This window comes from Gracilinanus agilis, chromosome 4, assembly GCF_016433145.1.
Source record: "Gracilinanus agilis isolate LMUSP501 chromosome 4, AgileGrace, whole genome shotgun sequence".
Taxonomy (NCBI): domain Eukaryota; kingdom Metazoa; phylum Chordata; class Mammalia; order Didelphimorphia; family Didelphidae; genus Gracilinanus; species Gracilinanus agilis.
Window position 1 is genome coordinate 498,682,215 of NC_058133.1, and position 72,089 is coordinate 498,754,303.

The following is a 72,089-nucleotide window of genomic DNA, read 5'->3' on the forward strand; positions in this document are numbered from 1 at the left end:
ATACCCAAATTCACACAGTTTGTAAGTACCTGAAGCAGGATTAGAATTCCTAACTCTTAAGTTTAACACTTTATTCACTGAATCCTCAACAGAGACGTAGTAGTAACTTGCTAAAACAAGGAACTATCTTAGTAGGAGGGATATCATCACTTCAGGATTATCTCCACTAAACTTTGATCCGGAGGGACTCTCTGGCATCCTATCATACAGAATCTGAGAGCTATGCTTCCTTTGTCTCACCTGGGTCACTCCAGGTTGACAAATAATTTGCTTTAGAATAGGCTCTGAAGAATGGATCCAATCAGTTTTCTCTGCTGAGCAGGATCCTTGAAGTAGTTGAGAACATCATCAAGAGAAACCATAATTACTTTGGTCCAACAGTTATGGAAGCCAAAACTTGGTGCATTGTACAATCCAAAAGAAATACCCAGTAGTCAGAGGAGATCTAGAGAGCAGAGTTGCACAGTTGTTAGCCTCATTCTCTCTTCCAGAGTCATCTAAGTCCAGTGGCAAGACAAAAGATCAAGACCACTCGTGATGTGGCAGATGTTCACATTACAGCTTCTTGGAACCACAAATGAGAGCTGGGTGGCAGGTGGTCACTAAAGGAGGAGGGAAGCCACAAAAAGGGTTTGGCAAAACATGACGGTAAAGGAAAATAATAAATTTTGGAGGGGGTGTGGCTAAATTGGGACACTAATGCATTGCTGAAGGAATAGTGAATGAATCCAGCCATTTTGGAAGGCAATTTGGAATTACGTGCAAAGGGCTTTTAAAGAATGCATACCCTTTGATCCAGCAATACCATTGATAGGTTTGTACCCTAAAGAGATAAGGGAAATACTTGTACAAAAATATTCATAGCTACGCTCTTTGTGGTGGCAAAAAAATTGGAAAATGAGTGGTTGTCCCTCAATTGGGGAATGGCTGAATAAAGTATGGTATATGATGGTGATGGAATACTATTGTGTTGTAAGGAATGATGATCTGGAGGAATTCTATATGAACTGAACCAGGAGAACCTCCATGAACTGATGCAGAGTGAAATGAGCAGAACCAGGAGAACATTGTACACAGAAAGTAAAACATTGTAAAACAATCCAATGCAATAGACTTTGCTACTAGTAGCAATGCAACAAGTCACGACACTCCTGAAGGACTTATGGGAAAGGATGCTAACCACATTGAGAGAAAGGACTATGGGAGTATAAATGCAAAAGAAGAACATATGACATCATATATACATGTGCTAAGTTTAGGCTTTAAAAGATTGCTCTATAGCAAAAATGAATAATATGGAAATAGGTATCAAATGATAACATTTGTATGGCCCAGTGGAATTGCTTGTCAGCTCTGGGGTGGGGGTGGGGGGACGAAAGAGGGAAGGAAAGAAAATGAATCATGGAAACATGGAAAAATATTTAAAAATTAAAATAAAAAAAAGGCTTGGCAAGCCCTCACACCAGAGGTTATAACCTACCCCAAATACCTCATATACTCTATCTGGCATAAAAAAATCTAACATAAATATAAAATTAATAAATACAAATATATATGGTATGATTATATCCAAGGTAGTTTGGAAAGGAAGGCACTCGTGGTTGGGGGGAGGGTATTGGACTAGGAATCAAGGGGACTCAGATTCTATCTTGGATATTTCATAGTTGTCCTACCTTGAGCAAATCCTTTAACTTCCCTGAGCCTCAGTTTCCTTCCCTATAAAATCAAGAATAGTAATACTTGTATGATAATGCCCCATAGATTTATTATTGGGAAGGTCTGCAGTAAACTTTTAAGCATGATAAAAATGGGAGCTTTGATATTATTATTGTTACTAATACTATTTTTATTTCTCTCATATTGATGCATAATGTCTTAGTGTCTGAGTTCTTGATGTGAATGGAAATGGTTAGACTATCATAGGATCATAAATCTGGAGTTGGGAAGCCTCTTCAAGGTCCAATCTTCTCATCTTACAGATGAAATAAATTGAGGCACACAGTAAACATTTATGTAGTGTTATTATATTAATTTTAATTTTTAATTAATTTAAAAATAACTATAATAAATAATTATATATATATATATTAAGAAGATGACTCTTAAAGAGAGAGTGAGACTGATGACTTTGTACAATTCTGCCTCACTTCACTCCAATTCAGCCACAAGACAAGACATCACCGATTATCGATTATTTTACTCCAACATTATGATGCCATTGGTCCTCTTTGAAAACGAAGGATGAACAACAAAAATTAAGTGATGTTCAAGGTCAAGTACTGAGTGATGAGGATAAAAGGACCCATATGAAAACTCTTTCTGTTCCCAAGGAGTTTCTATTCTACTAGAAGTTACAGCATGTGCATATAAAAGGGAATACACAATAATTTGATGAGGAAGAAATCANATATTAAGAAGATTACTCTTAAAGAGAGAGTGAGACTGATGACTTTGTACAATTCTGCCTCACTTCACTCCAATTCAGCCACAAGACAAGACATCACCGATTATCGATTATTTTACTCCAACATTATGATGCCATTGGTCCTCTTTGAAAACGAAGGATGAACAACAAAAATTAAGTGATGTTCAAGGTCAAGTACTGAGTGATGAGGATAAAAGGACCCATATGAAAACTCTTTCTGTTCCCAAGGAGTTTCTATTCTACTAGAAGTTACAGCATGTGCATATAAAAGGGAATACACAATAATTTGATGAGGAAGAAATCACTAATCACTAAGAATAAAATGAAAGATAAAGTCTGAGCTGAGCCTAGGGGGAAGCAACGAGCCAGAGATAATGAAGAAGGGCATCCCAGCATGGGAGATAAATTGGAGGAACTGAAAGAAGTCAGTTTTTTAAAGTTATAGGCTTGTCTTGACAGCTCAATCTCCAGGGTTAGAAGTAGTTACAACAAGTGAAAAATATGTAAGGAATAGGTCAGGGATAGGGTTAGAGATAGCATTGTTGTCTCCCTTTCCCATAGAGTTTGTGTATATCTCTGAGTGACTGGGAAAATCATCAACAGTATGACTTAGCGTGCATACATTGATAGGTAAATCTGGTTGGATGAGCAGCCCTGTTCCTCTGGTCAAATGCATAATGAATGGTCATGGAAGATCATGTCTTCCAAAAATGGGTGCATCAGGAAATTCAATAATGTGTTTTAACTTGGATCCTAAAAGGATTTGACATCCTACTAAATTACTTTGTCCCTGCTCAAAATGGAAGATTAGCCACTCAGCCTTCTTGGTTCCAAGGTAGGGGCAGAAGGATGAGGAATAAGATGTATTCCAAAGCTTGTTGAGTTCCAGAAGGAACTCATGAGACCATAGATCCTCGGGAGTAATCTGGTCCAATCTCTTCCATCCCTTACTCATTTCTTTTCAAGAAGTTAAGTGAATTGCCTCAGATCATACTATAAGAAGTGTCAGAGATTTGAACCCATGACTTCTGACTACAGGGCCAGTGCTTTTCCACTATATGACCTCCTCCAAACCCTTTACTATACATTGTCCAATGAGGGATTATTTTCTATTATATACTAAGTTCCTCAATGGGAAATCTGGAGTCCCATGAAGAGTATGTTGCTCAAGTACTACATCAATCCATGGGATTAGAGGTTGGGGACAATGTTCAATGAACTAGAAAATCTGAGAGGTCTTCTTTCCTGAGAGAGCATCTGTGCTGTGAGAGGGCTGGAAGGTTCATTCCCAGCGTGGACTGAGCCATGAGTCTATTTCCCACCATGAGGTCAATGGGCAAGTGCCTTGGATTTTCAAAATTCCAAGATGCTTAAAACCTTTTACTTGGAGAGTTATAGCATGTCAGGCATTTGTACCTTTGTCAAATGAAGACAATCTGGAGATGTGAGGGTTGGGAGAGCTTTAAATTGTCATCCTCTTACATCTGCTGCATATGAGCTAACTCAAAGCATCAAAGACTGAGAGGCAGTCTGACAATGTCTCTCCTCTGCTCAAAAAGCTTCCGTTGCTGTCTCTGACTCTAAGATAAAATATCAACTTTGGTATTTAAAGTCCTTTGCAGTTTATCCTTCCAAGTTTATTCTATACAACTCCCTTTCATGAAATCTATAGCTTAGCCAAATTGATGCCCATGCTGTATCTCATACACAAAATTCCATCTCATGTCTATGTGGCCCCATACTTGTTATACACTCCTTGGTCACCTTCATGTTTTGAAATCCTTCATTTTCTCCAAAGCTCATTTTGAGGGTCAGATCTTAATTCAGCCTTCCTCCATTTCCCCAGCTATTCGCTCTGTCCCTCCCCAATTATTTGTATTCATTGTGTGTGTGTACAATGTATTCTGCCCAGCCACAAGAAAATATCCTAGGCAAGTGCCTCAATTTCTTCATCTGCAAAAAAAGATATTATAATAGTTCCCATCTCTCGGACTTCCTGTGAAGATCAAATGAGAAAATATATGTTTTAACCCTTTCCTTCTGTCTTAATATCAGTCCTAAGACAGAAATGTGACAAAGGCTAGGTAATTAAGTGACTTGCTCAGGGTCACTCAGCAAGATAGTGTCTGAGGCTTGATTTGAATCTTGCCTTGGCTACTTAGGTGATCATAGGTAAACATTTAACTTCCCCAAGCCTCAGTTTCCTTCTCTGTAAAATAAGAGGTTTTGAATAGAGCATCTCTGAGGCACCTTCCATCTTTATGTTGATGGATCTTCCTGACTCTAAACCTGGCACTCTCTCCACTCTGACACCTTAGCTGCCCTGAGAAAATAATTCTAAAGTGCTTCATAAACCTAAAAGTTCTATATGAATGCAAGCTGTTCTTCATTATTATTATACACTCCTTGAGGGCAAATTCTTTCTATTTTTATCTTTTATGGACTAGCTACTGAGCACAACAGTTGTGTTGCCACCTAATAAATATTTACCAGTTGATGAATTAATCTCTACATTCAGCTACAATTGGGAAATAATTCAGATTATAGAGTTGTAGATCCTAAGTTCCATCAACATAGAGCTTGAAGGGGCCTCAAAGACTCTCCATTCAAAACCTCTTATTTTACAGAGCAGGAAACTGAGACTCATGGAAATTAAATGTTTCCCTAAGATCATCTAAGTAGGAAGTAGCCAGGTCCTCTGAGTGTAGATCTTCCTCTACTAGCATGATATCTCATTTAAAGCTCTGCTTTTCTCCATTTATTTGAATGATCAATATTTACCTATATTTCATAGGAAAAGGCTGAATAGCACAGTCATGAGTCAGGTCATATTAGAAAGATAGGAATGTCACTTGAAAATGTTTCCAGTATTAAGGAATAGACCTTAGACACATGCTGAGATGGCTTCTGGATCTGTCGTGCCTTGGAAAACAGAGCTTTGGAACAGGACTCATCCTCCAACTGTCCCAGCATGGGCGGGTTTTTGTGGTTTGTTTTCTGGGCTCCTTCTTTCCATCCAGAATTGATAGCCCATGCTTATGGGCTTCCTGGGAGAGTTAAATTGAAGTCAGCATTTTCCCCAAGTTGCAGTTGCTATGGAAATAGCTACCACTGAGGAATGGGAGTGGGGAAGGGGACTGCAAGCAAAGCTTTGTCTCCTCAGCTCCATCTTTCCATTAAATGGGAGCCTTTGTTCATGTGAGCCCTTCCTTCTCCCATGTAGATGGCAACCCATCCATGATGCCTGGGAGTATCTGACATCAATCCTCTCTAAAGTACCCACCCAGGATGCTAGAGATCTTCCTCTAGTTCTTTCAGATTTCCTGGGTGCAAACGCATTAGGGGGGGCTCTCCAGGTGCCTTCCTGTGATGTCAGCGCACTCAATGCAATATGGTACTATATCACACTGCGCCACCCAGTAGGACCCAACACACCAAACAGTATAGTACAGTTCACCCCAGCACATTAACAAGTATTTATCGCATCCATATGATGTAGAGAACACTGTGCCAAGTATGTGGGGAGAGAGGAAGCCTGGGCAAGACATCATTTCTGTCCTCAATGAATGAGGGAGCACATTGGAAAGAGCACTAGGACCTGAGTTTAAATTCAGCTTCAGACACTTACTAGCTACATGATTTGGGGTAAGTCATTTAATTTTGGTTTGCCTTAGTTTCCTCAACTATTAAATGGGAATAATAATGGGATTGTTTCAAGGATCAAATGAGATAGTATTTATAAAACATCTAGTGTAGCACCTGGCATATAATGCATAAATGCATTTCACAAATTTTATTTATTTAAACAAACACGATCATCATTGTCTTCATCATCATTTCAATCTAGCAATTCAATTTTCTCAACTCTAAAATGGGTATAATAACTCCTACCTCCCAGGATTATTATAAGAATCAAATGGGATAGTATTTGTAAAACATTTAGCAGAGCACCTGGCATATAGTGCATAAATTCAATTCACAAATTTTATTTATTTAGACAAACACCATAATCATCACCATCATCATCGTCGTCGACGTCGTTGTCATCATCGTCGTCATCATCATCATCATCATCATCATCATCATCATCATCATTATCAACATTTCAATCTACCAACTCAGTTTCCTCAACTATAAAATGGGTATAATAATAACTCCTACCTCCCAGGATTGTTACAAGGATCAAATGGAATAGTGTTTGTAAAACATTTAGCATAGCACCTGGCATATAGTGCATAAATGTAGTTCAAAAATTTTATCTATTTTAACAAATACCATCATCATCATCGTCATCCTAATCATTTCAATCAACCAACTTAGTTTCCTCAAGTATAAAATGGGTATAATATAACTCCTACCTAGCAGGATTGTTACAAGGATCAAATGCAATAGTATTTGTAAAGCACAATGTCTGGAAGATAGTAGGATCTTTATAAATGTTAGCTATTTTAACAAGCATCATCATATAATAACCTAGTGGCTCAGATCTGGAGTTGGAAAAGATCTCATGCTCATCTCTTTTCAATGGAATATAGATACAAAGAAGTCTAGCTTTCATTACTATCTCATTGTTAAGTCCAGGTAGAAATGACTAAGCCACCATCCTATTATTCTTCTGTATTTATGTCTCGAGCATCATTTTGCAGGTGGATAAAAATCTTCTTTTATTAATGCGTCAACAAGCAGGTATTGAACTATAGGGATACAAAGACCAAATAAAAATAGTCTCTGCTCTTTCTGTTCTAAAGAGTAAAGGGCATGACAACAATATGTATGTGCAGATGCATATATAAGACATAGACACATTAAAAAAAAACAGAAATCTTGTGTGAAAGGAGGTACTAAAAGCTGGGCAGAGGGAGGATGTTGTCAGTGGATAGAGCAACAGCTTCAGAATTAATCAGACCTGGGGTTCAAGCTCCAACTTTCACATAAAGTATAATCCTGGACAAATCACAACATATTGGGTGCTTTATGCAATTATTTATAACCATAAGAGGCCAAGTATGTGCTGATCTGCATTGGCAGAGGGTCATTCCTCATCTGGGAATCTTTATAACAATGAATTCACAGGTCCAATATCTGTCCCTACTGGGATGTAAGTTCATCTTCAATAGGCTTACTGGAAGCATCTTCTGGACAACTCTTGTGGCAGATAGAATGATGGGAATGATGTATACCTCTTTCATTTCCCACATGGATTTAAATTTCATCTCCCATTCCTTTTCATCCTTCTCTCTTTTTTTATTCCATTCTTTAACTCTTCCATTCCTTTCTTCTTCCTCACCTCTTTTTTTAGTTTTCCTTCTTCTTTTCATCCTTCTCTCTTTTTTTATTCCATTCTTTATCTCTTCCATTCCTTTCTTCTTCCTTACCTCTTCTTTTAGTTTTCCTTCTTCTTTTCATCCTTCTCTCTCCTTCTTTTCTCCCTTCTTCTCTTTCTCTTCCTCATTTATATTAGAACATTTTATGATTCTTTGAGCTTTTTAAGACATTTGCATCTATATTATTCATTCAATCCTCATCACAATTCTATTGAGGTTAGGTACTACATGTATTATTAGCCCTATTTTATAGATGAAGAAAGATGAGAGAACTGAAATGACTTGTGACTTGGTCATAGTTCCCTAGCTAGTAAGCATCTGTGACAGCATTCAGGCCGAGTTCTTCCAGACTCCAGATTCATTTATTCATCCACTCTAGTGTACATTAGAGTACAAAACAAAATATTCCTCATGAAGAGAAGGGGAAGGTTGTTACTGATCTGGCTATAATATTATTAAATTGTGTCCTTTTGGGGTCCTACAAGTCTTTCATAATTTCTTCTTGTAAGAATTCTTCCATTTTACTTAAATTGTTAAAGTTTTGGGGATATCATTGGGCAAAATAATGCCTGATAATTGCTTTGATTTTGTCTTCGTTAACAGTAAATTCAGTCTTTTAATTTATGATGTAAGTGACAGTTTTCTTTTTTCTCTTTTTTATAAAATCATATTAACCAATCATTTTCTTTCAGACCAATTTTGAACTTACAGCGTTGTTGACAATATCCTTCAGCTTATTTATATCTACCATGAACCTTTCCATGTTGGTCTTTAGATCAGCTACAATATCGATTCTTCTGAGATTATGTTGAGTGGTTCATAGCAAAAGTAATATATTCTACTAAAAAAACAGTGTTAAAGTGATTGACTTTTGGTGTATTGAACAGCCCAATGTAACCTAGCTTCCTCTCTTTCTATTAGATTTTAAGTTAAGATAGTTATCAATCTGAGTTCTATCTCCAAATTATCAACTGGTTGGCTAACAGCAATGGAATTTCATACATTTTGTTTTTCCTATGTGGATGATTATAGCAATTTCTTTCTAATAATGATTAACATTTACATTGTGATTTGTATTTTGCAAAGGGATCTGTATATGCTATCTCATTTGATCCTCTCAACAGCATTGCAAAGTACTCATTATTATTATCCTAATTTTACAGATAGGAAAGCAAACTGGTTGAGGCTATGTGACTTGTCTAGGACTACACATCCAGTTAGTGTTTGAGGCAGGATTTGAGCTTAGATCTTCCTATCTCTAATCATCCCACTTTGCCTACCATGTTACCTAATTTCTTTATACTCATTGTGGAGTCCATTGAAATTTTGAAATGTTTAGCATTATTTTTCAAGTTTATTACCTTTCATGCTCTTGCCAGACAATATCATTGATAACTTTTAAAATCTCACGGCTTCTTCTTTCTTTGGTCTTTAGTAAGGAAATTAGGGACAACCAAGTTCTTTTAAAAATATATTTTTAGTTTCCAATTCTCTTCCTTCCTCTACTACCTCCCCCATTCACTGAGAAGGCAAGAAATACAATGCCCATTAGACATATAAAGCCCTGCAAAACCTTTCCATATTAGAAACATTTTTTAAAAAGAAGGAAAAAAAAGGGAAAAAAAGATATATTTCAAACCCCACCCAGAGTTGATCAGTTCCCTCTTTCCAGAAGGGGATAGCATTTTTATTATAAATTCTTTGGACTTTTCATGGATCAATGTATTGATCAGAGTAGCTAAATCTTTTACTGATTATCATTACCACATTGCTGTTACTGTATTCTTGTAGTTCTGATTAGTTCACTTTTCATCCCTTCCTATAAATCTTCACAGATTTTTTTTTCTGAAATCATTCCTTTCCTCATTTCTTATCATACAACAATATTCTTTCATAATTAGATACTACAGCTTGTTTAGCCATTCCTCAAATAATGAACATTTCCTTTAATTTTGAATTTTTTTTCAGCCACCACACAAAGAGCTGATATAAATACTTTTGTTCATATAGGTAATTTTCCTTTTCCTTTGACTTCTTTGGGGGCACAGACCTAGTAGCAGTATTGCTGAGTCAAAGGGTACACACAGAGTGTATATCCATTTGGGCATAGTTCCAAATGGTTGTTTTGAGTAGTTAGACCAGTTCACAATTCCACCAACAGAGGACCAGTATCCCAATTTTCCCACACCTCCTCCAGAATTTGTCATTTTCCTTTTCTGTCATGTTAGCTAATCTGATAGATGTGGTGGTTGTACCTCCGAGTTATTTAATTTGTATTTCTCTAATTGGCAACTGAGTTTTCATGAAGAACTCAAAGTCAATTTATTCTACTTAGATACATATACTCTCTTGAACTATGAATGGTTGGAAGTAAATAATTCAGTATGAAAGCTATAGAGGTATTTCGTGAGGGTTTTTTTGGGGTCAAATATGAACTGTGATTCTTTTTCAAAGGATTTAGTGGCTATAAATTCAACAGATTGAAAAACTGAAAAAACAAACAAACCAGTCTGTTGTGTCTACTGTTTTGTCTAGACTAGTGATGGTGAATCTTTTGGAAACTGAGTGCCCAAACTGCATCTCTCATGCTGCATGTGAGCTGCCCCTTTAACCTCAGACAGGGAAATGAGGAAGCACTCATATTGGGCTACTAAGCAGAGGTGTGGGTCATGTGAGAAATATCCTCAAGTGCATTGAAGAGGAGTAGGGGAGCAGTCCCTTCTGGCATACGTGCCATAGGTTCACCAACACAGGTTTAGAAAATAATGTCTCTTTATAAAGTTTGTTGTTTTTCTTTAGCTAAATTGGCCAGGTAGTTTGGTATGGTGTAGGCATGACTCTAGAATCTAGATGGTTTCATTCAAATCTAGCCACTATTAATTTAGCCACTATTAATTAAGGACCTACTATGTTTAAAGTAGCTAGTGGTCATAATGGAGAGTACCCTAGACCTGGAGTCAGGAAGACACATCTTCCTGAGTTCAAATCTAGCCTCAGACAGTTACTAGTTATGTGACCCTAAGTAAGTCACTTAACCCTTTTTGCCTCAGTTTCTTCATCTGTCAAATGAGCTGGAGAAGGAAATGGAAAACTACTCAAGTATCTCTGCCAGGAGAATCCCAAATAGGGTCACAAAAAATTGGACAAAACTGAAAAATAACTGAACAACAACTGTTTAAGGATACAACATAACCCTGAATCAATCCTAGTCCTCATAAAACCCAAACTCTGCTTTTTGCTGGGAAGATGGGAAGAGGGAAAGACTATAACATGTAGGAAGATAAATCACTAATATTATTTGCAAGGTCATGAAAAGAAATTTCAAGAGTCAAAAAACCGGAGCAGATCTAGATAGAAGGGTTCCCTTCCATATATTTTGTATGTATCTTTTATGTCTTTCCCCCATTAGAATGTAAGCTCCTTGAAGGCAAGTTATCGTATTTTGTCTTTCTTTGTCCCCCTTCCCAGCACATAGCACACTGCCTGATGCATACGAAGTACCGATGGATTCATTGAAATATATTTTTTGTGAAACCTAAAGATTGTAATGATATGGAGCACAGAAGGGCAGTGAGCAGGAGGTGATGTAAATCAGAGACTTTATGTCAGCCTAGCCTTAGCAAAATACAGATGTTCTCAGTCTTTGTTATAGGAATGGGCAACAAGTACCTAGAAATATTAAACTAAACGTGCCTTATGGAATTCAGTCTTTGGGCAGCCATTCCTTGAAGAATCCTGTGGAGCTCAAAAGAAGGATTTGGACTCATGTTTGAGTTGGTATGATAGATGACTGTTTTTTCAACAACCCTATTCTTCATCTCATCAAAATGTGTGCTGATAGGGACAGTCTCCAACTTCTAATTGTCATTAATTTTAATATTCTGAGTCATGGAAGACAGATTCATAATTCATTGTATCCAGAGTTAAGAGAATGCAGACTAAGTAATCTGCCCATTAAATCTACCCCAAGAGAAATTTTAAATCTTGCTTCTGCAAGGTAGAAAAATACTCAGTTAGTGGCCCAGCCAGACTCAAGCAATATCTCCCATTCAATCTGGTGATTGCAATCTCCCTGGGAGCTGCTGAATCAAACTGAATTCCCCCTAGTACTTTGGGTCTTTTATGTTTGTTTCGCTAGGCTAGTTCTGATTCTTTCTCATAGCGGAGTTGGTAAATGAGAGGCCACCTGAGAAGCAATTAAACTAGACCAGACCATCTTTCCTGTTCATTTCATCCTGCCTTAATTCCTATGTGCATCCAATGAACTGGGAAGAACTCGTGGTGCTTTATGTTGATTGCTCCAGTAGGGGTCAGTGCCTAATGAGATGGATACTTAAGTGTGACCCCCAACAAGATGACTGCAAATGAACAGATAAGAGGACTTGTGGGGCTCATTCTCAGAACTGCCAGAGGAATCTGCGAGGCTGGAAGGAATGGCACTGGACCAGCAGAAATGCCAGCTCTCACAAGCTCAGCAGGACTGTAGGGCGTTGGTCATAGCCTACATGCAACAGTCAGAATGTCCAGTAGCTGACAAAGTGGGTAGGAAATGACAATTCCTTCTCTTCTATAACTAGCTCCAAAGATCATATCAGTAACAGACATTACACCAAAAACGTCTGTGCCAATGCCTGTATGAAAAATTTATCCAACTCTATTATCCACAATGGATTTACTAATGGGGTTGAATTGTGCTTTCAAGGACTTTGGGACACCCATATCCTTGGCTTTAATTGACTTTTTTATTAATACCATTAAAGAAAAGGATAGAGACTGGATCTGTGATTTCCTTGGCACAGGGAACTCCCAGATGAGGAGACTTCCTTTACCAATGCAGGTCAGCACCTTCTCTAAAACGAATACTCTTACCTAGAGTTACATAAAGTGCGGAACATCTCAGTGATTTGCCCAACAATTGGTATGTTTCAGAGGTAATCCCTGAACCTGTGTTCTTAATTTTGAAGCCAGCTCTGTAATTACCATTCCACGCAATCTCAACTTCTTGTTTTTGTTGTTGTCTTTTTTTCAGTTGTGTCTGACTCTTCATGACTCCTTTTTGGGGTTCTTTTTTTAAAACCCTTAACTTCTGTGTATTGGCTCCTTGGTGGAAGAGTGGTAAGGGTGGGCAATGGGGGTCAAGTGACTTGCCCAGGGTCACACAGCTAGGAAGTGTCTGAGGTCAAATTTGAACCCAGGACCTCCCATCTCTAGGCCTGACTCTCAATCCACTGAGCTACCCAGCTGCCCCCTTTTTGCGGTTCTTGATACTGGAGTGGTTCGCCATTTCCTTTTCCAGCTCATTTTTACAGATGAGAAAACTGAGGCTAACAGAGTTAAGTGACTTGCCCAGAATCACACAGCTGGGAAGTGTCTGAAGACAGATTTGAACTCAGAAAGATGAGTCTTCCTGACTTCAGGACTGACACTCAATCCACTTCACCACCTACCTGCCCCAAAGGTCAATTTACATATCAGTAAGAATTGGAAGATGACTGTGAGGTTCCTCTCTTTTAAGTCAAAATACTTAATTACTCTTTCCGAACTTATTACATTTAACTCAATTCAACAACCATTTATTATTCATTTATGGACATACCTCATTGCTAGAGGATAAGGATAAAAGATGATGTGCTCTTGTCCCTTCTCTCAACCTTCCATTCAATTGGATGAGGAATTTGGGAATGCAATGTATAGTGGATACATTTAGAATAATATAAAAAGATGGTGATTGGTAGCAAAGGAGAAATCTAAGTAAAACAGTCTAGGAAAATGTGATCTGATGATCTGATGGTTTGCAGGAAGGCTTCTTGGAAGGAGAGCTGCTGATATTTAGTGTCGAAGATGGAGAGTTAGTGATGGGAAGGAAGTAGGTTGAAGGCATGGAAAATGAACTGAGCAAATTCATGAAGATTATAATATTGCAGGATGACAGAAGTCAATTAGTTCAATTTTCTCATTTTATAATTGAGGAAACTGAGGCCCACTGTGAATCAGTTTTTTTCAGTTATGGCTGACTCTTCGTGACCCCATTTGGGGTTTTTTTGGCAAAGATACTGGAGTGGTTTGCCATTGCCTTCTCCCGTTCATTTCACAGATGAGAAAACTGAGGCAAACAAGGTTAAATGACTTGCCCAGAGTCATACAGCTGGTAAGTATCTGAGGTTGAGATTTGAACTCAGGAATATGAGTGTTTTTGTCTCTAAGCCCAACTCTCTTTCCACTGTGCCACGTAGGTGCCCACTGAGCAGCCGAGGCTCCTTGAGGTTAAATAACTTGCCAAAGACCACATAGAGAGGTGATAACTAAGGGTCACCGTTCCTCCCTAATTGAAGATCAGAAGCGTTGAGTTCCCCCAAGTCACACAGCTTGCCTTGATCCCAGAATCCCCGACTTCAAATTCAGCATTCTTTCCTGCTCGGAGAAAAGGAGAACCCAGAGTCTAAGGAGGGCTAAGAGGAACAAGAGCAAGCAGTCTTCTGTTCATCTCGCTGTCTGGGTATGTGCCCAGCTTTTTAGTAAGGAGAGTGGGTGGGGAAGTACATTGAGGCCAAGTTCTTTCACTGATGGACGGCATGTCTTTGGGGAAATTGCTTAATTTGCCAATCCCTCAGTTTCCCCATTTGCAACAATAACATTTAATTGTCTGAAAGGTACTTGGAGAACTTTGAAAGGAAGGCACTGCATAAAAGCAAATTATTCTCATTATCCTTTCGGGGAATTTTCCTCTGGCATCCTGGCAGCCTGAGCCAGAGATGTTCACGATTGATGTGACCTCAGAGAGCAGTAAAAGGCAAGGATGTTGGGAAGTAATTTGGGCTGCCTGCAGAAGAGAGATGGGAAGATGGCAGTTTGCTGGGCCTTGCTTAATTGAGAGCTCCTCCTGTTTGGTAAGAAAAAAAGAAAAACTGGCAAGAGGCATTGACTGACATCAATAGAGAGCTCAGGACATGCCAGCACTGGATGAGACAGGAAACGGACGTTAACAAGGCTCCTTTGCAAGAGAGAGAGCAGCATCAGGGACCGCCTGGCTGCTCCCTTTTCCACCTGGGCTCTGCTACCTGGTGGGGAGACAGGCCTCCAGCTGTTTTCTGCATTTACGACAAATCGGGAATTATAAACAGTGTCTGAGTTGAGATTTTCTTTGAGGTTCTTTGAATTCCTTTTCTTCCAGCACCCAAGAGTTTTTTTGTTTTTTTTTTAAACCCTTGTACTTCGGTGTATTGTCTCATAGGTGGAAGATTGGTAAGGGTGGGCAATGGGGGTCAAGTGACTTGCCCAGGGTCACACAGCTGGGAAGTGGCTGAGGCCGTGTTTGAACCTAGGACCTCCTGTCTCTAGGCCCGGCTCTCACTCCACTGAGCTACCCAGCTGCCCCCACCCAAGAGTTTTTTAAAAGATCCAAAAAAAAGATCCAGGGAGATGATATACAAGAGGCTTGCCCCAATCAGTGTCTGGGGACTACTGGTGTATTCCCTGGGAAGGGACCATTCATTAAGCACCTACTATGTGCTTTACAAATATTACCAGTTCAGAATTTGGCCCTGGAGATGGAGAGAAGAGTGACTTGTTAACAAGGAGTCATAACGGCAATAAAGAACAGGATCATAGGGCCATTAAGACACTCCCAGTGTCCAGACCCAGCAAGATGTTGTCTCTGTATTCTACTCTAGCCGGACCACAATGGGAATGCAATGTTCAATTTGTTCAGTTGCATTTTGGAAAAGGCATTGATTATCTGTCAGCTTAATGTATCGATCAGCCAGCAAACATTTCTGAGGCCTCTACTATGTGCCCAAAACCGTGTTAGGTGCTGAGAATACAAAAACAAACCATTCTCTGCCTTCAGGGAGTTTATGTTCTATGGGAAGAGAAAATATAAACACATAAATGAGAAATTCAGAATATATACAAGGTAGTTTGGGGCCGTGGGGAGCTAACAATGAGAGGAACGAGGAAAAGTTTTGAGTCAAAGAACATGGCTTGGGAACTGTTTTGTGTGTGTCTTAGACCCGTTTGGCAGTCTGAAAAAACCTATGGAGCCCCTCTCGAGATCATAGTAAATGTGTAAAATGAAATACATAGGATTGCAAAGGGAAAAAAAAAAGTTAGGGAAAGTAAATATAGGATTTCCGCCCCCATTCTAGTTCTGGGTCCGCCATGGCATCATGGATGGATTTCTGGTCTTGAAGTCAGGAAAATGACTTCCAATTTGGCCTCAGATGCTTCCAACCTATGTGACCCTGGACCAGTGACTTCACCTCTGTCTGCCTCGCCTTCCTTGACTAGAAGGGGAATAAAAATAGAGCCTGTCTCCCAAGGCTGCTGTGAGAATCAAATGTAATGGTATTTGTAAAGCCCTTAGCATAGCGCCTCACACATAGTAGGTATTTAAGAAGTGCCAATTTTCTTTCTTTTTTCCTTCTATCTAGGTCCATGGACCCCAGTTTAAGAACCACGAGGTAGAAGGTATCACTTGAGTTGTTTGTCAGAAGATACCAAGGATTTCAAAAAGGATAGAAGGTGAGCAAGTGGATGGAGGACCAGCCTCGAAGCCTCTCCTCTGACACACACTAGTCATGGGATCCTGGGTCAGTTCCTTCATGTCTCCATGTCCAGAGCAACTTTTTGAGATTATAAATTTCAGGGTGGATGCAGCGTTGTGTCAGTAGAGAGATGGGATGGCCGGATTTCCATCTAGCACAACCTCTAACTGAAAAGGAATCCTCACTGGATCACATCTGAGAAATGGGTATTGAGCTTCTACCAAAGATCTCTAGAGAAGGTCCTGGAGGCAACCACTTCTACTTGTGTTCAGCTCTAATTGTTGGGAAGTATTTCTTGCTATCGAGCCAATTATTGGCCTTTTTGATCCCTTCTTCATTTCTCCTGATTCTGCCTTTGGGGCTGGGCTCAAACAGGACTTGCCCATTCCTCCCTCCACATGGCAACCTTTCAGATGCTTTCAGAGAGTTAGCATGCCTCCACCCCATCAGTTCCTTCTGATTATCTAGTACCATGAAGAACTATTACATCCTGAGGATGTCCACTCTTCTTTGAAGCCATTCATCACTTAAGCTTAATTGAAATAAGCCTCTCTGTAGTTTTCATCTTGTCTTGTTTCACTTGTCCAAAATATGGCCTTTGGGATTAAGCAGAAAATTACTAATCCCCCTGTTTTTTGTTTTTACTTTAATTTCTGCCAGTATCAACTCTAAGACAGAAGAGTGGTAAGGGCTAGACAATTGGAATTAAGTGGCTTACCCAGGGTCACATAGCTAGGAAATGTCTGAAGCTAGATTTGAACCCAGATCCTCCCAATTCCAGGCCCAGTGCTCTACCTACTGTTCTACCTAGCTGCCCTGACTAATCTCTCCTCAAAGAAAAAGTTTGAAGGCAAGGGACAGAGGGAACACCAAAACAAAAACAAAACACAAAAATGAGTGCAAAGGTGGGAACTGTTGGACCCAAGGTTCCTTTCATGATAAACTTCTATGAGTCTAGAACTCTCTTTCCTCTTCTTCTATTCTATGTGGGCGAATGATGCCTGGTTTTAGAATGAGGATTGAATGTGAAAGACCTAGAAGTGTTTCTACCTCTAAAAAATGAGGTACTTCTCCCCCTTTGACATTCATGCAGTAGAAACCCTCCCAGCAGTTGCAGGAAATGCATCCCTCAATAGGCTATATCAAAACATTTTCCACCTAGCTCATTTTTCTTCTGTCATAGCATCTTAGAGAATCAAAATAGGATTACAGAGACCAGTGAGTCTAACCACCCATATTACAGATGGGGAAATTGAGAGCCAGGAAGAATAAGTGACTTGCTCCAAACCACCCATGTAGCAAGAGGGGGAAGAAAAAATTCAAATCCAGGCTATCTAATTTCAAATGAAATATTTTTAATATTAAATATTTGTTAATACCAAATAATTAAATAATTATTAATATCAGAATATTTTTAATATTTTATTTAATATTTTAATATTTAATATTTTAGGTGGAGAGAGTGCTGGACCTGGAGTCAGGAAGAACTGAATTCAAATCTAGCCTCATAAACTTTTTAAATTCTGGGCAGGTCCCTTAATTTTTGCCAATCTTAATTTCTTTATCTGTTAATAGTACCTAATTTAAAGGGTGATAATAAAGACAAAATGAGATACTCTCTATAAGGTAATCCAATGACATTAATGCACCCCATAAGGGAGAGCTAACTAGATAACTAGGCAGTGAGGTGGTCCAGCAGATAGAGTTTCAGGCCTGAAGTCAGGAAAATTCATTTTCCTGAGTTCAAATTTGGCCTCAGATACTTTCTATCTGGGAGACCCTAGGCAAGTCACTTAACTCTTATTTGCCTTGGAGCTGGAGTGGGAAATGACAACCACTGCAGTATCTCTGTCGAAAAAAACCCAGAGTTGGATATGAATGAAATGACTAAACAAAAACAAAATAATTGGAAATTTTAAGGAAGAAGTAATTTGTGCAGGGGTGACTAGAGAGGTGTACTCTGAATAGAGAACCAGACCTGGAGATGGAAAGTCTTGGGTTCAAATCTGGCCTTGGATACTTCCTAGCTATGTAACCCTGGGCAAGCCACTTAATCCTAACTGCCTAGTTCATACTGCTCTTCTGCCTTAGAAACAATACATAGTATTGATTCTAAGTTGGAAATTAAGAGTTTAAAAAACAAAAAGGAATCATTGGTGCCTTCGCTCCTTCAGTAATAGTTTCAAGGGAATGACATTGCTCATAATATCTTAGTCTTACAACCAAAAGGGACCCCAGAAGGCATCTAGTCCAACCTCCTCATTTTACATATGGGGAAACTGAGGCACAGGGAAGTCAAACGACTTACCTGTGGTTCCATAAGAGCAAACATCAGAGTTGAGATTTTAGCCCACTGTCTCTAAGTCCATGCTCAAGAGATACTTCCACTTCCACACCAAACTATCTTTTTATTATTTTGATCATCTCACAGCTCACGCAACAGAGGGTAAATGACTCCTTCCTCCTCACTGAACCCACCATGATGGAAAAGCCAATCTTCCCCTGGGCTTCCCAACCAGACCCTGCCATTAATAACAAGGCTTAACTGATGAAAAGGTCACTCGTTCCCGGAGCCATTCAGGGAGCCTCACCGACATGGTGTTTTTAGCACGAGAAGAGCAAGATTTTTAATGGAAAGAAAATTTCTTTAATCACAGGAGCAAAGCTGCACGGAGCACAGGTTCAAGGTGAATCCAATAGCTCTTATTTTCCATCTGCATTTTCATCTTACTTAGATTAATTCATATTTTAATTGCTCATATCCCTGATTGAGGTACTAGAATGGAGTACTTTCATTCCTTTGATCTCCTCACTAGAAACACTGCCAAGGTCAGGCATCGGGCAGGTTGAAGAGTGTGGGGGGATTTTTGAGGGGAGAACGAGGCAGTGTCAGCTTTTCCGGATGAGCAGCAGTGTTGAAGCAGTTGGAAAATGGAAGAGGGCTGAGCCTCATTTGAGAGAGATAGCTAGGAACTGGCCTCGTGCTACCACAGCCTCTCTGTGCCCCTCTGAAGAACTTACTGCCAAGTCCTCTCTGTGTCTTGGGCTTTATAAAATGTCCGTAATAACACTTGTCTGAAAAGGGGTTGGTGATCCTCTGCTGAGGACAAAAGGGCAGCCTATTTCAGATGGGTGATAGCTGCTTGGAGACTCTAAGCTCTCATAAAATAAAGGCCTTGCAAGACTGAGATGGGAGAAATTATAGGAGTATCAGGAAAGAAAACTCTTCAGGGTGAGAAAAAGAATGGAAGATACTTGGTTATTGACCATGAACAAAGCATTATTAGTGCTATTGCAGGAAAGGAAATCCATATGTTCTGATACTCTACTTACAAATGGCAGCCATCCCTGGGGATAGGTCACAAGTGCCAAGGTTAAAAAAAAAAGCCCCCCCCAAAAAATTTAAAGCTCACTTTTTTGTAGTAATAGCTTGTACTAAATATTTTATAATCATGTTATTCTTTTTTTAAAAATGTTACTTTTTCATTTTGAGGAGGATTTTATCTACTTCAGCCTTAAAGAAAAAGACTAATTATCCGTCAGAGAATGTAGGCCACATGACTTCCACCCCACCATCTGACAATGACTCTCTAAATGCAAGGTTCTGGGTAAAAGTTAGGGTCTCAATTTAAGACAATAACTATGTAAACCTGACTCATTTAAACCTGATCAAGACCTAATATAACCCCAGTTTCAGAACAAATTTGATCGTATCTTCCCATCTATATCTCCACCCTTCTTTCTCTTTCTTCCTCTCTCCCTCTCTCCCTCTGTCCCTCCTTCCCTTTCTCCCTTCTTCATTTTCTTCCTTTCTTCCTTCCATCCTTCCTCTCTCCATCTCTCTCTCCCTCTCTCTGTCTCTCTCTTTTTCTTTCTTTCTTTCTTTTCTTTCTTCCTTCCTTCCTTCCTTCATTTCTTTCTTTCTTTCTTTCTTTCTTTCTTTCTTTCTTTCTTTCTTTCTTTCTTTCTTTCTTTCTTTCTTCACTTGTCTGAGGTCATGTAGGTAAAAAGGGACAGAACTGGGATTCCAACTCAAATTGGTACTTCCAAGTTTGATGTTCTTTTCTCCTGTATGATATGGGTTGAAGAAGGCAGATGGTTCACAATATGGAAATCTGTTAGTAAACAAAAAGGACCCTGTTAGGAGAACTGGGGCTGATGGGGAAGAACTACAGGGAGGAGTGCCAAGTGCAAGGAAGGGCTCATATCCTAAAGTATCTAGAAAAAAAAGGCAAAGTCCCCAAAGGATTACCTAAAGAATAAGGCAAGTAAACATCTCACTTTTCTCTGCTCAGGGTAGGCCATCTTCAGTTTTGTGGGTCACATTCTCAGAAAGTTAAATAATTAATTTGGAGAGGATCCAGAGTAGGACAACCAGTGGAGTGAAGGACTTCATGTTCATGTTACATGAGGACCAGCTGAAATAAGTTTTATTTATATTTAGGTTAAGGAAGGGAAGACTTGAGCACTGGTTTGATTGGGGAAGGAAGGTGGTCAGGAATCATGGCTCTACCTATCTTCAAATATTTCAAGGTCTCTTAGAGGAAAAGTAACCAAATTTGCTCCACCTTGCTCCATATGGAAGAGCTAAAAGTAATAGATGGGAATTTCAAGGAAGGAGATTTAAACTTCATGTCAGGACAAACTTTTCAACAAATTACATGATTTCAAGTCTTTAAGGAAAGATTGGATGACCACGCACCAGAGATGTTATAGAAGGTAGTCTGGTAAAGCTATATTTTGATTTAGAGGGACACTGAAGACCTTTGCATTTCTAAGGTTTGGCTGTTCTAAAAAAATGAGGTCATTGACATTATATAAGGCCCCAGTTTGGTCTAGTTGTAAAAGAATCAGGTTTCAGAGAATAAGGCAAAAGCCTTACTACAAAAACAAGGTCAGGGCAAAAGCTCACAAAATAGAACCACTGGAAAAAGGAATCTTTGGTGCCTTCCTAAGGGCTCAGAATGATACCCCTACAGAAGGCTACTCTGGGTTGGGGTCAGGGAGCCAGGACCAAAGCTGGGAACATATTTCAGGTCATCTAAGTCCAATTCCAATGGTCTTTCCAGAGTCATATTGCTTCCTTAGGATGTAGTTACTAATGCATCACTCTTTGTGTAATGCCAACACAGAAAGGGGAGAAAAGAAATATTTCATGATGCCCAGAAGTGCAATGGCAAATGGGAAACTACAGTGTAGTTGTAGATCTTTCAGGAAATTCCCCCAAAACTCTTAGCTTCATTTACCTCATATGTAAAATGGGCATGATAATAGCATCTATATAACAGGGCTACTGTGAAGACCAAACCAAATGATATATTTTGTGATGTGCTTTGTAAACCTTAGAGTTTAAAATAAATATGATTTCAATAGATACATATACAATATATTCTATATGTTTATCCATACATTTCAAATAAGTAACAAGATAAATTCAATATAATGAAAATATAGTTCTATTATTACAGTGATTGGCATATGGATTGGAGGAGGGCAGAAGAACCATTTTTATTTTCCTAATTTTGTTTTCCTTCTTTGTTCACAGGACACTTATCACCTAGACTATTATAATAGTCTCCTGATTTTTCTCCCTGTTTCATTTCTCTGCCTTCTAAAATACATTCTCTATACATTGGCCAAAATAATCTTTTTTTCCCCTAATTATATATTTATTTTTAACATTTAAACAAATTGAATTCCAATTCTTTCTCTTCCTCTCACCCATTGAGGAGGCAAGCAATATCAATTCTACATGTGAAATCATGCAAAACATATGTACATATTAGCCATATTGTATAAAAAATGAAAATAAAGTGTGAAAACTATATTTCAATTTGCCCTCAGAAAATATCAGTTTTTTCTGGAGATGGATAGCATTTTTAATCATTAATCCTTTGGAGTTTTCTCTGATCATTTTATTGATCAGAGTAGCCAAGTCTTTCACATTTGATCATTATTAAAATATAGCTGCTGACAGCTGGGTAGCTCAGTGGATTGAGAACCAGGCCTAGAGACAGGAGGACCTGGGTTCAAATCTGGCCTCAGACACTTCCCAGCTGTGTGACCCTGGGCAAGTCACTTGACCCCTATTGCTCACTCTTACCACTCTTCCACCTAGGAGCCATTACACAGAAGTTAAGGGTTTAAAAAAAATAAAATATAGCTGCTGCTGTGCACAATGATCTCCTGACTCTTTTCACTTCACTTTGCATCCATTCATGTAAGTATATCCAGGTTTTTCTGAAACATTCCCTTCATTATTTCTCACAACACAAGAGCACTCTCTTATGTGCCACAATTACGTGCCACAAATTGTTCAGCCTTTCTCTAATTGATGCTCATTCCCTCAATTTCCAATTCTTTGCCATCACAAAAAGAGCAGCTATAAATATTTTTGTACATACAGGTCCTTTTCCTTTTTCTTTCATCTCTTTGGGGTATATTCCTAGTGGTGTTACTGGGTCAAAGAGTATATACAGTTTTATAACTCTTTACACAATTTTCCAAAGTGTTCTTTAGCATGGTTGGACTAATTCAAGATTCCACTAACATTTCATTCATGTACTTAGCTGTACAATAAATAGTTGGTTCGTATGAGATGGTTAAAAGGCCAAAGATAAAAGGTATTTCTTTTTTTTTTCCTTTTTTTTTCTTTGTCTATGAAGTTGCTCTTTTGGGGTTTTTTTGGTTTTTTGTTTTGATTTTTTTGTTTTGTTTAAACATTTTTTGGGCCTGTTTGATGTATGTGTGAAACCTGTTGTCCAACAATAAACCGGAATTTTATTTTGCTGAGTTGTTCTAAAAAAAAAAATTCCATCATCCCTTCCATATTTGATATTTCTGTTTGGTGTGAGGTGATACCTCAGAGTTGTTTTAATTTGCATTTCTCCAACAATAGTGATTTTGGAGCATTTTCTCATATGACTATAAATAGCTTTAATGACATCTTCTGAAAATTACCTGCTTGTATTCCTTGACAATTTATCATTTGGGGAATGGCTTTTCTTTCTATAAACTTGACTCAGTTCTCTATAAATTTGAGAAAAGATGACTTTATCAGAAAAACTTGCTACGGTTTAAAAAGTATTGCTTCATTATTTATAGTCCCTCTTATGAAAATGTAGCTGCCTTGATTGTCTTCCTTAATTAAGAGTGTTTTTGCATTTGCTTTGTCTGGAATCATGATTGCTACCTCCTCTTTTTTTTTTTTGTTTCATTTGAAGCATAATGGATTCTGCTCTACCTCCCCACTTTGATTCTGTATGTGTCTTTTTGTTTCAAATATGTCTCTTGTAAACAACATGTTGTTGGGTTCTAGTTACTAAGCCATTCTTCTCTCTGTCTCCATTTTATAGACGAGCTCATTCCCAGTTAGGGAAGACTAGCACCTCTGATGGGAAGGCTTGCTGAGTCCTTTTCAGGGTTACTCATCCATCTTTGGGGTTCACCTGTCACCCAGTTCTTACCTGTGGATCCAAGAAGCTGTAGTATGCACCAAAGCCGCAACCCAGAAAAAAGTCATAGCAAATGGGCTAAACCAAGTTGAGGGTAGATGACAGGCCTTAAACCCATCAGTGAATAAGGGGTCTGTCTAACTTCCCCCAGGAGAAGGGACAAAAGAAAACAATTTGACAATTTGTTCCAATGTCCATGAAGGTAGCTACAGCAGGCACTGTGGACCACTTAGAGTCAGATATTGAAGATGCCAAGGCTGTGTACTTAGTACTGTGTACTGTGTGGGTCACTGCCAGTCATCCTGACCTTTGTGTTGCCACTGGACTTGGGTTACTCTGAAAAAGAAAGTGAGGCACATAAATATGTTTATATTATTTTCTTCTGAATCTTCCCTGACACCATAGTAGCTTTTTAAGATCAAATCATTTTTGTTGTTGTTATTTGCACATTTTCCAGCCTATTTGTTGACTTTGGACTTTGTGTTAAAGTTGGGCTTTGCTCACCTGGGTGTGGGGAGGCACTATCTCAAGTTTTAAGCTGTTCTGTTTTTTTTTTTAATTAGTTTTAGGAGTCTGCAAGTTTTGGGTGCTTCCAAGGTGGTATAAGTGTGGTCACCCCTTTCCTGGTCTGAGGACTGATCTTTACCTAGGAAGATCCCTGCTCCCTTCATGCCCCAAGTGTTAGTGTTCATCTTGGCCCTGGGATTGTGACCAGGTCTCCTGTTCTCCTGAAACAATAGGCTCTGAAACTCCTTTCTGCCTTGGACCTGTGACCAAAGCCCCTGATTCCTCATGACTAACCATAAGAATTCCTCTTTGGCCTGTAACTGTAATTTAGAAATGTATATGGGTGATAGAATTACTATTCAGCATCAGCTGCACCCAATGTCCACAAAGTAGCACTTATAATTTCTGTCTAACTAGTGATCTGATCTCTTTACCATTTCTGGGCTGAGAGCTCCCAAAGTTGCTACTGCTGCTGTTACTTCCACTATCTTAGCTGCTGGAAGGGCCAGCTCCCACCTTACCATCATAATCTTCTCCCACTAATTTCCTAAGTTGTCTTAGGTTGGAAAAATGTATCACTCTGACCTATTGTTGACTCTGCTGCCCCAAAATTTTATTTGAAGCATTATTTTAAAGTTGTTCAAAGGGAAATGTTGGGAGAGTTTGGCTGGGTTGCTGCCTTTTATCTGCCATCTTGCCTCAACCTCCAAAATAAACTTCTAAGGACACAATTCTGGTCATGCCACTGAACGCCCCTTCTCCCTCTTCCCCTGAAAATCTCTAGTTTCTGTTTACCACTAGGATAAAATAGAAACTTCTCTACCTGGTATTTGAAGTTCTCTTCACTTTGGTTCCCACCTACCTTTTCAGATTTATTTCATAAATTCCCTTTTATGCATTGGATCTTTCCAGTCAATCTTCTCATCTAGCTATTTTCTATCAACATCCATTTCCTTCCTACATGCCTTTGTACAAGCTGTTTACCATAACTCATCCCTTAGAATTCCCAAGTTCTTTCATGATTAAGCTTCTAATTTTCTGATTTCCCAGGTTTCGCTCTTCTCTCCCTCATGATATCACTTCATAATTTTCCCATAATAAGAATGTGAGCTTTTCCAGGGAAGGGGTTATTTCATTTACTATTATATCATGAGCTCCTGGCACATGGTAGCTGTTTAATAAATAGTAGCTAAAATGAATTTGTTGTGTTGAGTCAACAATGTGATATAGTCACCAAAAATTAATAGTATAGGTTACTTTAAGAGAGAGTGAATAGAGCAGGAGAGGAGATAGTCTTGCCTTGGTCAAACTACACTCAAGAGTATGCGAGCTCCTGAAATAAGGACCCATTCATTTGTCTTCATTTTCCCAAAGCTAGTACAGTGGTTGGCACATAATCGGTGCTTAGCTGATTGGATGGCCAGGTTCAGTTCTGGGTGCCACATTCTGGGAAGGATATTGATAAATTGGACTCTCCAGAAGAAGACAACTAGGGTAGAGCGGGATCCCAGAGATCATGCCATCTAAGAAAGTGTCCGGGGAATTAGGGATGTGGAAGAAAACACATAGAGAATATATAATAATTCTCTTCAAGGAATCTAAAGACTTCCATATGAAAAAGTCTTATTTTCTTTGCTCTTATAATACAGGCTGAAGAGCAATGGGAATTTTTTTTTAATTTTAAAATTAGTTTTGTAATTAACAATCATTTATTTTCTTTCAATCTTTCCTTTTCCTAATGAATAACAAAAAAAAGGGAGAAGGAAAGAAAAAAAGAAAACTCTTCAAAAAATGCCTTATCGAGCAAAACAAATTTCCATGTCATCTCTGTCCAACAATGGATGCTTCATTCTAAATTCTGGATTCACCACCTCTCTGGCAGTAGGTAGGTAGCCTGCTTTATCTTTGGTACTCAGGAATCATTACACTGATCAGAATCAAACATATTTCAAAACTGTTTTTCTCTACAATTTTTTTTCATTATATAAATTGTTCTCTTAGTTCTATTTACTTTACCCTTCATCAGTTGATAAGGGTTTTCTCGTTTTCCTTGGAAATCATCTATTTCATTATTTCTTATGGCACTATAATATTCCATTATACTCATCTGCCATGACTTGTTTAACCATTCTCCAGTGGTGCCTACTGCCTTAATTTAGATATTTTGGGCAGCTATGAAGAGATGCTATAATTTTTTTTTGTTAATATGGATACTTTTTGTCTTTCTTTGAACTCTTTAAGCTACAATAAGGACTATTGCCGGGCCAATGGGTAGGCATTTTTTCAGCAATGAGTAAATGTCCATAGAGGAAAATTTAGGCTCTCTAAATGGAAAATCTTCCCATGAGCTAGAGCAGAAGTGAAACGAGCTTCTTTGAGTGGAGTCTGAGTAAAAACTAGGTGACTCTTTGGCATGATTTTGTAGAGGGGAGTCACGGATGGATTGGACTAAATGACTCCTGCGATCCCTTCCAACAAGGAGAGTGTGCAATTCTGTATTTCTCAAGATTCTGTTTCTGCCCATACCCTCCCCCACTCATTCCCTACCTCCCCATCTCTCCAACTGGTTTGTCCAACTCTAAGCACGTTTTCACATCCTCCTTTAATTTGATTAGTGACAGATGCTATTATCTGAGGAAATCTAGATTGCCTCTTCCAGTGCTAATGAACTCCTGTATGCTGTGTGTGGGGATTTCAGAACAAGATGGATTTATTAATGAGCTCCTAATTAAAGGGACAGTTGCAGGGATTTTGCTGCTTGGTGGGGTTTGGGGTGGGATGGGGGTTGGAGAGAAAGAAAGGATGTTTCTATTTCTTATAAAGATAGACATCTATTTTTATGGTAAGATGAACATGTTTAAAACCTGGATTTAGATTCTTAAATGTCACAAAGTTGAAACAGAATCAAAAGTTACATTTAATTAAATATTATAGAAGGCTTGCGGCTCTTCTGTTGCTATGCTTTAAAACCTGAACCTCCCAGCCTCCTCTCCTTCCACTGTTTATTCTTTCATCTCACAACCCCAACTCTACTCCAACCCCTATCAAATCTGCCATGGGCATAAGAATTTGTAGCTCTAACTCTATAGTTTAGTATGCTGCTGTTTTATGTGTGTCACTTTCCAAATTATACTGTGAGGTCCTTCAGGGCATAGACTACATCCTTCTTTGTATCTCCCAAAGGGCCTCGAGTAGGAACTGATGTCCATGAGAAGGTCAATCAATATTTATTGATTAGAGACAGAAAAAATGGCACCATTAAGTCCAGATTAATTTATAGTTACTCATTTGCAAACGGGTTAGAGCCCCCAACTGAATTTAAGCTCTTTGAGGGCAGGGAGTGTCTCATTTTGATATTCATATCCCCAGAGCCTGAATCATAATAATCAATGAAGAAATGCTTGCTGAATGATTCATTAATCAAAATATATTCTTTCATTTTTTTTCATATTGGAAACTTCTGTTCCTCTCTAGCAGGGGTCTGAATACCAGAGAATCATAGAGTGCCAGTTTGGGGAGGGATAATTCAGATCAATTAAATATTCTCTCACCTTTGATATTTACCAGCTGTGTGACCCTGGACAAGTTCCTAAGCTTTTCTGACACTCGGTGTTTTCATCCAAAAAATCCATGTCCATACTGGATTTTTGTAAGAATCAAACCAGTTAATATAAATGGAGAATTTTAAAATGCTATCTCAGCTAGTTGTGTGGCCACGAGCTAATCATTTAACTGTGGATTCTAGTTTCTTTTTTTTCTTTCCTCCATAAAATGGAGATAGTTAAGATTTGCTGTTGTCTTTCCCGGTCCCACTTAATGCTAATGCCTTCTCTCCGGTGATGATCTACAGGTTGTCTTATCAATAGCTTATTTGTTTATAGATGTTAGGGTGGTGTCTCCCCATTAGACCATGAGTCTCTCAAAAAGTAGGGAATGTTAGATGACTCTATTACAAAAGTGAACAATATGGAAATAGGTATTGAGTGATAATCCCTGTATAACCCAGTGGAATTGCTTGTCACCTCCGGGAGAGGGGAAGGAAGAGAATATGAATCATGTAACCTTGGGAAAATACTTTAAAATAAATAAATTAATTAATTTAATTTAATTTAATTTAAAAAAAAAAAGAAAGTAGGAACTGTTTGTGCCCCTGGTGCTTAATAGAATACCTGGCATGTAGAGAGCACTTAATAAATGTTTGTTAGCTGTGTGACCCTGGGCAAGTCACTTGACCCCCATTGACCACCCTTACCACTCTTCCACCTATGAGCCAATACACAGAAGTTAAGGGTTTAAAAAAATAATAAATGTTTGTTGACTGACTGTTGTTGTTTTGAGGAAAGCAAATGTGAGGTCTTTTCTATAATAATAATAACTGATTATCTGAAGGGTTTCTTTCCTAAAAGGGATGCTGACTTTGAACACATGTAGATGAGAATTATTCTGATGACTTTGGACACCAGCAGATGAGATTTATCCCTATGGGGTTGTGGGGCTTGACTTTCCAAAAGGAGGGTAAAGGCCTCTCCAATTGTCTCTTTGGCTCATCACCCGTACCCTGGGATAAGTCTGAGCAAATGTCAAAAACAGAGCCTGGACATGGCACGTGTCTAGGGTCCCTCAAAATGAGATGAATATGGTCCCTTCTCCCTTAAAAGGCATTTAAGCAATAAAATGAAAATCAGTTCTAGGACAGTGATTTATTCCTTCCAGCACACAGGAAAGAATTCCAAGGCATGTATTGACAAGTAGGAACAAAACAACAACACAAAACAATTACCCATTTTGCTCTTTCTGCTCTGCCAGGAGTTGAAGGCATCTTGGTTGGGGCTGCTGAACAGATATTTGGGTTATTTCAAATTCACCTCAGACTTGTATCGTGGTAGGGTCTGAGGCTGCTGGCCAGCCATGACACAATTGGAGCCTCTTTTTAAGGCTTTCCACTTCAGAATCCTGGGGGTGGGCTGGGGAGTCAAGATTTTCTCTTCTGAGAAGACACATTGTTGTAGAAATCTCTTTCTTCTGGGCAGCTGCCACCCAATCCAGATATGCTCAGCATCTTGAACTCATGAGGCTACCATCATGACAAGAAATGTCCATTTTTCAGAATTGCTGCTCTCTGGCCTGTGCTTAGAGAAGATAAGAAAGAGCAGAAGAATCAAGTTAGATCCTCAGTCTTGCCTGGGGGCAAAGGTGGGGGGGGCACGTTCTCACTGCCTTGTGCTTATAGCTGCCCTTATGGAGGATGGGCATGAAGTCCAGAAATGAAATGCCTTCCCCCTCATCTGCTCTGCATCACTCTACTGGAAGTCCAAAGGAGAAAAAAAAAAAAACCCTGGCTCAAAAGAGGAGCTTAAGAAGATCTCAAACCATTTTTCCTTATTCTTCTTATAGAATGTAGAGTGGACAGCTCATTCTGACTCTGTCAACTATCTAGGAGGAAAAATAGCTCCTATCTTGCAGTGTTGTTGGGAGGATAAAATGAGATAATATTCATGAAGTACTTTGTAAGCATTAAAGTGTTGAATAAAATTATTATTATTAACTTTAACTATTAATTTATGAACATTGGAGAGTTTCATGATCTAATGTAAGAAACACCTAACTTGGAGTCTTAGGTTGGCAGTTCACATCCTATTTCTGACACTTACCATTGTGACAATTAGATTAAGTCTACACTGCCCATCTTTAGATTTAATCACCAAAGGTGGGAACATCTCCAGTTTTGGGAGGTCCCTAACTCACCTGCGCTAGAGTGAGTGACAAATCAGAATTGACTGACTGCCCCCTAGGCAGTCCTAAGAGAACCGTCTGTTGTGATTGGACATGTAAATTAGGAGGGAGGCGCAGGAAGTGACGCATAAGTGACCCCTTTAAAAAGAGACCTCAGACAGCTTGGCTCAGTCTTCTAGCTTTCCTGGTTCGCGGAGGAGTGCTGGCTGGAATGCTGAGACCTTGGTGAGCCTGCTCTCAATATCTTCTTTAGAAGTCCACGTGGTAAGTTTAAAGACTGAATCATCCTGAACTTCTCTTAAGGAACTTCCCTTTAATAGACTCTGTGAATGAAGCAAACCTTTGCTTCATTCACCTCCAGGCCTCTGGCCCTCTGACTCTAGGCTGAGGGTTAATTAGACCTACCTGGATTAATTAGAGGATCGTAGTAATTCACCTACTGAGTTAGATTCTTATTTCCTTATTTCCTCTCTCTCTTCTCAATTGTAAATAAACTTCCATAAAGTCAATTTTGACTTGAGGTTATTCCTTAAATGGGGAAATTTCCCCTGGCGACCACCTTTTAATATATTGAACCCCCAAAACCCCTTTTCCCCTTTACACCATATGACCTTGAGTAATTCATTTTTACCCCTTGGCCTCAATTTCCTTATCTGTAAAATGAAGAGGTTGGAATCAATGGTCTCTCAAATTCCCTTTCAGTTCTAAGTCTTGGATTCTATAAAAAGGTACACATCCTTCAGCAAAGGTCCAGAGAAATTGCTCCATTAAAAAGGACCTGAGAATATTGCCATTTCTAGGAAAGGTGGCCTGAGCCCAGCAGACCATGTGGGTGTCTTGATCATCCCTGTTATATTTACATAGGGTGGATCTTTTTTTGTCTTACAAAGTACTTTATATGCTTTATCTCATTGGATCCATAAAATTGAATCTTCTGTAAATTTTAAGGGTTTAGGACTATCTGGGGGAATGGATATCACCTCCTGTTTCTTGTGTTTGGTTTGGTACACAAATTTAGGGCTCCTGATATTCTTTCCAATGACCCTTCCACTATGCTAAATTAAATTAGAGTGACAGAAGTCCAGTGGTCTAGACCTGGTGCTACTGTTTGTCTGTATGATCTTTGACAAGACGTTTCCCCCCTCAAGTCCTCCATTTCCCAGGTCTAGGGGAGAAGAACTCCAAAATTCTTTAGTTTCTATAATTATAAGATGAAGATTAAATGAAATATGCACTAATGAAATATGCATATGCTTCTCAAGTCTAATGGCATTGAATTATTTGTTATTTTAAACCCTTCTTTTAATTGTTATTTCTTACTTTTCTTTCATATCCTTTTTATTCTGCTCATATCGATTCATTTCCTGAGCTCTGGATTCTTCTTGTATTTATAGCATGATGTAATAGAAAGAATGCTACTTTTGGTACCTACATGCATAGTTTTAAGTCCTGCCTTAGATGATCACTATGATTATTACTATGAGACCGTCAATACATTCTTTTTTTTCCCCAACTTTTACCTTCTTTCTCTCTTACAATCAATACCAAAAATCAAATCCAAGGCAGATGAATAGTAAGGGCTATGCAAATGAGTTTAAGTGACTTGCCTAGGATCATACAGCTAGGAAGTGTCTGAGGCTAGATTTGAACTTAGGATCTCCCATCCCTAGGCCTGGCTCTCTATTTCCCAATCCCCACACTGACATTCTTTAACCATGGACCTCAATTTCTTTTTCTGTAGATTTTTCTGTAAATTTTCTGGAAACAATAATTTGAAGTTGTTAGAAATTAAGCACTTTGTAAATAATAATGCGAATTATGGAAATAATTGCTGTTATTTGTATAGAGTTTGTAGTTCTTCTGTGAACATTATTTCACTTATTCCTCACCTCTGATTCCTTTTTAAACTTTAAATGTCTGGAAAAATAGGAAGCTTTTCAAAAAATGTGTCTCTTGTCTAGAATGCCAAATCCATTCTCCATCACCCATCGTTCTGGGAACATCTCAGATAGCTTGACTTCATGAAGCTTTTCCAGTCAATCTTTCAGCTCGTAACTCTCATCACCCTTACCATTCACTTGTCTCGTAATGCCACGATGCTTCGTGAGATCTCTTGGATCATTATCTTTATTATGATTTCTCTCTCTCTCTGTCACTGCACTTTTAGTGTATTTATGTTCTCTGTCCCCCACAGTCCTGATAACTTTTAGATTGTGTCAGTCACAAGGTGTTCTCCCCACAGTAGGAGACTGGGAAGCTCAGGAACTGAGTGGTTCTAAAGGATGCCAATCCTTCCCTCCCTCCTGGGCAGAAGTGATAGCTGAATCCATTGTGATTGCTTCAGCTGGCTCTGTGATACACACTTTAGAAGACATACATGTGCGAGGGTTGTGACCATAGATGAGAATCAATGGATCGTTCATCCAAGCCAGCCTAATTAAAACTAATTGTGCCTGACAGAATGAGTGGTTTTCACAGGGATGGATAAGGTACCCAGGGCAGGGCAGCAATCAGGATGATGAGGGCGCTGAGAACTTGGGTGGAAGTGGGATGGGAGAAAGGAGCTCTATGAATAGAGCAGCATGGCAGCTAATTATGGTGAGCTGGCTTGTTGCAGCAAATTTAGTCCTGAGCTCAAGGCTTGGGTTTTTTTTTTTCCTGCTAGAGCTCTCTTCTGGTACACCTTTCCACAGAAGATCTTCACATTATGCTCTAAGATCCTCAAGGAGTCAGACACTTTTCTAGACTCACTGTGCCAGTCAGAGCCAGTAGACTAACCCTCAGCCAAATATGGGCATTCTAAGAATATGCTAGAGGCAAAACTCAAGAGACATGGGTTCTAGTCTTGGCTCAGCTACTCATCTGATGTCTCTTACATCTATCTGGACCTCAGTTTCCTCACAGGTCAAGATTCCCTTGTCATTAACTTTTGGTCCCAGCCAAACCAGTGCCTTTGCATAAGCCACCTCCTAGGTCTGGAATGAACTCCCTCCTCCCATCTACATTTTGGAATCCTTTTTCTTGGATTTCCATCCAGGAGGACTTCCCTGCCTTGTTTCCAACTCACCTACCTAGCCACCTGAGTCATTAGTGTTCTCTCCCTCCTCAAATCACCCAGTATTTGCAGGAACTGCTTAATTTCTGTCTTTACGTTTCCAGAACTGTAGCATTTGCTTTTTGTCGTTCAGTCATTTCAGTCGTATCTGACTCTTCATAACCCCCATTTGGGGTTTTCTTGGCAGACATATTAGAAGGGTTTGCCCTTTCCTTCCCAAGCTCATTTGACAGATGAAGAAACTGAGGCAAGTAGAACTTTAATAAATGTTTTCCTAAGTGAAATGAATGGATTGCTTCCTCTAAGTTTGATTCTTTTGCATATTTCTCATAGAATCAACCAATCCATCAAAATGCCTTAAGTGATAAGTGCCTACCATCTCATGCAGTCACCATCTGAGCCCATGAATAGCTAGTATGATTTCTGTGAGAAAACGCACTTCAAGTTCTAATTCCAGATGACAGAAACCCATGCCTCACTGAGTGGTGGACTTCCTTTTCTTCCCTTCAGCCACACTGAGCACAATAGTGGCTTCTCATTCTGGCATGACTCTCAGTGCCTTGGGATGGAAGGGAAAAGAGAAGGATCAGGGAGGGCTATAGATAATGAGATCACAAGTTTTGAGCTGGAAGGGATCTTAAAGCTCAGTTAGTCTTAATCTCCTTATTTTATGGATGAGGAAACTGAGGTCTACAGAGATGAAGTGATTTTTGGATTATCAGGTCATTGAACTAGAGCTTAAAGGGATTGAGGATGGAGTCCAATCCATTTATTTTAGAGCCCAGGAAATGGTGGTTCTGGAAAATGGGGAATCTTGTCCATTGTCACACTGACAGTAAGCTTCAGTGATGGGATTGGAACCAAGTACCTTGGACTACAAAGCTAGTTTTATTTTCCCTGAACCAGGGACTTTCAGACCTCCCTCTGGCAACAGTATTTGGGACAGGGTATTTGGGAATATCTACTTCCCCTGCAGTGGTGGAGAAATGATCTCTAGGTACAGGTTCACAGGATCATAGACTGATATGCAGAGCATAAGAATAGTGTATAGAGTGCATAGCCTGGAGTCAGGAAGACCTGAGTTCAAATCTAGCCTCAGACACTTTGTAGCTGAGTGACCCTGGACAAGTCACTTTAACTCTGCCTCAATTTCCTCAACTGTAAAGTGAGGTTAATTAAAGCATCTACTGTATAGGGTTGTTTTGAGGAGCAAATGGAATAAAATTTGTAAAGTACTTAGCACAATGCCTGGCACACAGAAGATGCTTACTATAGGTTTGTCGCCTTCTTCGTTTAGAACTCATGGGGACTTTAGATCTCATCAAGTATATTATGCTCATTTTATAGATAAAGAAATGGAGGTCCAGAGACTTGCCTAATGGCACATAAGATTAGTAACTGGAAAAAATGGGCATTGATTTCAGTATCTCTGATCCCATATCCACTTCTACAATGAATTGGGATATATAATCAGAAATCTTGAACCCTTGGACTTCATCTCCCAGAAGTCCTTTGGTATTTCCCAGAATTCCTTTTAATCTCTCCACCATGTTTTATGGTCACATTTTTGTGGATAACTCTGCCTTTTTCTCTCTTTTTCCCTACAACCGTGGCTTGGTCAGCTAACTTTTTTACTTTAGTTATTATTAATAAACTTCATAAAATATAAAACTTAGTTATTGTATATTAATTTTAATCTTAATAGGGACAAGGGCTGGAATTAGGGTTGGAGTTGGGGGATTTGAATCAGCATTAAGGTTAGGGTTAGACTTGGAGTGGGAGGCACAGTATTCTTGCTTTGAGGTTAGTCCCTCCTGCCTACCCTCTCCATACATTGTCTCACACAGTCCTCCAGAGAACTAGAAGATCATAACATAGAGGCCAGCTAGTTCAACTTCCTCATTTTACAGTTAAAGAGACCAAAGTCTGGACAAGTGAAGAGAATGGCCCAAAGTCTCATAGATAAAGGATGGTGGCACGATTTGAATCCAAGTCATTTGCCAGTCAGTCAGTTAAGAAATGCTTAAGTGCTTACTATGTGCCAGGCACTGTTGGATACCGAGAAAGATAAAAGTACAAATTCTGCCCTCAAGGATTCTACATTTTAGTGGGGGAGATGCAATAAAATAGGTAAATGGAAGGCATCTACCAATCAGTGAGAAGATAATCAGAAAGGGAAAGGTGTTAGTAGCTTCAGAGACCAGAAGGGATATCCTGAAGAAGGTCTAACTGGTGTTCAGTCTTGAAGAAAGCTAGAAATTTGAGGAGAAGGGGAGGAAATGACAAAAAAGCATCTTTTAGACTTCTTATTCTAAGACTTGTGAGACACAGCCAACATGGTGCAGCACTGTGGCTTTTGATGCCCTGTGGCAGGGTCCTTTGGAAGGTCCTGGGTGGCCACAGACAGTCACTTGAGGAATCAATAAGAATAACAAGACAATGTCAATACTTTTGTTTCTGTCGGGAGTTAATGATGTAAATACGGTCAAACTCAGACATCATGTCATTGGTTTCACATTCATTAAGAGGGAGGTTAGGCCATCTAGTGATAACATGATAGCCAAGATCGTTTTTTCCCTGGGAGTTGGGGCGGAGTGGAAGCGAGGGGAGGGAGCCTATTAAGAACTCCCTTCAAGAAAGAACTGTCAAAGATTCTTTCAGCCATTGGCAACTTGCAGTAAAAATTATTATTAGATTCTTTTTTTTTTTCCCCTTCTGCACTTAAGATAGCATATCCACAGTTCTGGATAGAAATCTTGCTTTGGAATGAGGAAGACATGGGTTCAAATCCTGCCTCTCACATTTATACTACCAAGGACTAGGAATCTATGTGTCTTCGGTGTCTTCAGCTATGAAATGCTGATAATTATGCCTATGGAAGGTGTCTCTAGAGCAGCTAGGTGGTACAGTGGATAGAATTCCAAGTCTGAAGTCAGGAAGACATGAGTTCAAATTTGACTTCAGACATGTACTAGCTTTGTGACCCTGGGCAAGGCGCTTAACCCTGTTGGCCTCAGTTTCCTCATCTATACAATAAGTTGGAGAAGGAAATGGAAAACCACTTTAGTATTTTTGCCATTAAAACCCCAAATGGGGTCACAAAGATGACTGAAATGACTGAATAACAATAAATGCTAAAGTTCTGGAGACCTAAAAACAGAAATGAAGGGTCATGAAGAGTTGGACACAACCGAAATTACTGAACAAAACCGCAGTGTATCTTGACTATGTGTGCTATGTGTACATTCCCATGAGTTGTTTAAATATGGCTCACAGGGAGCTGTGAAGAGAAATCTCTCCATCTTTCTTCTAGGGAGACTGATTCGTGCCTGAAGGACAGCAGGAGAATGAGACCGTGAGGCCAGTCCACTTCACTCTCCTCGAAGAGGGGCTGCAGGATTAGAATGATGTAGCTGTCTGCTTTCCAGTCAAAGGATTAGTTTAAGACAGTGATGGGCAAACTTTTTAAAGAGGGGGCCAAAGGAAAGGAAATGCTCATCTGTCAGTCTGTTTCTAAGGCAACTCTTTCAAAGTTTCATTGTATTGTATTCTACTCATTGTATTCATCAGAGTAGCAATAATGTCAGTGGGGCCAGATAGAACATTCCAGGAGGCCCATCTGGCCTGCAGCCATAGTTTGCTCATTACTGGTCTAAGAGAATTAATTTTATAGATTCAAGTTGCTTTACCTGGTCATCAATTCATTTTAAATTTTTTAACATTCTTAAAATTTGAGGCTTTGTATAGTTAGGAATTCTTGAACCTTTGGCCTTCATCCCCAAGAAGTCTTTTAGTATTTCCCAGAATTCCTTTTGATCTCTCCACCATGTTTTTGTATATAGTTTGCCGTAAGCACTTCCTTGCCCTCTTTTTTTCCCACATGCAGGGCTGAGGAAGGTGGCTTTTTATGTCAGTTATTATTAATAAATCTTATTAAATATAATACTTAGAATATTGGATATTAATTTTGAAACTCACAGTTTCCATCTTGAACCAATACCAAATACTGTTTCCAAGGCAGAAAGAAGAGTGATAAGGGCTAGGCAATTGGGGTTAAGTGAATTGGTCACGGTCACATAGTTAGAAAGTGTTTGAGGTTAAATTTGAACCCAGAACCTCACATCTCTAGACCTGGCTCTCCATCAGTTGAGCCACCCAGCTGCCCTGGTCGTCATCTCTTAAGGGAATGAAATATGCCAAATTTTTATCCTGAGGTTTGCACCCATCCCACCAAATGGTTGTCGTACAAAAGACCATCACATACAATAAAGGGAACATAAACCCATTTCTCTGAGCAGATAGCAATGAAGAAGTTATACCAATTAGAATATACTAGATAATACACAGAGTGAATGAACTTTCCCACTGGGAACAAGATTGCTCAGTTCAAACTGATAGAAGCAAGCGAGAGCAGCTGATCTCACCTGAGGGAATTCCTCAAAGTCACTAGGGAGGCAAGCTGGAAATCAGGGATGTGTGGAGGTGCCATTTCTCCTAAATGTCTGCCTCTTCCCAAAGTCATTTCTTTCTCTCTCTTCAATTTTCTCTCTAGGGAGCATCTGGAGCCAACTTGTGTCCTTTCTCAAAACAGGAAACAGAGAGCAAGATTCTCCCCCCCCCCTTCTTCTACCAACTCTGTCCCTCCCCCAGAGCGTACCACACTGAGTCATCATCCTCTTTGCCCATACGTAGAGACTCCTGTGAATGCCCAGGGCTCAAGCTGCATCTTCCGCCTTTATGCCTGCATGTCAGGCTTATTGTGCAGGCTCAGAGGAAATAATGTTTATCAGCGAGCTGGAAAGCCTCTCAGGCTCACTAGAGCTAGAAGCAAACTTTGGGGACACTTAGTCCAACCCCCTTATTTTATAGATGAGGAAATGGAAGTGAGGGTGTCAAGGAACTCATTTATGGCCACACAAATAAGATTACAGGATTGGTGATCTACAGCAGGAAGGAGCCTTAGAAGCTACCTAATTCAATATCTGCCATATCAATGAAGAATCTGAGCCCAGGGAAGTTAAGTGACCCCAGATCACACAGGTAGGAAGCATTAGAGACAGAATTTGAACTCAGGCACTTTATTTCTCCTATAGCATGTCACTTCTTCCTAGTTATTTTTGTCTGTACTTCACAGTTTTGGAAGATTAAAAATTAATAATTGAATACTCCGAGTATTATATTTAATATTAGTAATAACTTGAAGAAAAAAGAATGGAAAGACAAAAGTCAAAGTCTGAGTAAAGCCAGCTTTCCCAGCCACGCAGGAGGGAAAAGAGAGAGAGAGGTGGAGTTACACACAATTATATACAAACAACATAAGCATGCAACTTGGGGATGAAGAAAAAAGGATGCTGGGTAATGAAAAAGAATTCTGGGAGATGGAGTCCAAAAGTTCAGGATTTCTAATTAATACAGTTTCCAGTCATTCTCAGAGTTCATGAAAAGAGAACAGGGCTGGAGGAGGGGTCATGTCTACAAATGCCTAATAGAGAAAGGTGAGGTTGCAATGGACATTCATTTGTGCCTGTTCATTCCCTGCAACTCATTTGTTAAAACAAAAAAGGGGAGGGGGCAACTAGGGGTTTCAGTGGATAGAGATCCAGGCTTGGAGACAAGAGGTCCTGGGTTCAAATCTGGATTCATGCTCTTCCTAGCTGTGTGACCCTAGGTAAGTCATGTAACCTCCATTGCCTATCCCTTCTCTGCTTTATGTATGTGGAGTATGAATTCTAAGACAAAAGAAAAAGTGAGGTGGTCGGATACTTACCATACACTGCCCAGAAATGGAATGCCTGGAGGGATCCTTTCTAGGGTCCTAAGGTGATGAGGGGACAAGTTGTAGGTACCTCAGTGTTAGGGGAATTTTTGCTAGATGGCTAATGGAATGGGGTGTGGGTAATGCATCTTGGGTGATAATGGATAAAGAGGAATACTATTGTGCTAGAGATAAGTCCCTAGGTTAGCTATCTTGGAAAGGATGAGATGTATGTAGCTCATCTTCTCTTCCTTCTGTTATTGCTTGCAAAAATATCTATTGCGTGGCTGACTGAGGAGGCAGGCTCCCCACTTTGGAGAGCACTGGCCTCTGGCACTGAAAAGCTATGTGACTTTTCCAGGGTCCCACAACAGGTACATATCAGAGGCAGGATTTATCTGGGTCTTCCTGACCCTGAGACCAGATCCCTTTATATTAAACCTTGCTGTCTGTCATGATGCAATTGAATGAACCCGTTTCCTTCTTGTTCTGTACATTTGGGAACAACCACAATATCAGCATTCTTGTTTATTTTTCTTTGAACCTTGAGCATGTTAGCCCCAGTGGGCCTCAGTTTTTTCCTCTTTAAAATGAAGGGGTGGGGCAGCTGGGTATCTCAGTGGATTGAGAGTCAGACCTAGAGACGGGAGGTCTTAGGTTCAAATCCAGCCTCGGACACTTCCCAGATGTGTGACCCTGGGCAAGTCACTTGACCCCCACTGCCCACCCTTACCACTCTTCCACCTATGAGACAATACACAGAAGTTGAGGGTTTTAAAAAATTTTTTTTTAATTTAAAAAAATGAAGGGGTTCTAGAATCAAAGATGTAGGGCTCAACACGATTTTTATACAATTCTCTTAATTTTTTTTTAAATTTAAATTTCTCTATTGATTTCTTACATTAAAATCCCCAGTTAATTCCTCCCTTCCCACCCCCACCCCCTTTAGGGAAGGTGTCATTTGACAAAAAGATATATGTGTATATATAAAACCGTGTCTTCCTTATTTCTATTTTTCAGTTCTTTCTCTGGAGGTGGACATACACAAGTCATTCTTCCAACAATATTTCTGTCACTATAAATAATGTTCTCTCGGTTCTGCTCATTTCATTCGTCTTAATTTCATGTCTTCTTTTCTTGTTTTTCCAAAATTAAGCTACCCGTCATTTCTTATGGCACTGCAGTATTCCACCCCAAACATATGTCACAACCTGTATAGCTATTCCCCAACTGATGGGCATCCCTTCAACTTCTAGTTCTTTAACATCATAAAAAGAACTACTATAAAAAAACAGATAGGTTCTTTTCCTTCTTCCCTGATCACTCTAGGAAATAAACTTAATAGTGGTATTGCTGGGTCAGAAGGTAGGATGTAAAATGGATCATTTTGAATACATTAAATTAAAAAGGTTTTGTTCAAATAAAACTAATGTAGCCAAGATTAAAAGCAAAGCAGTAAGTTGGGGGAAAATTATAGACCGTTTCTTGGACAGAGGTCTCATATCTAAAATATATGGAGATGATACATGTAAAACCAAGTTGAATTGCTCGTTGGCTATGGGAGGGAGGAGGGAAGAGGGAAGGGAAAGAATATGAATCATGTAACCATGGAAAAATATTTGAAATTAATTAAATTAATTAATTAAAAAATAAAATAAAATATATGGAGAACTCAAATGTTTAAGAATATGAGTCATTTCCTGGTTGGTAAAGGATCAACCCCTTCAGTTTTAAAGATGAGATTAGTAAGGTCAGATGAGTGAAATAACCTGCCCCAGATTACAAGTAAAAGAAGTAGGTTGATTCAGAATTTGAACCCAGAACCCATGACTAAATTTGGCATTCTTTTATCATTGTCATCATCGGCTTATTTTTCCCCCCCAACCAACAAATATTTTTCTTCCTACTCTCTCTGCTAAACAAGAAGAAAAGAAAGACTTTCAAAACAATATGCAAAGTTAAGAAAAGTGAATTCCATCAGCAGCCATAACCAAATATGTGGGCATCATTGTACATTTAGGGGCCCTCGCCTATCTTCAGAGCCCTTTCCAGGCTTGGAGATCCTTTGTTGTTCAGTCTTTTTGAGTTGTGTTTGGCTCTTCGTGACCCCATTTTGGGTTTTCTTGCCAAGATACTAGAGTGGTTTGCCATTTCCTTCTCCAGGTCATTTTATAGATGAGGAAACTGAGGCAAATGGGGTTGAATCTAGCTCAGGGTCACATAGCTATTAAGTGTCAAAGGACAGATTTGAACTCAGAAAGTTGAGTCTTTTTGATTCCAGGACCAGCATTCTGTCTGCTGTGCCACCTAGCTGCCCTGGAGGTCCATTACTTCTCCAAATTGTAAGGTCCTGAGATTCTATTCTAAATTGATAGTGAGACCAATGTTTGTGTGTGTGTGGGCAGGAAGGGTGGTGGTAGGGATTTCCTAGAGGCAGAACTTGCTTCCTCAGAAACTAAGGAGGTTTACTCGGTCTGATGCCTTTCAGACTCCACTTTCATCACCCTTCCTGCCAGGGATTTGTTCTTTGTCCTATTCCCCCAGAGCCCTGCTTTTGTCAGGCTGTAACTAATCTGTGCTAAAATGTTGACTATTCAGTTTTTTTAGTGTAGAAGCCTTCCTGAGGCTTTTGAATTCTATAAGGAGAGCCAGAGCTAAAGAGATCAGTTCAGAAGAGTGGAACTTCAGGTATTCTGCTGTGTTTTAGGGAAGAACATTTTGCTAGTTGCCCCCCAAAGCACCCCATGGGAGGCAGCTAATAATTCTATTTAATTGTATAATAAACTGATTGCTCAGGGCTGATGCCTCAGGACCTGGTTTGATTTGAAGAACTTAACCTCCAATCCCATTGACACAGTTTGTGATTTGCACCCTCTCTGGGAGGTAGGCATCTCTGAAAACATTGAATTCAACTCATTTCTGGCTCCTTCCTAGAAGTATTCGAATCAGCTCACTTGCTACAAACCAATGTTACTGATAAGTATTTTTTTCCAGTGTCTAAATTATATACTTAGTAGCAATCACCACCACCAGAAAACATTTAAATAAACAAATGCAAAAAAATTATGTGCAAAACTGCAAACTCCTTATTGTTTAAAATTTATTTTAAAATATGTAAATCATACATATATGTGCTAATATAAACATCCTCTGTTTTTGAGTTCCTTTTGGATTTGTTTCAGTTTCACACTTTTTTCACTTGATTCTGTGGCTATGTTTTTTAATGTAGTCAGGGAATGTGTTTTCTTATTCTTTTTTCTTCTCTTTTCATCTCTTTATCTATTTCCCTTATTTTCTTTATATTTCTAATATTTGTCATTTCTAATAACGTAATATAATCCATGACATTCAAATATTATATTCTATTTAGCCATTACTGCCAATCTTTGCATTGTTATTTTCAGTTGTTTTGTCATTACAAATAAAGCTTCTATGAATATTTTGAGCCACACACAGCTTTTATTCAATAATGCCCTTAGGGCCAGATCCTAGTAAGGGAATCCCTAGGTCAATGAGCATGAATAGCTTTACATCTATCAATATATATTTCCATCTTGCTTTCTAAAAAACAATTCACAGCTCCTCTAGCAAAGTAATATAAGCCCCGTTTCTTCATGTTCCTATCAGCATTTAACTAGAGTGGTCCCTAGGCAGCAAGCATAATCTGTTTCCTGGACCATACTCTTTTCAAAACCAAGTTTTTCTAGCTAGGTCATACCTAGTGGAACTTTTGTTCCAATGCTGCTGCCCCTCCCCCCCCCCAGGAATGCAGGACTACTTTCATATTATGATGAGCATTGAAGTAAGACTTTTACAGAATATTTATACTCTCTCAACCATTGTTGTCTCACCAGAAACTATATTTGGATTATGTGTATGCTCAGGATTAGATCTATGACTAGCCTCACTCAGGTGAATGGGAACTGTCTAGACATCTATCATATTTAAGTTATCTAAGGTTTTATTCACCTCCTTAAATGTTTCTTATTTATTTTTGGGATTAGATTTATCTAGTTCTGAGAGGGGAAAATTAAAGCCCTCTTCTATTATTATTTTGTTATCTATTTCCATCTGCATTTCATTTATTTTTTTCTTTAAAAAACTAGGTACTATAACTCTTGGGACATATAGATCCCATACTGATAAAGCTTCATTATCCATATTACCCTCCGACATAATATAGTTACCTTGTTCATCCCTTCCAGTTATATTCATTTTAGCTCAGACTCTGTCAGAGATCATGACTACTGTCTCTGCCTTCTCTGGATCTGCTAAGGCATAGTATAATTCTGCTCAAACTCTCACCTTCATTTTATACGTTTGTCTCATTTTCAGTGTGTTTCTTGTAAACACTACATTGTCAGGTCCCAGTTTTTGATCCTTTCTGCTATTCATTTCTTCCCATGGGTAAATGCATCCTTTTTATACTTAACATCATAGTTACTATGCATTTCCATCTACTCTTTTCCTCCTCACTGTTTGATCCCCTTGTCCTTTCTTTCCACAATCTCTCTCCTCAGAGGTCTAATTTCCTTTGACCAACACCTCTCCAATTGACATTTTTTTTTTTTTTTATCCTGGGACTCCATTCTAGGAGCATAGGGCCACAACCAGTAGGCAATGGGTTGCTCAGGGTCACCCAGCTGGAAAGTGTCTGAGCCCGGATCTGAACCTAGGACCTTTGGTCTCTAGGCCTGGCTCTCAATCCACTGAGCTAGCCCAGCTGCCCCTACTTTAGGTTGCAGTTTCTTTAGCAGATGTAGTTTTTACAGGGTGGGGTTGCTAGCCCCACGCCCAACCCTCCTCCTTTTTCATCCGGGCATACCTCTCCCTAAATCCTCTCTTATCCTTTCCCCTTGCCCTCCTAGTTGCAAATTGGCCCAGGTTTTCAAAGGTCCCTTCATTGTCCCTTCCCCTTTTAGTTCTTATTCTATTCTCCTTTCCAAAAATCCCTTCATTATCCCCACAACCATACCCTCCTACTTCTCTTTTTTTTTTTAGACTCTTACCTTCTGTCTTGGTATCAGTTGCAAGGCAGAAGAGTGGTAAGGGCTAGGTAACAGGGGTCAAGAGACTTGCCCAGGATCACACAGCTAGGAAGTGTCTGAGTCCAGATTTAAACCTAGGACCTCCCATCCATAGACCTGGTTCTCAATCCACTGAGCCACCCATTTGTCCCCCTCCTACTTCTTGAGAGGAGTATAATTCTAAAAATCCCTCCCCTTTCTTGTCTTAAGAGTCTCTCCTAACTGATAAGAATCTTAAATATTAAGCATATGTATTGCAAAAATTCATAGACTATTCATGAGACTCTGACAGACATTCTCCTTTTTCCCTTCCCAGAGGAGTCAGCCTTTCTCCATCAGCCATGTTATTATTTATTATTATTACTATTATTGTTATTCATTGGTATTTCTTGTTTTTATACCACCTTCATTTCCCAATAATTTTTTCTCCCACCATATTCCTTAGAGGTCCTCTTCATAACATTGAATTAAAAAGAGAGGGGAAAAAAGAAAAAAAAAACACAACTATTCAACAAACTAAGCAACAAAACAACTGAATAGAGAAGTTTACACAATGTACACAGTCTCTAACCTCTGTCAGAACAGGAGGAATCTCTTAGGAGACCAAGCTTGGTTACTGTTGCTGTTTCTGTTTCCATTTGCATTGCAGTATCTATTGTGTATATTGTTTCCTGGTACTTCTTACCTTTCATTTTATCAGTTTATATAATGCTTTGAATGTTTCTCTGTAATCTTCAGTCATCACTTTTTTAAAAGCATATTTATTTTTATATGTAACAGTAACATATCAATAATATAACTATGATTTCTTATAAATATGCTTGCTTTAGAAAAATGAATTCTTACATTAGTTATTTTCAAAAATCTATGTCTCATTGTTTTTTCCCCTCCCTCTAAAAGAAGGCAGCTAATATCACTTCTTAAGGCATAAAAACATTATATTAAGTCTATGTCTCAAAATTAATGACTGCCAAATCAGCAGGTATCTACTTGGTTTCTGGTTCTTTGCTTTTGTGAAAAGTGCTACTACCAATATTTGAAATGTACATATAGGGTCTTTCTTTTTAAATTTAATTTAAATTAAATTAAAAAAATTTTTTTTAATATTTTTCTGTGTTTACATGATTAATTTTCTTTCCCTCCCTTCTCTCCCCTCTCCCAGAGGCAATAAACAAGTCCACTGGAATATACAAATATTATCACTTGATACCTATTTCCATATTATTAATTTTTACAATAGATCAATCTTGTAAAATCAAAACCCCAAATTATATATCCCATGTAGGGCCTTTTAAAAAAACAATTGCTGGCCTCTTTGCCTTCTACCCCTTCTTGCATCAATACACTCACGATGTTAATATGGAAGGTCTCAGCAGCAGCAGCAGAGTAGAGTGGGAAGGCTTTGGTAAAGAACACATAGGTCCACCATCTTGTAGATTTTTTTTTTTCTCCAGCTATCCCAGGCCTTGTGCCTCATTTGCCACTTCTTAGGCATGCATGCATCCCTCTCAACTCCAGGTTTGACAGGACTGCCACAATTCCGGCCACTACTGTAGATGCTGATGCTTCTGTCTCTCCCCATGATCTTGGACACCACTTTTATTCCCCCTTCCTTTTATACCTGCTTCCTTCTTCCTTCCGGCAATCTTGGCTGTCTCTCAGTTTGGACCAGGAAACTCTAAGGAAATAAGTCTTTTTCTATGATCCCTTTGCCCTGTGCCCATTACATTATGAGAAAGTGTTTCTTTTCCTATTCCTGTCCTTCTCTTTTGAACATATCTACTCAACCTGAGTAGCTGACCCTCGACAGGAAAGAAAATCCTGGGCTTCTAGAACACAGTAAGACAAGTGCCTCAAGTGTAGCATGATAGAACAAACGTGAAATTTAATTCCAGAAAGCTTGACTTTCCTCCTAGCTTTGCTACTTGACAATGGTGTGACCTTGACTAAGTTAATTTACCTTTCTGGGTCTTACTTCTCTCTTCTTTTAAATAAGGAAATCGGACTTGATGGGATTACCTGAGCTCTACTATTCCTTCCACTTGTTTCTACATGATTGAGGAGTGGGCAAAGATCTCCATCTTGGAATCATAGAATTAATATAGTATTCCCATCAAGAGCTAGGGTAATGGTAGGGATAGGAGGGAAAACATCAAGTAGCAGTATGCCTCTGTTCTGGCAGTTTCATCGTATGCCTGCAATTACTTGGGTCTATTAAGAGTATGAGGATACTACAGCCAGGCTGTCCAGGAAAAAGTCAAAGCAGAGTTATGGTCAAACATTTTAGACTGAATTGGGCAGTCAATACAACCTACTGGTTTAATTGATTCTGCCTGTCTTCGTCAAAATCAACTAACTTGTTTCTCAAGTGAGTGGTTTACCAAAGACACTGCAACAAGAAGTATTTTGGAAAACACATGAGCACTCTACGTATGAGCTGTTGTTAGAAATATCCAAAGCAGCATGTGTGTCCCAACCTTTAACCCAAAGTCGTTCAAAGGCCACTCGGAGAACCAATACCTCTATACTGATTATGCTGATTCCTTTTGAGCGAAAGTATTTATTAAAGGTCTCTAATTGGTGAGGGGCTCAGGTGGTATACAGTAATATAGAAAACTCCTGCCCCAGAGCTTTACTTTTAATTGGGGAGACCATAGAAGTATTCTGTTCAAATCTGAAAATGATGATAATGATATAACTATAATAACTCCAATTTTTAATCAATTGAACAAACATTGATTAAGTGTCTATTTCGTACCTGCCATTGTGCTGGACCAGTGATTCCCAAAGTAGGTGCTACTGCCCCCTGGTGGGTGCTGTAGTGATCTAGAGGAGCAGTGATGGCCACAGTTGCATTTATCTTTCCTATTAATTGCTATTAAAATTTTAAAAAATTAATTTCCAGGGGGCTAAGTAATATTTTTTTCTGGAAAGGGGGCAGTAGGCCAAAAAAGTTTGGGAACCACTGTGCTAGACACTGGGGAGGCAAAACCAAAAAAAAAAAAAAAAAAAAAAAGAAATATCCTCTTCCTTCCATGAGTATACTCTCTACTAGAGGGGAAAATACATACATACATGTAGATAACTAAATATGAATTATATGTAATACATACAAGGTAATCCTTGGGGCTTAAACTAATGACCTGAGGAAGCCATCAGGAAAGATTCATATAAGAGGTAACATATAAGAGATAAAGTTTGAAGGTAAGGGAGGGGACAGCTGGGTGGCTCAGTGGATTGAGAGCCAGGCCTAGAGATGGGAAGTCCTGGGTTCAAATCTGACCTCAGACACTTCTCAGCTGTGTGACCCTGGGCAGGTCACTTAACCCTCATTGCCTAGCCCTCACCACTCTTCTATCTTAGAACTAATATACAGTATTGATTCTAAGATGGAAGATAAGGGTTTTTAAAAAAGAAATAAAATAAAAAAAACATAAAAGGTAAAAGAGAGAAGAGAGAGTTTTCCAGCCATGAGGGACTGCTTATACAAAGATGAGGGGGCAGGAGATGAAATGCCATTTAGGGGGAACAGTCATGATATACAAAGGATTATCAAAGATTTAGATTAAGGCAGAGGTGGCATCCTTATAAGCCTTGTAGAAGGAACAAAGCTAGATAGCTAGCTACCACATTGGATGAAAGAATTAAAGTCCTGAAAGATGTTAAATGGCCTTAAATCTAAGACCAGTGTCTTACCTTATCCTGTTTTTCTTTGCTCTCTTTATCTCCAAAATGTCAAGAATGTTTCTTTAGAGTGATAGTTTGGGGAAAGTTGACTATAAACAGTCTCTTGTATGGTTCAGGCACCAGAGAAACTCTGTTTCTTCAGAATCACTGGTGAGCTCTGGCTATTATATATGACTTGAGGATGATTTTGTTCCAGTCTCAAACATTAGCATCAGCTTAGGGAGGCACAGGAACAGCTAAGTAGCACAGTAGATAGAGTGACAGGTCTGGAATCTTGAAGATTCATCTTCCTGAGTTCCAATGTGGCCTCAGACACGTACTAGCTGTGTGACCTTGGGCATGTTACTTAATCCTGTTTGCCTCAGTTTCCTCATCTGTCAAATGAACTGGAGAAGAAAATGGCAAAATACTCCACTAGCTTTGCCAAGAAAATTCCCAATAGGGTCACAAAGAGTCAGGACTGAAAAAACTGAACAACTGCTACAATAACAAGGAGGTCTTATCCTTTATGTTACCCCAAAATAGGGTGTTCCTTTCAGTGATTCTGTTGATCTCTGGGTATTTGTGAACAGCTGGGTGAAATTAAGATCCCATCCCTGATGAGCTATAGTGGGGTCAATGGCTAAATATTAGATCCAGCCTGCAGGCCAGTCTTTCATCAGATCCATGCCTGAGTTAAATGTTTCTATGACTCTGCTGTTATTCTCCGGGAGAGGAAGCATTAGCTGTCACATCCGTGTCCCTTAAGGATAAGCTTTCTCTCTCTGCCTCTTTGGATGTTCTTGATGAAGGATGGGTCGGAACAGAGATGTTCTAAGGTATTCATAAGAAATGGAAAAGGACTGTGTAGGTGTTTGTGTAAGCCTTCATATAGGACCATAATCTGCCCCGCTCCTCACCCCATGCCTTGGATTAGTACAATATAAACTCTATGAGTTTATAAGCAGTGTAGACTGTTTATGTGGTTATTATAATTTGTTTTATTTCTATGCCCTAACACCTAGCACTATGCAGGCACTTAGTAAATAATTATTGATTAACTAATTGACAAATTGACTCTGATTTCCTGAATCCTTAGTATATACGAACTGCCTCAGTAAAGGCGTGAAATATTCCCATAATGGACGAACCTTTGGCCAAAGAAAGTGGGCAGGCAATATTGTCCCCTCAATCCCTTTTTCTGAATCCAGAGATTTGTATAAGCCCCAAACATACCATAGCACAGCTCTTTGTGGGTAGATTTCAGCATTCCTGTCATTTTATGGAGAACTCTGTTCTACTGACCTTGAAAGATATATTTTTCTCTTCTGGGATTCCCTCATTATTCAATTCCATCAAACCCTGCAATCCTGCATTTTAAGCTTGCCAACTTGAGAGACTCTTGTAAATGGGTATATTTCCATAAACCCACACAATAGGACTAATTGCATGGGCTTACAATGTAATCCTGAGGTCGTTTGATTACTAGCTGGGTTCTACCATGAAAGTGCACATTAATTATTTAAAAGATGGACTTATAATTATTGTAAGCCTTAAGTAATTACCTATAATTTTGGCAAGTGTTAGAAAAACTGATAGTCTAGCAAATTCAGGTTTTAGTCATTAGGAAGCTCATAATTACATTTAAATTGCAAAATGAGAATTATGCAATTTATCTCCCCAATAATGCATAAACATTACAGTGATTGTAGGTTTTAATGGACTATATTATTACAAGAGAAAGCAGAGCAGCTCTGGGCAGTAAGGGGCAATTTAAGTCCAGCCCTATTACATTTCATCTTAACTGCTGATCCCTTACTGGGGCTCTGTCCACTTTCCTTCACAGACGAACATCTACAACTGTACTTTCTTCTTTCCCCATGAAATTGATGAACTCCTTGGAGAAAAGGTACAGAGAGAATCTAAGGGATATAGAATAATAAATATCAAAGGGTTCTGGAGAGGAATTTCTTGTTGCTTAGTCATTTTGGTTGTCTTCAATTCTCCATAACCCCATTTGGAGATTTCTTGGCAAAAATACTTGAGTGCTTTTTGCCATTTCCTCTTCCTGATCATTTTACAGATGAGGAAGCTGAGACAAACAGGGTTTAGGAGTTTCTTGGCAAAGACACTGGAGTGGTTTGACATTTCCTTTTCCAGCTCTTTTAAGAGATGAGGAAACTGAGGCAAATAAAGTGATATGACTTGCCCAAGGTCACACAGCTCATGAGTGTCTGAGATGAGTCTTCCTGATTCTAAGCCCAGTGCTCTATCCACTGAGCCATTTAGCTCTCCACATAGAGATGTATATGTCCCCATTAAAAGTAATAAGCACATTTCATGCATATGGCACCAGTTAGTGTACAAAATCCATTTCACAGATAGTCTTCCATTTGATGCTCATAACATCTCCAAGGAGGGAAGTAGTAGATCATATATGATTACCCCCATTTTACAGATATAGAAACCAACAATCAATGAGCATTTATTAAGCACAAACTTTGTGCCAGACTGTTCTAAGATCTGAGGATACAAAGCAAGAGAAACCCAGTCTCTGCTCCTAAATGAGTTCAGATTCCAATAAAGGGGAAAACAACTTTGTGAATACAAAATCTATACTGGGTAAGTTGCAGGCAGTCTTAAGAGGAGAACTACTGCTAGCTATCCTTAAAGAGAAGGGGAGGCAGAAATGTGAAGCTGAAATTTGAAGGAAATCAGGGAAACCAGGAGATAGAGGTGAAGAGGGAGAGCATTCCAGGCACGGGAACAGCAGACACCAAAGGCACGGAGCTAGGAGGTAAAGCATTATATGCAAGGAACAGCATTCAAAACAGAATGTTTAGATTTCAGAGCAGAGCAGCAAAATAGGACAACTTCATGAATCTGGATGTCATCCTTGCACAGGGGCTGTGCTAATTCTCTGCTTTATTTTAGTATTCAGGCTGCTACTATAATATAAAATAAGGTACTGAATACAAGAAAGGGTGTGTATAGGCAATGTACTGATACTGTATTATTGAATTTCTCTCTTCCCCCTTTGGGGTGGAACAGCCATTCATTCGTTCATTCAATGGTCTCTTCATTCCTTCATTTATGTATTTATTCATTCAACAAATATTATGTTCAATTTAATTGAAAAAACACTGATTAATCTCCTTCACATGATTATATATATATATATATATATATATATACACACACACACACACACACACACACACACATACACACACACACACACTGTATTGATTCACTTTGCTTGACTCTACTTCTAAGGAGAACTTTTATAACTTTTGGGAGGAGGAGAGGTTATGGCAGGAGAGTAGGGGAGAATGAAGCTAAAGATGCTGATAACAAAATCAAAAAGGAAGGAAAAAAGCATCAATGCAACTTTTAATAAATAGACAGTAGAGAGTAGAAGCAAGTTCAGTCGAGAACACAATAAGGACATTGTTGAAACTACTATATTAAATTATATGCATACTTTAAATAAAACCCTTCTACTTTAGTATTAATTATAAGACAGAAGAGTGGCAAGTGCTGGACAATCAGGATTAAGTGATTTGACCGGGCTCACACAACTAGGAAGTGTTTGAGGTTGGATTTGAACCCAGGTCCTCCTTTCTCCAGGCCTGGCACTATCTATTGTGCTTCCTAGCTGCTCCAATTATATACTTAAAAATAAATTTTAAAAAAAGCGACATATAGAAATTCATGCTTCCTTATAGAATTTTATTTTTCTAGGAAATTTTCAGGTCTATTAATGTCTATCAGGTTTTGAATACTAAAAAAGAAACATTTTTAAAATCACATATTATGAGCCTAGGATTGTGCTAGGTACAGAAGCAATGTCTTGTAGTAGATACAGCTCTGAATTCTGAGCATAAAGACCTGGGTTCAAATCCTATTTTTAACACATACAGGTAATTGAACCCTGGGAAAATCATCTAACCTTCCAGAATCTTAGGCAATTTCTTATGACTAAGTTGCAGAAAAGAATCTAGTCTGTGTTGAAAAGGGAACTTATTCACCTGGGAGTTTGTATACCAATATAATCTGAGGCCTGATCCAGATGAAAACAATAATAAATTCTTTGAGTTAGAGGTGACTTAATGAATACCACAGGCAGGGATATAATAAAAGGGAGATGTTTTCCTAATAGAATAGGGGCTAACCTTTGATCTGATTGAATAGTTCATACACATACATATACATATATACACATTTACATACACATATGCATGTATATTTACGTGGTCTATATTCATATATCCATAGAAATATATGTGTACATGTGTATATGTATATGTATATATGCATGTATATATCTACATATCTACCTATCTCTGTCTATTATCCATCATCTATCTATCTATCTATCTATCTATCTATCTATCTATCTATCTGTCTGTCTGTCTGTCTGTCTGTCTGTCTATCTATCTATCTACCTACCTATCTATCCATCTATCTATCCATCTACCTATCTCTCCATCCATCTATCTACCCATCCATCATCTATCTATCTATCTATCTATCTATCTATCTATCTATCTATCTATCCATTGTAAAGNATCTATCTATCTATCTATCTATCTATCTATCTATCTATCTATCTATCTATCCATTGTAAAGATGGGACTTGTGCGAGGGGGATAGGAAAAAAGGAGTGAGAAAAAGGCAATTGGTGACAGTTATTGACAGTTAAGACCAGAGAGAATGCTGGGGAATCTCTCCTGAGGAAGGAGGAGAGAGAAGAGGGCTTCCTGAGGAGGATTGAGAGAGGGAGGAGGAAATATCAGCTTGGATCAAGTCCTGAGGCTTCCTGAGGATCTTTCATTTGGAAATTTAAACCCTGATTTCCTGATCAAAGCCATTCATTGCATCTCCACCATCAAGACTTCAACCAACGAGTCAGTTAAGTTTTTGGACTCCATTTTGGGAGCAATCTCTTAGTCTTCTTCACCCATTACCCAACCTTACTGAGAGACCCCCTTTTAGTCAAAACTTACAATTATAGAAAAAGGATTGAAACAGAAAACTAAAAATAGAAACAGAAGGAGAAGGGGTGGGGGATGAAGCTTGGGAGTGGGAACCCCAAAGGTTCCCTCCTGAGTGAGAGACCCCATAGAAATAGAGAAGAGGGCACCCCCAAATCCCTCTGCCCTTCACCCCTTTCCCCAATCCCTGAATTGTGAATAACAAAAGCCATTCATTAGTCAGCATTCCAGAGTGCCTGAGAAACAACAAGGGAGAGGGGAACCACAGCTTGGTCTGGCTGCCTTCATCTTGAAGCTAGACCACCCACTGTGAAGTTGACTGACCTCGGGGGAGGCTTGTTTGAATCCCGCCCTCATTCAGAATTAGATTGGGGTACCATATGTCTCGTCTTATAGGGAAGCCTTGCCCCCAACTCCTGTGGGGCAGCACGACCATCCAGGTCACCCAGTTTTGGGGTGACCCCCTCCTCAAAGTCTCCCAGTGTATATTCAGACCCAGGGGAGAGCTGGAAGAGAGACTTACCACATAGACTCTCTCTCTCTTTCCCCTCTATCAAACATTGGTTACTTGGCTCTTTTTATTGTTACAGTTTTTGGCAGAGCCAGCTTAGGTGAAGTGCCTGAATAACTCCTGGGGGATGGGGGTGGGAAGGGGCCTCTGTTTGAACCAAATGGCAGCCACTTTTCTCCTATCTATAGCATAGCAAAGGGGACAAACTTAGTCAAGCAAAGAAAATTTAAATGCATAGTACCATAGAAATTTTACATTCAAACTGCTAAAATGGATGCACCAATGGGGAAAACAATTTGTACCATGATGGGAATCCTTATATTACTATACAACTTTTCAACTATGATTTATAATTTCTGGATCATAGTTATCCCAGGGTATATAATGAGAATCATAGAAATATATGATTCCTGCCAATGGCTGAAGTTAGAAATAGGTCAAGTCTTTACTTTCATACTAACCACAATTGTAGTAATCATCTCATTCCTCTACTTCTATTGGTCCTTAAAGAATTTAGTGCACAAATTTCTAGGACACGAAGATGATAGCACTGTATTGATAATGACATTAAGAAAAGAAATAGCAAAGTTACTTGAAAAGAATGCTCAATTGAAAGAGGGAAAAGGGATCATAATAGGGAACAAAATAAAAATAGCAGTGCAAGCAACTGAGGCACATACAGACACAGCAAAGAAAATAGAGGAAGGAGCAACAGCACCAGCAGTAGGGGGCAGCTGGGTAGCTCAGTGGATTGAGAGCCAGGCCTAGAGATGGGAGGTCCTAGGTTCAAATCCGGCCTCAGACACTTCCCAGCTGTGTGACCCTGGGCAAGTCACTTGACCTCCATTTGCCTACCCTTACCACTCTTCTGCCTTGGAGCCAATACACAGTATTGACTCCAAGACGGAAGGTAAGGGTTTTAAAAAAAAAACAGCACCAGCAGTACCAATATTACCAATTATTGATCACAAGATTTTGCAGCCAGATTCTAGATTTCTTCACATAAAAAGTCATAAGCCATTCACTGCTGCAGATCTAGACACCCTAAAACAATGAATGCCTGCCTTTTCTTAAATCCCTTCAAAGTCATAAAAGAATTTAAGAGAGCAATAAGACTTTCTCATCCCACATTTTCGGACATTGAAATTCTTCTTTTTGAATTATTTACACTAGCAGAAAAGGCACAATTCATTGAGTAGACCCGTAGGAACACAAACGTAGCATCTTGGCCACAATATTATGAAGATCTAGAATTAAATAGTCATCAAAACCTAGTATACCTAAGAAGAGCTAGGGAAGATCTTGTAGAAGCTATGAAATTCTTTGCTAAGCATTCTGATTCCTGGGGAAAATTCAAAAAGTTAAGGCAGGAGATAAATGAACATCCTTCAACATATTTAGATAGGCTTGTCAAAGCTGGGGAAATGATTTTGGGGTTCCAGGACTTAAATGAACCCAACTTGCATCACATAAGAAGGCAATTTATTAAGGGCAGTTCCCTACCAATTAGGACATACTTTAATTTGCATTGTCCAGGATGGGTATCATTAAATTTGGAAGACCGACGTAAAACTGCTGCATATGTTCACTTGGGAAATCAGGAAGCAAAAGAATCCATTAGAGAAAAAGATGATATCATAAAAGATTTAAGGGAGCAATTAAAAGAGGCTAAATCTACTATCAAACAAAAAGAAATAGAGGAAATAGAAAAACCTGGCAGCCCTCCATGCATATAAAGTCAGACCTCAATACCAACAACCCAGACAAACTAGCAATAACTTTAATAATAATATAAGGTGTTTTCTTTGTGGGAAAATAGGGCATATAGCGAAATTTTGTCACCTCAAAAACTAACTTAACAGCAACAGCAAAAGAAGCAATTGCAATAATGTATATACAAATTCTAGATATAACACTCACAAGAGAGAAAACAAATGTTGTGATCACAATTGTGCATCATCTAGTTAGCATGCTCCTGACCTGCAGACAATGCAAAAATACATAGCGCAGGATGGAAAACCACATTATTCCCAAGTACTAACAGGAAAACATGATACCTTATGATGCCAGAAAATAGCCCGGGAACATAAGGGAAAGCCTAAGGGATGTGGCAATGGGAAAAGACATAAAAACCATGATATAAGAGACTTGGGCATGGAAATACACTATAGAAATGGAAAAGCAAAGATTAAATCTAGGAATCAAATAGAAGAAGAGAATCAAACAATCAGGGATGCAATAGAAATCAAAAACTGAATTTATGGTATAAAAGACAATGATTCATAGGGGGCAGCTGGGTAGCTCAGTGGATTGAGAGCCAGGCCTAGAGACAGGAGGTCCTAGGTTCAAATCTGGCCTCAGACACTTCCCAGCTGTGTGACCCTGGGCAAGTCTCTTAAAAAAAAAAGACAATGATTCAAAGAAAAAGGAGAAAAATACAAATGCATTTACACCAGACTTTGAACCAAACAAAATGACTATAGCACTAACAAATGATAGGGAAAGTGCAACATGCAAAGTACAAGTAACAATAGATTTAAACTTAAAATCCTCAACACTTAATGACAAGAACATTCCAGATATACAAGATCATAGCATAAAGATAGAACATACACAAAAAGATCAACTAATGACAAATCCAAATGCAACAGTTCAAGAGATAAGCTTAAATAGGTGTTCTGAGCAGTTTCACACACAGACAGGCAATGATATGAAAGAAACTGCAAAGCAACTTACAATAAAGACCATTGAGAAGGAAAGAGCATTTTCCTTAAGCATTGACACAAGCAAACCTCCAAGAGAGTTGGCACAGGAAAAGGTCAACAGAGGAAAGAATTGCATAGACATACTAGGACATTCAAACTTAAACCCAACAGTAAAAGACTTTAAGCCAAAAAAAAAAAAAAACTCTGAGTAAAAGCTTGATTTAAAAACTTACAAACTTGCAAGCTTGTATTATTTCAGGAATGCCTCCATCTGGAGAGAACTCTAAATGCTTAAGAGATAAAAAAAAATAGAGGAATCACTTACACAGAACGATGAATCAATCCAGAAAATAATACAGCCAAGCCAGGGTAACAATCAAGATAACAACATGTTAATGCCATTCAGAAACAATAATGTAGGGGAAGCAAATGTATTCCAAGATCAAAATGCATTGCAATCTGAGGGTCCAAAGCCAAAATAAACAGTAGTCACTTTATAACAGGAAGGGGACATGGGATATACAGAGATAGAGGCTCCAATGATACAAGTAAATCAAGAGACAGAAAATAATGAACCACATATAACTAGCATGCTACCAGCAATTTTAGCATTAGATGTAGTTAATACCAAGCCATCACAACCATACCATGTTTACACAGACTCTGATGATATGAGTTCTGATAATGAAGAAGAAATGAAAAGATAATATCAAGAAACAAATATATCAGTAATCAGGGTACCAGACATAGGCATTGAGGAAAGATGTGAGTGGCTATGTTTCATATATGTACTGGATGACTAATCCATCAAAAGTACAGAACATCTAAAGAAAAGCCTAAATACAGAAAGATTACAAACAAAATGTGGAGTAGACTGTATCAATGAAAACAGTATATGAAAGGAAATCAAAGCAATATTAGATTGCTAGTTCCACTAATAGAGAACATTACTCCTCCAAAAGGAAAGCATATGTAAGTGGATATTGATCCACAAAACCTAGCCACATCATTGTAAAACACAAAATCACTGGAAAACATATGAAAGTGCATATAACATACACACACACAAACAATTGACTGACATCTCTGACAAAGCATCACAATCCACACTGTTCCTGCATCCAGACCAGAGAGCCCATCCAACAACATGTATGACAGCAGACAACATGTGATGGAGAAACAAAGAAGGGGAAAAGAATCAAGAGAAGAAAAGGAAATTAGGAAAATCACCAAGAAAAAAGATTCAAGAAAAGAGTACTTGAAAAGACATTGTGAAAAAACTTTTGAACTTTAAACTTTGTAAAAATGGAAAATTGCACAAAAAAGAGGACAGAAGGAAATGGTTTACATAAGACTATGTTGCAGCGATAGCACAAATTAACCTCACACTTTAGGGAAAATGCAACCACAGTAGATAGCATCAAGATACAAGAGAAATCTACAGACAACTTGAAGAAAATTGACAACTTTGTAAACAAAAGTGAGTATTTCACATGCACAGTACATAAAGAGAACACAAAACACAACACAAAACTGATATCTAGTCGAGACCTTGTGTAAATAAGTGAGTGTCTGAAGATTGTGAAAATACAAAATGTATATATGTCTATAATGTAAATAGTTGCAAGTTCCATAAGATTTTAACTACAGAAGAAGATTAAGCAATTTTCTTGTCTACTTAACATCAATATGTAGAACTAATGCTTGTACAAATGTATAATAGTGTAAATAATGTAAATTTTATATATACCTATAACATAGGTTGGAGAAGTAGAGTAGAATTATAAATAATACTCCCTAACCATGTAGATACTTTAGCATACTAACAATTTAGCAGATAAATTGAATATTAGACAGGGAAAATGTAGAAAGGGCTAGGGAAGTTAAAAACAATTTTTAGCAAAACAGTGCAGGGAAAGCATAAGATTAAAATATATAAGTCTTGTTAGATAGATAACTAAGAATACTAACATACTAAAATAGATTCTCAATATAAAAATTCACATTGCATTTAAAACATAGGTAGCTTGAACATAATTTGATAACAGCTAGAAATAATAAGATAATTGCATTACTTGACAGACTTATACATTAAAAGTAGAAACAAGTTAAAATTCTGTTAAAATCATAGATGGGTTAAATAATAACTTAGAAGAGTTTAAGGATAAGAAAATTGTTACACTGTAAACTTAGACATTGTGTACAATGGAAAATTTTTCTTGTTACAAAATTGTTTTACACCCTGTAAATATTGTTATATAAATTGCAACCCTCATCCCCCTACCAACCTCTCCAAAACCCATCTTAAATAGGAATAGATAGAAAATTAGTATAGTAATAAGACAAGATAAGGATTTATTATTTTGGAGGGAGGGGGAACATAAGAGAGGAATAGGAAAAAGTGATGCATGAATTAAGCACTAAACTGTGATACTGTAAGGATGGGATTTGTGCAAGGTGGATGGGACAAAAGGAATGAGAAAAAGGCAGTTGATGACAGTTACTGACAGTTGAGGTCAGAGAGAATTCTGGGAGAAGAGAGGAGAGGGCTTCCAGAGGAGGACTGAGAGATGGAGGAGGTAGATATCCTAGCTTGGATCCAGTCCTGAGGCTTCCTGAGGATCTTTCATTTGGAAATTTAAACCCTGATTCCCTGATCAAAGCCATTCATTGCATCTCCACCATCAAGACTTCAACCAACGAGTCAGTTAAGTTTTTGGACTCCATTTTGGGAGCAATCTCTTAGTCTTCTTCACCCATTACCCAACCTTACTGAGAGACCCCCTTTTAGTCAAAACTTACAATTATAGAAAAAGGATTGAAACAGAAAACTAAAAATAGAAACAGAAGGAGAAGGGGTGGGGGATGAAGCTTGGGAGTGGGAACCCCAAAGGTTCCCTCCTGAGTGAGAGACCCCATAGAAATAGAGAAGAGGGCACCCCCAAATCCCTCTGCCCTTCACCCCTTTCCCCAATCCCTGAATTGTGAATAACAAAAGCCATTCATTAGTCAGATAGCATTCCAGAGTGCCTGAGAAACAACAAGGGAGAGGGGAACCACAGCTTGGTCTGGCTGCCTTCATCTTGAAGCTAGACCACCCACTGTGAAGTTGACTGACCTCGGGGGAGGCTTGTTTGAACCCCACCTTCATTCAGAATTGGATTGGGGTACCACATACCTCATCTTATAGGGAAGCCTCAGGACTGGATCTGAGCTGGGATTTCTACCTCCTCCCTCTTTCTGTCCTCTGCTGGAAGCCCTCTCCTCTCGACTCCTTCCTTCAGAGAGAGTCCCCAGAATTCTCTCTGGTCTCAACTATCAGTAACTGTCACCAACTGCCTTCTTCTTGCTCCTTTTGTCCCATTCCCCTTGCACAAATCTCATCCTTACACCATCTATCTATCTATCCATCCATCTATCATCTATCTTACCTATCCATCTATCCATCTATCTATCTATATGTCCATCTATCCATCTATCCATCATCTATCTATCTATCTATCTATCTATCTATCTATCTATCTCTCTATCTATCTATCTATCTATCCATCCATCTATCCATCCATCCATCTATCCATCTATTAATCTACCCATTCCCTGGATCAAGAAGAGAAGCAATATCCCAAAGGAACAGAACTAAAAAGTAAAGAGAAAGCCAAATCTCTGCGTCATAGAGAACTTAGTAGTTACTTTGGGGTGTCCTCTAGTGTTGGGCAATTTGTATATAACATATGGGAAATGAGCGTCCCTTGGCCCTTACTTACAAATTGGTTTATGGGTTGGTCTCAGAATCCTCTAGCCACTGCAAGTAGAAATAATCATAGATCCATGTCTCATAACTCCAAATTTCATGCTCTTTCTCCTATAGCACACTGTCTCTATCTAATGATGGTCTATTACCAAACTTGTTTGTGTGTGTGTGTGTGTGTGTGTGTGTGTGTGTGTGTATATGTGTGTGTGTATGTGTGCGTGTGTGTGTATGTATGTGTGTGTATAAAAATTGACACTGGTCCACCTTACTTTTAATTTCTGGGATGAAGGAAGTCTCTCTTTTATTCTGCATAGTCCTTTGCTTTGAGTGTATCTTCTAGTTAGGTGGTTAATGACTTCAGTCTAAAAATAAATGAGAAGATAATTGGTATTATTAGTGATAAAGCGCAAACAATGATGCTATTGGTTTATCTACAAAATTCAATAAATGAATGGAGCATATACACCATTGAGAGATGTCATGCTACACATAGACGACATATTCTAGGAGCTTTAAGTGAAGAGTATTATACTCAAGGAGACAGTATGGTTCAGGGAAGGCTATGGTCCCATGGGAATAGCCCTTTATTACCAAATCTTGCTATTTGATCATTTTTCATTTATGTCCAACTCTTTGTGACTGTATTTGGGATATAGTTGGCAGAGAAGTCAGTTGTCATTTCCTTCTCCAGATCATCTTACAGGTGAGGAAACTGAGGCAAATAGGGTGAAGTGTCTTGCCCAAGGTCACATAACTAGTAAGTGTCTGAGGCTGAATTTGAACACAGATCTTCTCTGACTTCAGACCAAATACTCTACCTGCTACACCACTTACTATCAAATGATCTGGTTCCAAATCCCACTGCTGAACTCTCATCTGATCAAAAGCTAGCCCCTTATATACTCTGGACCTCAGTTTCCTGGTTTATAAAATGAGAAAATTAGAACAGATGGCATCTCAGGTTTTTTCCAACTCTAAACATATAATCCTTTGATGCTCCTTTAGGGCAACAGAGTAACTAGGTTGTGTAGCAGATAGAATACCAGCCCTAGAGTCAGAAAGAACTTACCTGAGTTCAAATCTGGCCTCAGAAACTTCCTAGCTGTGCGACCCTGGGCAAGTCACAGCCCTATTAGCCTCAGTTTTCTCATCTGTAAAATGAGCCAGAGAAGGACATGGCAAACCACTCCAATGTCTTTGCCAATAAAACTCCAAATGGGGTCCAAAAATCCAGATAAGACTAAAAACAACTGATCCACAAAGGGCAACAAATTGACCTATAAACAATGTATAGCATTTGCTTGCTCCTCCTAATACATGATTCTCCATCTGCCACTTCCACGTGTTTATACCTGTTGTCTCCTGTGCCTGGGATCTTCATCCTCATGTCCACCTCTTTTAGAATCTTTGACCTCCCTTGAGACTCGGCGGTAACATTCCTTCTTACAGAAGGCCTTGTCCGCCACTAGGATCCTCCCCTCCGAGATGACCATCCATCTCCTCCATGTATCCTTGCTTCTATTTACATGTGGTCCCATCGTCTCCCTTGTTACAACATAAGCCCCTCCGAAGCATAGGCCATTTTCACTTTTTCTTAGTGTCCTAGGCACTGAACACAGGGCCTGGCACCTAATAAAAGCTTCTTGATCCATTGGTGTATATGGTAAGTTGGCTTCCATTCCTGTTTTTCACTTAAAAAAAAAAAAAAGCCTTTCTTTACACGTCAACTGCAGACTAGAGTTTGTTGCTATGGGGAAATTGGTGAGGTTCCCTGGTGAGATAAACACTATACTCTGTTCTAGGTGAAGAAATAGTCTTTTGAGCTATTTTAGAGTTATTAAAGGTTGTAAAAGCCTCCCTCCTGGTTCCCTGATTCCCTTTACAATGCCCAGGCCAGAAGGTGTCATTGATCAACTGGGCAGGAAGGCCCCGCTTTAAGAAACGAGAAGCCTGTGGACTCTCTAGTGGAATGGTCTTCCAAGGGCCGGCTGCTTTCCTTCCCTCCCCCCAACTTCTCAGGAGCTGATAATGAGCTCCTGGAACTCAGTGGTAGAGAGTGGAGAAGACCCGACTCAGCGAAAGGCCGGGGAAAATATGTGGAGTCAGGTTCTCAGTAACAAACAAATTAGTGAGAACGAGAAGGGCTACCACTTAGCTATGTCATTAACCCCAAACCATGTTGGTTTTTAATGAACCAGCTAATGAACCTTTCCATTACAGAAAGGGGGTGCAGGAAAAGTGAGGTTATACTTATGAAGCTCACAGGAGGGCTCTGGGTGGGAAAAAATAAAATGAAAGAATTCTTTTTCTCTGTGGCATATCGTACGGGAAAGAGCATCAGATCTGGAATTAGAATATTCGCTTTGGAATCTTTGCTCTCTCTCTGGTTTTCCATATGATGTCTAGGTGGTCCCCAAACTCTCTGTGCCTCAGTTTCATCCTGTGTAAAAAGGAGGAGTCACAATGAGATGACCTCAAAGACCCCTTCTAGCTCTAGATCTCTGGACCTACATTATATACAATCCATGTTATATGGATATTTTTTTCTTTAAAAATCAGAAAAGGTGGCTCAGTGGATTGAGAGCCTGGTCCAGAGATAGGAGGTCCCACGTTCAAATCTGATCTCAGACACTTCCTAGCTCTGTGACCCTGGGCAAGTCACTTAACCTCCATTGCTTAGTGCTTACCACTCTTCTGCATTGGAACCAATACACAGTAGTGATTCTAAGACAGAAGGTAACGGTGTTAAAAAAAATCAGAGAAGGTATTTGATAGAAGTTTTCATTAAATCTATCACACTGTTTTTTTTTTAATAAACCAATTAGTCTATTAATAAATCCATATACTCTATAAATTTCTAGAGAAATGAAAATTATGAATCAACCAATCCATCAACACATATTTATTAAGCACCTACTATGAGCCAGTTATCTGAGATACAAAGACAACTGTGAAAGTCAAATTGGCCCTGCCTTCAAGGAGTTTATATTCTAATGGAGGGGACAACAAAGACATATTTAGACTTATGTATGTAAAATGAAGACAGAGTATCTTTAGGAAAGTTATAGGAAGGCAAATTTCAGGTCCACATAAGGAAGAACTTTGGGCAAGTCACTTAACTTTGCTTGCCTCAGTTTCCTCATGGCTGGAGAAGAAAATAGGAAACCAGGGCCTTTTCCAAGAAAACCCCAAATAGGGTCCAAAAGAGTGGACAACACAGTAAATAAAAGTATGACCTGAGGTGGATTATTTAACATCTCAAACTCACTTTCCTCAGTTTTTCATCTGATCAAAAGCTAGCCCCTTATACACTCTGGACCTCAGTTTCCTGGTCTATAAAATGAGGAAATTGGAACAGACGGCATGTCAGGTTTCTTCCAAGTCTAAACTGCCCAGAGAAATGCTTCGCAAACCTTAAAGCCCTCTGTGTATTAGCTGTTATTATTATTCTACTGAACCTTGCTAGCTTATATATACTATTAGTGTCACTGGGTCAGCAGAGCCATCAGCTGGTTGATAGTCTAGGGTAAAAGTTGGCTTATAGCTTCTATCTGAGGCACACCTAAAAGCACACCTTTGACTTACTACATAAGACATGGGAGCAAAACAAGGATAGGATGGGGGTAAGGAGGTCACTGGCCATTGCACCAAGCATCAACAAGTTTTTATTCAATCCGTAAAGCATCCATTTTGAGGAATGACTTTCCTTGCCTCTCTCTCTAGGAATTCTTCTTCCTTTTGTTATTCCATCTCTGGAGTCAGCCTTTGTGGATATTCCTCATGAGTGAGGGACTGGGGGGCAATCTCCTATTCATATTATACTTCTTTAAGTGTGTTAAATTTAGAGGCAAAGGAGCTGGGTTCAGTATTCCTGATTACTAGCAGTGGGTCATGACAAATACGTTTAGGTTCTCTGGGGCTCAGATTAAGTGGCTCCATTAGACTAGACAACACAGAAGATCCCTGTAGCTCTAACTTTACAATCCTCTTTTTTTCCCTTGATCTTCAGGAAAATGTATAATGATAGGACAGGACTCTAATTAAATTCCTTTTGGTTCTAACGTTTTTTTGTTTTGTTTTGTTTTGTTTTGTTTTTAGGCTTTAATTAGCTGAATCATCCACACAGGATAAACACAAATGGATGAAAAATATCAAATACTTGTGCCCAGATTGTGATATGATTCTTATAGAAGAAAGGACTGATTCTATTTTATCTTGGTACTCATAGTCTAGCACAGAGCCTAATGCCACTTTAGTTTTATTGGGGGAAGTCTGTAAAAAGGAATTAGGGACCACTGACTTAAGTGTCAGTGGAACTCAGTAAGAAAAACCCTTTACTGATGTATATTATCAACTGCTTTGCAACTTACAGAGATTGTTAACTGCTATCTTCTGGCCCTTGTGTACCAGGCTTACTTGTGTATATGGCTTATTCCTCTTTATTAGTCCCAGCCCCTTGTTGGAGGGTTTATCCTCTTCATTTTTTATCCTGCCTCAATGAAGAGTCCCAAACCCTAAAAATGGCAAGCAGAAAAATCAATGTTTGTTGAATAGAATTAAATAAAGGTCTATCTTGAGGTCTATCTTATAGGCCCACCCAATTTCCTTTTTTTTTTAAATTGGTTCATCAGAGGCGGAAGTAGCATAGTGGATGCAAGACTGAGCTAGGAGTCAGGAAGAGTTGGCCCTCTGTCTCTCCTCAGACATTTATTAGCTTTGGGACCCAAAGCCATTCAAAGTACTTCTGGAAATTCCTTAGAAATTATTTGCAATATTTTAGGGTTATAAGTTGAGCTGGCAAGAATCTCAGCATCCATCCAGTTTAAGCCCATTTTTTTAAATGAAAAATTTTATTTAATTAATTCATTTAGAATATTCTCCACGGTTACATGATTCATGTTTTTTCCCTCCCCTCTTCCCCTCCCATAGCCAACAAGTAATTCCACTGGGTTTTACATATGTCATTGATTAAGACCTATTTCCATATTATTGATATTTGCATGGGGGTAATTGTTAAGCCCATTTCAAGGAACATGAGACTTTTGTGTAAAATGGAGAATTTGGGGGGGCAGCTAAGTGACTCTGTGGATTCAGATTCAGATCTGGCCTCAAACATTTCCTGCTTACGTGACCTTGGACAAGTCACTTAATCCCAATTGGCTAGCCTTTACTGCCCTTCTGCCTCAGAACCTATACTGCTAAGACCGAAGGTGAGGTTTGTTTTTTGTCTTTAAAAACCTTCGCCATCTTTCTTAAAATGGATACTCTGGATTGGTTCTAAGACCAGAAAAGGGTTAAGATCTAGGCAATTGGAGTTAAGTGACTTGCCCATAGTTGCACAGCTAGAAAGTGTCTGAAGTCAAACTTGAATCCAGGACCTCCTCTCTCTAGGCCTAACTCTACATCCCAGGAACCACCTAGCTGTCGCTGAAAGTAATGATTTTTTTTCTTTTAATGAAATGAAGAAGTGGCTTGAAATGAGACCCATGAAATGAAGGGATTTTTCTTATGTATAAGGTAGTAAACATCAGAGTGGGGATTTGAACCCAGGTCCTCTAGCTCCAGATCCAGGCTCTTTTCATCCCTTTCATTTTGACACCCTGCCTGCCACCCCCAACCCTTTTTTTTTTTTTTTTTTGAGATGATCAAATTCTCTTCAGAGAGAAAAATGGACTTGTTAAAAGAGCCTGAGGTGAGTGAGGAGGAGCAGCGAAGACCTGCTTCTCTCTAGTCTGGGGCACTTGGATGAAGGAAGGAGACGCTCTTGGGCAGGGCCCCTGGGCGCGCTGGCTGCCCACGATGGTCCCAGGGGCGCGGGGCGCTAATGACCACTGGGCTCCTGGGTAATGCATATGGAAATGCCGAATGCATATGGAAATCCGGTTTTCCGCTCTCCTCAGCACTTCTCTAAGGACTGTCACGAAGCCTTGCAAAGTCATCTTCGCAGGTTAATAAACATTAATAATACCTCGTGGATCATTTGGCCCCGCGTTCACCCTGCGTGTTTCTCCCCGGGAGGGCAGAGTGTTCTTGGCGCGACGTCCTCTCCCAAGAAGGACCCGCGGCTGGGCTAGCCACGCCCTTTCATGGCGGAAGCCCTGGGCCCCGCCCCCTCCTGCTGAAGCTCTAGCCAATGGCTGAAGAGGGAATTAGAAGTTGGCTCTCCTCTGGGCTCTAGTTTGAGGGGGGCCTTTCATGCATTGTGGCTCAGAGCTAGAGATGTGCCATGTGCTGGGGGACCATTTAATGGCTGGCCCGCTATTGTTATCTTATAGGACTTTTTTTTTTTTTTTTTTTTTTTTTTTTTTTTTTTTTTTGCCGCTTCAGCTTTAAAGGAAGGGCTGGGGAATGGACTGGACCTCGTGGACCTCCTGGCCGGTGTCTCGCGTCATTGGGCACCCAGGCCAGTTTGGGATAATATCTAGAGCATCCTCAAACATGGAATGGCCGAGTGTGTTTTCCTTTCCAAACCACTAATTTTTACTCTTTGAGGAGACACGAGGGATTTATTTTCAGTTTTCTAAATTGGAACATTCCTTTTGGGTACCAGAGGATTACGTTTTCTCTTTCTCTCTAAGTACCAGTGGGGTAAAGCAATACACCTTGGAAGGCAGCCTACGCTAATGGCTAGATCTCTGAACTTGGTGTGAGGAAGACCTGGGGGTTCAAATCCGACTGTGAACCCTAAAATTAGCCGAGTAATATAATGAAGGGCAAGTCAATTAATGTCTCTGTGACTCAGTTTCCTCATCTGTCAAAAGAAGGAATTGGATTTGGTAGTCTCTAAAGTCCCTTCTAGCTTTGAAATCTATGATATAAAATTCTTCTGAGTAGACCAGGGGTCGGCAACATATGGCTCTCGAGCCATATATGGCTCTTTTGAGGGCCAGATGTGGCTCTTTCTGCAGGAGTCATAAAGTCCATTTTTTTCAGGCGCTGTTACAGGAGTGGCACTGTGAGCACTTTAGGGCTCTCACGAAATTACAGTTTAAAAAATGTGGGGGTTATGGCTATCACGGCTAAAAAGGTTGCCAACCCTTGGACTAGACACTATTTTAAAATACCTTTTTTTCTGGTCTTCCTTCTTCCCCCTTCTCCATCTCTGCCCTTCACCAGCCAGCGCTATTGATTTATTACTATTATTATTATTTTTTTTAATTTTAAACATTTATTAATATTCATTTTTAACATGGTTACATGATTCATGCTCCTACTTTCCCCTTCACACACCCCCCTACTCCCTCCCCCCACCCATGGCCGACACACATTTCCACTGGTTTTGTCATGTGTCCTTGATCAAGACCTATTTCCAAATTGTTGTTAGTTGCATTGGAGTGGTAGTTTCAAGTCTACATCCCCAATCATGTCCGCCTCAACCCATGCCTTCAAGCAGTTGTTTTTCTTCTGTGTTTCCTCTCCTGCAGTCCTTCCTCTGGATGTGGGTAGCGTCTTTACCATAAATCCCTCAGAATTGTCCTGAGTTTTTGTATTGCTGCTGGTACAGAAGTCCATTACATTTGATTTTACCACAGTATATCAGTCTCTGTGTACAAAGTTCTTCTGGCTCTGCTCCTTTCACTCTGCATCAGTTCCTGGAGGTCTCTCCAGTTCGCCTGGAACTTCTCCAGTTTGTTATTCCTTTTAGCACAATAGTATTCCATCACAAGCATATACCATAATTTGTTCAGCCATTCCCCAATTGAAGGACATACCCTCCTTTTTCAGTTTTTTGCCACCACAAAAAGCACAGCTATAAATATTTTCATACAAGTCTGTTTATCTATGATCTCTTTGGGGTACAAACCCAACAATGGTATGGCTGGATCAAAGGGCAGGCAGTCTTTTATAGCCCTTTGAGCATAGTTCCAAATTATTATTATTATTTTGACCAATGATATGTAATAACAAATGCCCACATAAGTTTTCCAAAGTCATGTGATCCAAATTGTCTCCCTCCTTCATCCCGTGCCCACCCCTAGAGTTGGCAAGTGATTTGATCTGGTTCCACATGTATTATCATGCAGTGCTACTGATTTTAGTGCTATTTACATCTCCCAGATTCATCTGTCTCCTTTTCTGCCACCATATGGCCACCACCCTGGTCCAGACGTCCATCATTTCTGTCCTGGAGTTTTAGAATAGCCTCTTATTCCTTCTCCAAATCATCCCAATCCATCGCTGACAATGCTTTTTATAAGTCACGGGACTGACAATGTTTCCAGAAACTAGAATTTTTGTCCCAGAGGGCAGAACTATAAAGTAGAGAGAGGACACGGAGGGAGAGATGATTGTAGAGGCTGGGGATTGGCGGGGGAGGCTCTCAGAGGCATTCTAGAAGTTCTTATTCCTGGAGGCAAACTCATCAGGTGTTGTGTGTGGTGACGAAGGTGGTCATCCTGGGAGAAAGAGTGATCCGTTCTCCAGAGAGGGGCTTTGGCTGGAGAGAATTGTGATGACTTGTACAGGCTTGGGACATTTCGGGACTGCTGGGAGTGAAGGGCAGGATGGAATCCTCTGCACAGGAGAATCCCTTCCCCCTCTTATTCCACCCCTATGCCAGCATCCTCCTTCAATAGTTACGGCTCTGACTCTTGCTTGGTTTTAAAGTCTTTCCTTTCCCACAGATCTGACAAGTACACTATTCTGTGCTCACCTAATTTACTTATAATTTCCTTCTTTATATTCAAGTCATTCACCCATTCTGAATTTATCTTGGTGTAGGATGTGAGATGTTGATCTAGACTCAATCTCTCCCATACTGATTTCCAATTTCCCCAGCAATTTTTGTCGAATAGTGGGTTTTTGTCCCAAAAGCTGGGCTAATGTTCTGAAAAGATTGGGAAACTGGCCTTATAACAAGCCACCAACCCTCAAAGGAACCATAATACACATCAGGGATCCAAGCCAGGAACTCAGGTCTGGGAGAACAATATAAGGACTCTGTTCCTGGAAATGGGACGCAAAGCAGAGACATCACTGGGGAACAAGAAATGATCCTTGTTAGTAGAACTATGGTACAAGGACACGACAGAATTAACAGAGGGTTGCCTCGATGCCTTGCTGTTGAGCTCCTTATATTCTCTTTGTCTGGAGCCACAAGTGGAGATAATAACATAGTTGTTCTCCTTTGTGTAACACTTGGGTCAGAAACCTCTTCTAGTTAAGATTTGGAGAGTGTTACTGTCTCTTGAAGTTCATAGAAGCCAGTAGTTTAGGTTGTAATTTCTCTTCCCTCCCCCTTTTCTGCTTCCTTTTGTGTGTTGGTCCTTCTTATTTGATTAGAAGCTTCTTGAGGGCAGGGATTCACTTTCTTTTTCATATTTGCATCCCCAGCACTTAGCCTAGTGGCTGGTCCATAGTAGGGACTTCATAATTGTTTTTAATTTTTGAATGACAAAGGGAGAGCATATAATTTATTCAGTGTGGATCTAAAATAATACTGGGAGAAGACCAATGGAATCCTCTTTCTTATTAGAATTTTGGTGGTTTAGTCATTTTTCAGTTGCATCTGATTCTTTGTGGCCCTTTCGGCATCTTCTTGGCAGAGATACCAAAGCGGTTTGCCGTTTTCTTTTCTGGCTCATTTTCAGATGAGCAAACGGAGGCAAACAAGGTTAAGTGACTTGCCCAGCATCAAACAACTAAGAAGTGTTTGAAGTTGAATTTGAACTCAGGTCTCCTTAACTCCTTGGTCATCACCCTATCCATGATGCCATCCACCTGCGCTTGTTAGAATTGTTGTATTATGGTGAATATAATTAGCATTTTATGATGTGGGAATCTGGGACTCAACTGGCTAGAAGGTGGAGAAGGCCAAGAGAAAAGGCAAGGATGAAGAAGGCCTTTTTCTCGAGGGAAATGTTTTAACCTTTATCTTTCAAAGAGAATTCTGGTGAAGAGATTTCATTAAATTATTCTGAGTGGCCTAAAGGTTGGGAACTGTATTCTCAGAAGTTAAAGAGCCTTTATGTCATCTACCTGGACACTGAAGGTTTGCCATTGTGTTCGCTCTCACAGCTTAAATGTGATAAATAGGGGGCAGCTGGGTAGCTCAGTGGATGGAGAGCCAGGCCTAGAGACGGGAGGTCCTAGGTTCAAATCTGGCCTCAGACACTTCCCAGCTGTGTGACCCTGGGCAAGTCACTTCACCCCCATTGCCTAGTCCTTACCACTCTTCTGCCTTGGAGCCAATACACAGTATTGACTCCAGGATGGAAGGTAAGTGTTTAAAAAAAATGTGATAAATAATTATCCTTGTCTTTGTTTTATTATTGATTTCATTGTTAATTAATAAATTAAATAGTTAGGAACTTTAATATTTATTTAATCCACTTATTGTAACTAACAGTTACGAGTAACTAAAATATGTTTAGTTAAAATGAGTAACTCAAATATGTTTATGAAATTAATTATATTTGATGTACTGTGGTGGCTTGGAGTTTGGTTAATGGATATGTTAAAATTGTTATTAATTAATAAAGTTATATACAAACATATTCTTGTAATTTGGAGATAAGCTTAAATACAGAAACAACTCAAGGGATGGGTGGAAGCCTAATCTAGAAATGAGGTTGGTGAGCCCTTGCAGACTCTAATGGCCCCAACCCTATGACACTGGGGTCTGCAGCATGGGACAGTGGGAAGGAAACTACAGCAAAGGACCCTTGATCTCTCGCTGGGGTGTGTTTTAGAAGCCGTTGACTTCGGTGCCTTCTTTTGGAGATGAGGAAATGATGATCTAGAGAGGTTAAGTGATTTAGTCCGTGTCGTGGGACTCGGGTAGCACGACCCAAAGTCAGCAGCAAAGTTTGGCATTCTTCCTCTTACACTAGAAAATTTGAGTTTCAAGCCTACCTTTGACCCTTCCTCACTGTGTGACCCAGGCAAAGTTACCTGACGTGTCTGAGCCGGAGTATCTTGGCCTATGAGAATAATTGCTGCTGTTGTTATTATTTTGTTGTTGTTGTTATTTTGGACCTATGATTTTATTGGTACTGGCCACTCCGAATATGGAATTCCTTTTCCCTGGCAGAGATTGATGTAATAAATCTGTAATAAAGTTTTAGATAATTGTGTGAATCAAGTGAAATCTAGTAGGTGCAAAATTCAGCATTTGAACTCTGATCTTGCTGATTGAGATCGACCTTTTTTGTCCAGTATGGCAGCCATCTTTCTGTTTTGATATGGGAATGATAATCCTTACCTGATCTATCTAGAAGGGTCCACAGTGACGTTCCAATAGCAAAATGGATGGCTACTACCTTAGGGAAGAGAGCATAATTATTCATCAGTGGCACCTGGGCACCAAAATAACTCGTATGGCTCTTAGAATGTCTATTTGTTTTATTTTTTTTTCCTCTTTGGAACCCAGCACTTAGTTCAAATCTGGAATATAACAGACAATCACTAAGTGCTGGTTGGTTTGTTATTCTTAACTAACATAATCCTGCATAATTAGTATATAATATAGTTATCTACTTGTGTGCCATATTCCCCCCTCTTCTAATAGTCTAAAAACTACTTGAAGGCAAGAACTTGGAAGGGAAAGGTAGCATGGAACAGAGGAAAGGGTCCTGGATTTAGAATTAGAAAATCAGATAAATGTTAAGGTTTCTGCAATGTAATTTTATTAAAAGATACTGGAATAAAATAAAATAAAATAAAATAAAAGATAAAAAAACAAAATGAAAACAAATAAAAGATACTGGGTTCAAATTCTGCCTTTGGAACTTATTATCTGTAGAATGTTGTGAACTCATTTAACTTCTCTCAGTCATAACTTCCTCCTCTGCAAAATGGATAGGTTGGGTTCATGGTCTCTGAGGAACCTTCTGATTCTAGATCTATGAGTCTATCAATAGTTCATCAGTAATATAATTTACTATTGATGTCAATATTCAATTCTTAATCTATGATGGTTCCTCTTATGCTAGTTTTTTTTTAAACCCTTACCTTCCTTGAAAGAATACTGAGTATTGGATCTAAGGCAGAAGAATGGTAACAGCTAGGTGATGGGAGTTAAATGACTTGCCCAGGGTCACACAGCTAGGAAGTATCTGAGGTCAGATTTGAACCCAGGACCTCCCATCACTGGGCTTGACTCTCAATCCCCTGAGCCACCCAGCTGCCCCCTGATCAGTGTTTCTTATTGCAAAAGGAGCCAACAACTTCCTTCTTACTTGCCAAGGCAGGAGGCTGGTGACATAGCCTTTTCCAATAAAAACATGGAAGAAAGTGAGGCAAGTAGCAGAGCTTGGATAAATGCCTCCGTGTTACCTGATCCCATAATTGGGGCATTGATTGAGAAAATGAGTCTTGTTACTTGACTCGTTGGCACCAAACGTGATGAAAAAAATATGTAAAGAATCGTTTATACAGTCAGAACATGAGCAACTTGACCTCATTCGTGTCTAATCATTGGGTTTCTTGCTTGGCATTGTTAATGGCTACTAAAATGTGCAGAAAGGATCAATTTTCTTTGGATGAATGAAAATTATTCAGGAGGGACACCAACCACATAACATATATTTTCTGGATAAAGCAAGAAAAACCTTGACCTCAGATCATGGATCTCAAGCTAGGAGGGATTTGCAGTGGTGATCTAGTTCTACCCCTTCTATTTTATTGGGCATGAAA

The 72,089-nt window shown here is 39.3% G+C and overlaps 1 non-coding gene across 1 annotated transcript; it reads right to left on the reverse strand.

Moving 5' to 3' along the window:
* Positions 1-50,348: 50,348 nt before the first annotated feature.
* LOC123248183 lies at positions 50,349-50,453 on the reverse strand. The gene has a single exon (XR_006506260.1). It is a non-coding gene; the product is annotated as a U6 spliceosomal RNA (small nuclear RNA).
* Between the last annotated feature and the right edge of the window lie 21,636 nt (positions 50,454-72,089).